Here is a 64322-nt window from a genome sequence, read left to right on the forward strand (position 1 = left end):
ATGGCTTAGCAGTTAAGCTGGTGCCTGTGAAGCCTAAGGACCACAGCTTGAGGCCCGATTCCCCAGGATCCACATAAGCCAAATGCACAAAAGGGCACATGCATCTGGAGTTCCATTGCAGTAGCTAGAGGCCCTGGAGCACCCATTCTCTATCTATCTGCACCCCCCCCCTCACTCACTCTCTCTCTCTCTCTCTCTGCTGCTCTCAAAAAAATTAAAAACAAATAAATAAATAGAGCCGGGTGTGGTGGCTTTAATCCTAGCACTGGGAAACAAAGGTAGGAGGCTCACCATGAGTTCAAGGCCACCCTGAGACTACAAAGTGAATTCCAGGTCAGCCTGGGCCAGAGTGAGACCCTACCTCGAAAACAAAACAAAACAAAAGTAAAAAAAAAAAAAAAAAAAATAGGGGCTGCAGAGATGGCTTAGCGGTTAAGGCGTCTACCTGCAAAGTCAAGAACTCATGATTGATTCGCCACACAAGGTGGTTCATGAATCTAGAGTTCGTTAAAAAAACAAGAAGAAAAATATTTAAAGACAACAATAAAAACCTCTAAAAGCAAAGAAAAATCAAAAGTAACTGTATGCACGTATTAACAAATTCTGCCCTTGCAATCAGTAGAACAGTTAGTTCACCTCGGTGCTCCTTTATTAAAAAGTTTTCAATTCTAATCTTCCACGAGAGCTTCCAGAGCCCCTGGCTCTGTGGAGAGTTTTGGTAGGGGAGGCTGGCACGGGTGAGTTAAGACAATGCACTTCTCACACAGTCATGGGGACACCCCCCCACGACAAGGACAGGGTCTCCCCAAGGCCAGAGGCGGACTGCCCAGAGATCAGTTGAGAAAACTGCCCCACCTCCCAGAGGATAGGGAGGAGACACGTGCCAGGCTGAGGGACCGGGCACTCTGAGCAGATCCAGGAGCGTGGTTGGAGAATTCGGAAATTCCAGCTTTGGCCGGAGCAGGGGGTTACAAGCCCTGGAGGTGAGGGGACCGATCTGCAGCCTTCACCAGGCTTCAGGAGCGGGTATTTGACTTGGTCTGATAGGAGAAGAGGCTCCAGCTGGCACAGGCGAGCAGGATTGAAGGCGCCTCCCGCGGGGGGGGCAGCTGGCCCGGGAGAGTTGACAAGTGTAATCCTTCCAACCTGAGCGCGCATCGCCTGCGGGTGAACTGGGCGTGGCGCCCCTGGGGAGAGGAAGGAGCACCCTGGGGACCTGCGTGTCTGTTGGGTGACTGGGGCCGGGAGGGTACCGACCCCTGGTGGCGCCGGCCGGAACCGTCCCACCCGGAGGCGACTGTGAGCATCGAGGCCAGCGGGGCTGGTCAACCGGTGGCGATGGAGTTGCGGCGTCCGGCTCGCTCCGGGAGGAAGGGAGGGAGGGACGGCTGCGGGCCGCCACGCTGCGCCCCGGGCTCGGCGCCCACGCCTGGAGCGCTCCGGGCAGCGGCGGGAGTCCTCCGGCCCCAGGGTTCTCGGGGTGGCCCCAGGGCGTCTCCGCCGGCAGCTGTTGTTGCCTTATAAGGCGGGGGGCCGGGCGGCGCTGGGGGAGGGGCTGCGACAGCCCGGCCCCCTCCTGACCACGGCCCGCGCCCCCGACCCGCCACCGAGCGCAGCGCCGCGCAGCAGCCGCCCGAGCCCCGGAGCGCGCAGAGCCGGCCATGGGCAAGTCAGGTAGGTGAGCGCGCGTCGCCTGGCCCCGGGGGGCATGTGAGTGTGTCTGTATGGAGAGTGGGGGGCCGGCTCCAGATCCTGGGGTCCGAGACCCTCACCGTCACCTTCCCGGGCCTCGGGACCCCGGGGTACGGGATGCAGAGCTCGCGGGGCAAAGCGATCCGAAGGCTCAGCGCGGACACTCTCCAGGTTAACCAGGAAGCAGAGGTGATGGGGAGGACACCAGGATTAGGGGAGAGAAGGGGAAACCGAGGCAGGGTCCCCGGGTTGCGAGTCAGAGATTGCGTCAGGGAGGGTTTCCAGGCCCTGGTGGGGGATAGCGCGCTGCGTTGGGCCAAGGCGTGGCTTTGCTTTGTTTCCAGAGGACAAAGTTACGGTTGGAAAAAGACACCCGACTGTGTCAGGATCGCTGGCTGCAAAGCAGCTTGCCTCATTCAAACGCTCTAGAAGGACAGCTCTGAGCATCCTTTTCATCTTGCCAGCGCCTGCTTCCCCCCCCCCCCCACGAGCCTCCCTGTTCCAGGCCAAATGCCATGCATTTATCTTTATCTTTATTTCTGACCTCCTACTGCCCATCCTCACTACCGTGGCTGTCGGGGAAAGTTTCTGAAACTCAGATCTCCTCCTGTCGCTCCACCTTCCATCCCATTGCCAGAACCCCTAGCCGTGGGGCACCACCCCTTGCTGCACATTGAAGTTGTGCTGGCTGGCAGGAACTTCTCCTGGTTGTCACTAAGCAGCTCACCCCCACTCTCCTTCCCCGCCGTGCGCGCGCGCGCGCGTGCACACACACACACACACCCAGCTGGACAAGTCTGCCAGTCCTTCTATGCTTAACTCCTCAGTGGAGAGCCCCGCCTGGATCCCCACCCCCACCTTGTCCCCAGGGACTGCCACTCCCATGTATAATTTGTTGCCACTCCTGCATGGGACTTCTTGTTGGGCAGTAGAACTGCTTCCTTCAGACTTCTTTCTTTTTTAAAAAAATATTTTATTTTGATCTATTCATTTATTTGAGGGAGGGAGAGAACGGGTGTACCAGGGCCTCCAGGGGCTGCAAACAAACTCCAGATGCATGCACCACCTGTGCATCTGTCTTATGTGAGTCCTGAGGAATTGAACCTGGGTCCTTTGGCTTTGCAGGCAAAAAAAGCCATCCCTCCAGCTCCCTTTGTACTTCTTACTCGTGGCCACGGGAGGTGTCTTTATATCACATTGCCATTCCTGCCTCACTGTATTGAAGGAACAACTATTGAGCCAAGCTCAGAAGTCCTGTCTTGATGAGGTTGGTTGTCAGTCTGAGATGAGAAAGGCTGGGTCCCTTCTAGGATCTGTCCTCCAAGGCCTTACTCCAAGAGACTGGGTGTACGTGGCACATCACGTACTTAACCTTCCCTCATTTCCTCAGGCTCTAACACCAGGTCTGGTTTTTAGCCCTGGCCCTGCTAATCACTTGCTATGTGATACTGAGCAAGGCTCCTTCCTCCTCCATGCCTCAGTTTACTTATCTGTACAATGGTCATGGTCCCCATATCTCTAAGCTCCTTTGAAAGAAGTGTAAACATGATACAAGAGGTTGTCCTGTAATTAAAAGAACAAGATGTGCTGGCATGGTGGTGCATGTCTTTAATCCCAGCATGGAGGCAGAGGTAGGAGGATCACCTTGAGTTGAAGGCCACCCTGAGATTATGGAGTGAATTTCAGGTCAGCCTGGGCTAGAGTGAGATCCTGCCTTGAAAAAAAAAAAGGATGGGTAGTGATGGAGCCAACTATGGCAGATGTGAGAAGGAAGACATTTTGAGATCTTTACTGGAGACACTGACTCTCATCTCTGTGGACTTAGGAGAGAATCCAGAAATGTCCAAAAGCTCCGTGTTAATAATGTGTTGTTTCCCTATGACATAGTTTCTAGAACTGTTTTTTTTTATTTTTATTTTGTTTATTTATTTATTTGAGAGCAACAGACAGAGAGAAAGAGGCACTTAGAGAGAGAGAATGGGCACGCCAGGGCCTTCAGCCACTGCAGACGAACTCCAGACGCGTGCACCCCCTTGTGCATCTAACATGGGTCCTGGGGAATCGAGCCTCGAACTGGGATCCTGAGGCTTCATAGGCAAGCGCTTAACCACTAAGCCATCTCTCCAGCCCCTAGAACTGTTAATATTCACTTGTGTTCTCATTCTTCCACCAATTCACTGGTCTCTCCCTTTCCCACTATCTGTCGTTGCTTCCAAGCTAAGGATCCTGCTTGAGGAGGGATGATCCTTGCCTTAGAAATGTTCATTTGGATGGTGAATAAGGGAAGCTGGCTTGGGGAAAGATAGGCTTCCTAGTCCTCTGGTAGGAGGTGGGCAGTGATCCAAGGTATAAGACCTTCCAGAGGCCAGTAAAAGACTTCTGGAAGAGGTGGTCAGTCCTAAGAGGCATTTGGGAATTCAAGCTTTATTTTGGGGGCTGGGGCAGGGTGGAGGCAGGATGAAAGTTGGGGGTGGGGAGACTGGCTCTATTACATTTCTACTCACTACCCCTTGCCACCTAAGAAATGTTTACACAATTCCAGGTCTATAGGTTTATAAAATAGATATGCAAGTCAAATATTTATTGATAACGAATCATAACTTTATTTCAGGGCTGGTGATGTGGCTCAGTTGGTAGCACTTGCCTAGCACACACCAGCCCCTGTGTTTGATTCTCACCATGGCCTGATGGCACAACCCGTATTTCCAGCACTCAGTTCTTGGAGGCAAGAGGATCGAAATTTCACATTCGGGCTGGAGAGATGGCTTAGTGGTTAGGCTCTTGCCTATGAAGCCTAAGGATCCCCGTTTGAGGCTCGATTCTCCAGTACCCACGTAAGCCAGATGCACAAGGTGGCCCATGCATCTGGAGTTCTTTTGCAATGGCTGGAGGCCCTAATGCACCCATTCTCTCTCTCTCTCTCCCTCCCTACCCCTCCCTCCCTTCCTCTCAGTCTCTGGTGTTCTCAAATAAATTGTTTTTAAACCATAGAAAAATTCAAATTCATCCTCACTCAACTACATAGTGAGTTTGAGGCCAGCCTAGAGTACATGAGACACTGTCTTAAAAAAAAAAATTAAGCTGGGTGTGTGGTGCACGCCTTTAATCCCACCCAGCACTTGTACTTGGGAGGCAGAGGTAGGAGGATCACTATGAGTTCGAAGCTAGCCTAAGACTACCTAGTGAATTTCAGGTCAGCCTGGGCTAGATCGAGACCTGACTTCGCAAAATAAATAAATAAAGCCAAGCTAGATGGTACACGCAATTTAATCCCAGCACTTAGGAGGCAGAGTTAGAAGGATGTCTGGAGTTCAAGGCCAGCCTGGGACTACAGAGTGAGATCCAGGTTAGCCTGGGCTACAATAAAACCCTACCTAAAAGCAAAAATGTATTTTAAACAACTCTTTGGTATATATTAACTTGCCCATTTATTAAAGGAAAAAGCAAATTTAACTACTAATGAAATGTATGTGTTTGCTTAGTTTTACATAAAAAAAATTAAATCTTGGGGACTAGAGAGATGGCATTTTGGTATTCTCTCCCCTCCCCCACCTCTTTCTCTCTCTCTTAAAAAAAAAATCTTGAGCTAGAGAGATGGATTAGTGATTAAAGCACTTGCCTGCAAAGCCAAAGAACCCAGGTTCGATTGTCCAGGACCCACATAAGCCAGATGCACAAGGCAACACATGCATCTGGAGTTCATTTGCAGTGACTGGAGGCCCTGGCACACCCATTTCCTCTATCTGCCTCTTTCTAGCTCAAATAACTAAATAATTTTTTTAAATTGATTCTTGGCTGAATGTTTGCTACTGCCGAATGTAGAATGTCTTCAGCATTTCTCAGAGTTGACCAATATTTTGATTTTGTAATCATCAGCACTGAGAATGACATTTTCTGCAAATATGTAACACAGAATGGCAGAAGTGTGTTTAAGGCCATTTCAGAAATATTTGGAAATTCTGTTCTACTCTGAATGATTCAAACATTCAATGATTTTTTTTTTCAGTACTAGGGATTAAATTCAGGGCCTTGTACATGTTGGGCACTTCTCCCATTGAGCTACATCCCCAGCCCTTGAACCATTTTTTTATGACACTCAAGTGAGTAACTAAACAGCAATTTTTTGTTTGTTCTTTTTCTAGGTAGGCTCTTGCTGTAGCCCAGACTGACCTGGAACTTACTCTGTAGTCCCAGGCTGGCCTCAAACTCAAAGCAGTCCTCCTACCTCAGCCTCCTGAGTACTGGGACTAAAGGCATCTGCCACCACACCTGGCTCAAACAGCAACTAAAAAATTTTTTAAAAATTTATTTGCAAGCTAAGAGATAGAGAGAGGAGAGAAAGAAAGAGAGAATGGGTGCCACCAGGGCCTCCAGCCACTACAAACGGACTCTAGATGCATGTGCCACCTTGTCCATCTGGCTTTATGTAGGTACTGGGGAATTGAACCCCAATGTTAGGCTTTGCATGCAAGCACTTTAACAGCTGAGCCATCTCTCCAGCCCCTCAAACAGCAAGTTTTTTTACAATTTTTAAAAATTAATTTATTTATTTGAGAGCAACAGACACAGAGAGAAAGACAGATGGAGGGAGAGAGAGAGAATGGGCGTGCCAGGGCTTCCAGCCTCTGCAAACGAACTCCAGACGCGTGCGCCCCCTTGTGCATCTGGCTAACGTGGGACCTGGGGAACCGACCGAGCCTCGAACCGGGGTCCTTAGGCTTCACAGGCAAGCGTTTAACCGCTAAGCCATCTCTCCAGCCCTCAAACAGCAATTTTTAAAATCAAACATTCTGAAGAGGAGATGGGAAGAATGTAAGAGCCACAGGCTGAGACATTCACAGAGGTTGACTCCCCCCCCCCAAAAAAAACTGACTGCTGCTCCCACAACCCCATGGAGAATACCTGCAACCCCACAGAGGAGGGTCCCAGCGGAATGGGGGCAGGGATGAAGGAAAAAAGATTACCAACACATGATGTTGTTTATTATATTATTATATGTTGTTAAGCCTGGAATGGTGGCGCACACCTTTAATCCCACACTTGGGAAGCAGAGGTAGGAGGATCACCATGAGTTCAAGGCCACCCTTAGACTTCATAGTGAATTCCAGGTCAGCCTGGGCTACAGCGAGACCCTACCTCAAAAAGCCAAAAAAAAAAAAAAAAAAAAAACCCAGAAAAACAAAAAACAAAAATATATAAAAATAAGCCGGGCATGGTGGCTCACGTCTTTAATCCCAGCACTCGGGAGGCAGAGATAGGAGGATCGCCGTGAGTTCGAGGCCACCCTGAGACTACAGAGTTAATTCCAGGTCAACCTGGACCAGAGTGAGACCCTACCTCGAAAAACCAAAAAAAAAAAAAAAAGAAAAAAATATATATATATAAATTAATTAATAAATAAAAGACCAGGGTGGGGGGGAATCAAACATTCAGACATGCTGCAATGCAAAGATACACTAATCTAATACTTACCTGCTGAGGAGTGACAGTAGGAAAATATTAGGTCTGTTTCTGTAACAACAGCAAATGGGAACGTGCACTTCATAGCCTGCGTGAGCCTGGGAGCTGAGCCCACGTCTTTCAGGCCGTGTCCTTTGGCACTGCCCAGTGTGACAGCCTGTGCGGTGCTATGCCCTTGGAAACTGAGGCTGGAGTGAAGCTGTGCCTCGTAACACAGTCAAGTCCTGCCGCAACCCCTCAGATTCACTGCTGCGTTAGATTTTGAGTTAAGTTTTGGTGGTTGTGCCCAGCTAGTAAACTTTTACTGTTGCCAAAACTTTTCATGACCCCTACGTTCAGTTATGCCACTCCACATGGGGTCACGACACACTATTTAAGGAGCTGTGGCCTAGAGCAAGGGTTGGGGCTGGAGAGGAGAAGGGTAAATCCGCGGAGGGTAGCCTTGAGCTGATATGGTGGCTACTTGATGAGAATGAAGGGAAGGTCAAAGGCCCGGATCTGGGTATAAGATCCCTAAGACTGCACCTCATACACTTGCTGCTCTCAGCTCCCCCATCGCTTAGACCCTGCTGAGAGCAGAAAGTGTGTTAGAGCTGGTAGAGTCAGGTGTCACCCCACATACCTCATACCCAAGGACCTTCCAGAAGCCAGGTCTGGGCCTAGGTCCCTCATAGTCCTATGTCTGGTTCTTTCTAGGGCCCCTAAGAGAATGTGACTTTTCCAGGTGACCCACACCCAGTGAGCCTTTTGCACAGACACAACCTTGAAATTCCAGGTCACCAGTATAGCCTGCAGGGCAGGTAGCGGGTGTATCCATCCACACAGGGCTCTGTATGGCTCCAAGAAGACCAGCTTGAGGAATCAGTGACCGCTTCTGGGCCTCAGTTTCTTCCTCACAGCCCAAATGGTCTCTTTTTCATGCTAAACCTCAGAGACGCCCCAGAGCTCTGTGGAGAAAGTGAGCATCAAATCAGCGCACAACCACTGCAGGCTAATCGGGCCAGTGTGGTTAGACCCCAAGGCCGACTCCCAACCCTGGTGGTCTTCCTGTCAAGCCTCAGGGCTCAACAAGTGTGCTGGGATAGAGGAAGCCAGCGGATCAGTGAACATGAGCGCTAAATAATACTGATTACTAATCATTAAGCTCCTATTTCATGCCAGGCATGGAGCTAGGCAATTGCCGTTACCAGCCTTTTCTTTGGAGCTGTTATTATCAGCCCATTGTATAAATGTATGTAATCCACGTGTCTTGTCCAAGCTCATGGAGAAGTAAGTGAATTCAGTCAAGGGACTTTCCAGCCGGGCGTGGTGGTGCGCACCTTTAACCCCAGCAGAGGTGGGAGGACCACTGAGTTCAAGACCAGCCTCAGACTGCAGAGTGAGTTCTAGGTCAACCTGGGATAGAGCGAGACTCTACCTCAAAAAAAAAAATTAAAATTAAAAAAAGAAGGGGCCCAGGTGTGGTGACCCAAAACCCCTTTAATCATAGCACTTAGGAGGCAGAGGTGGGAGGATCGCCTGCAGTGAATTTGAGGGTTCTAGGCCAACCTGAAGCTACATAGTGAATTCCAGGTCAGCCTGGAGCCAGAGTAAGAGCCTACCCTGAAAAATCAAAAAAAAAAAAAAAAAAAAAAAGGGGGGGGGGTAGCCGGGTGTGGTAGCACACGCCTTTAATCCCAGCACTTGGGAGGCAGAAGTAGGTGGATCGCTGTGAGTTCGAGGCCACCCTGAGACTACATAGTGAGTTCCCCGGTCAGCTTGGACTAGAGTGAGACCCTACCTCAGAAAAAAAAAAAAGGTGCATGTGTGTGTGCTGGGGGAGGGGGGGCTACTTTACAACTGTATGCTGTCTTCCACAGCACACTAACCACATGCCCCCACCTCTGACCCTTCTTTCCCGGCGAGTCTCGGGCCTGTGGGGACCTCCACAACTCTCTGATCATCTCCGAGAATCTTGATGTCCCAGGACACACGTCTCCTACTACCAGAAGGATAGAAGAGCAGAAGCTGTTTGGGGACCACCTCATCAGAGCTTTTCTATTGAGTGGGCTCCCGGGGCTTCTGCAGGGAGAAGCTGTGTCAGCCAGGGCACCCCCCCCACAAGCTCTAGTTCCATCTGTTTATTTTCTTGACACCCACCACATGGGAAGAATTTCACTGCTTGAAGGCGTTTTGGAAACTGCAGCTGTTCTCCTTTGCATACAGAGTGAAGTCTGAGGCTGGCAAGGCAGGGGCATGCTCCAGGCAACCCCAGTGCCACAAAAGGACTGGAGCTAGAGCAAGTGCTGTCCCCTGCCTGGCAGCTTCAGCACTCAAGGACATGTCAGCCTGGTCATCTGTGGGAGAGGAGGCTACCCAGATGAGGTCATCGCTCCAGGAAATGGATTTCTTGTTCTCATAGGCAACTAACGCTTTTGCTTCTTTTTTTGTTTTGGGTTGGTTTTTGGTTTTTCGAGGTAGGGTTTCACTCTGGCCCAGGCTGATCTGGAATTCACTATGTAGTCTCAGGGTGGCCTTGAACTCAAGGTGATCCTCCTACCTCACATCTGGCGTGCTTTGTTTTGTTTTGAGGTAGGCTCTCACTCTAGCTCAGGCTGACCTGGAATTCACTGTGGAGTCTCAGGTTGGCCTTGAACTCATGGAGATCCTCCTACCATTTATTTATTTATTTGCAAGCAAAGATAGAGAGAAGAGAGGCTGAGAGAATGAGTGTGCCAGGGCCTCCAGCCACTGCACATGAACTCCAGATACTTACTTGTATGGTTGGCTTACGTGGATACTGGGTCCTTAGGCTTGGTAGGCAAGTGCTTTAACTGCTAAGCCATTTCTCCAGCCCCCCCTTTTTGCTTAGTCTTGCCATTAGGAAAAGAAGCAGTTGTGTGTAAAATGTATAAGATATTCAGGGCAGGAGAGAGGCAAGCAGTGTGCTTAGGTCTGGCTCTAACTTGGACTCGCTGGGTGACCTCCATCAAGTCATGTACTGCCTCAGTTGCTTGCTTCTCCACGTGCAGCAAAAGGAGAAACCGTGTCTTCCTGCCTTCACTGTACCTGGCGTATCTCATTCATTTGTTCACTGAACAAATGTCTAGGTTGGGAGGAACTGAAAGATGCTTTAAAAAAATTTCCCTCAGTTATCTACTTTCCACTCTTTCTTCTTCATAAACAGATAAGATCAATTTTTGCCCTAAAGACAAGTTGCTTCCCAGCCTCTTGCCAAGGGAACAAAAGGGGCCTATTTATAGTGCCTGCCTTGGTGGACATTGACTGTCGTGGCCTTTTCTGTGAGAAGTCAGGAGAGGGCAATGAGTGGGAGACCTCAGAGAGGAGGCTGAGGGAGGAGCCCATCCACCAAGAAACTGCTGTGGGGCTGAGACTAGATTTCAGAGCCCTTCCACAGCCCTCAGGCCTCTCGAAAGTCTTACCACCCCCAGAGCAGCCCTACTTCAAATGTCCTACCTAGCGCCCCCTCAGACAGCCTGCCCTGCGCTGCTCCCTGACCCAGAAAGCCCTGCTGTTTTCCAGAAGCCTAGAACTCTGGTCACAATCACAGATTCAGGCAAGACCTGCTCTGAGGGCCTCAGCTAGGAGGAGGCTCTTGAGAAATCCTAGCCCTTTCCGCTTCCTTGCCCCCTTCTCTCCCTTCAGGTTTCTGGGGCAGCTGTCGGTCTGGGGTCTTTTATCTCCTGCTGCTCAGCTCAGCTGTCCTCAGAGCCTGATCGTCTCCTGTGTGACACTTCTCTCATTGCCTTTGGTGACTCATGGGCTGTGGGGTGGGGTTGGGGGTCTGAACCAGGCCTTACTTTAGATCCACATCTCTCTTGATGGCACCCCAGGACTGGTGTGGGAGCCTGCCAGCTGTATGTTCCTAGTCATGAAAGTGGCACCAGCTGGTGAGAGGTCGAGAGGGGGGCACCCAGAGTCCCAGCAGCAGACAAGCAGGATGAAGCATGGGCCTATCTTCCCCTCCTACCAAATGAAAACTTACCTTTCCACTGTTGTGGGGAAGTGGGGTAGCTGAGGGGCGGGGGGGGGGGGGGGGGGGGGGGGGGCTACTTTGCCTTTCCTTTATCTGTGTTCTAGGGCTTTTCTGCACCGGTTGGGTGTGCCTCTGGCTGGGTGTGGTCACTACTGATAACTTGCCTCTGGCCTCATGTCCTGCTTAGGGAAACCACCTGAAGGACTGGCTGCCGAGGTGGGAGGAGACGCCTAGGACAGCCCATTGGGTGGCTGAGGGGCCAAGGCTGTCAGAGGGGAGTCAAGGAAGGGTTCCCCTGCTGATTACAAAAAGACCTCTTGGCCGGGTGTGGTGGCGCACGCCTTTAATCCCAGCACTCGGGAGGCAGAGGTAGGAGGATCACCATGAGTTCAAGGCCACCCTGAGACTACAGAGTTAATTCCAGGTCAGCCTGAGCTAGAGTGAGACCCTACCTGGAAAACCGCCTCCCCTGCCACACACACACACACACACACACACACACACACACACACACACACACACACACAAAAGACCTCTTGACCCTTTGCTGAGGCGCCGGCTCAGGGAGCCTGGCCTGTTGGGGCGGCGGAGCCAAGGCCTGGCATCAGCTTCTGAGCTCTGACCTTTCATTGGGCATAGCAACTTTCACTTTCATCCCTTCCAATTTCCCACATTCTGTTAGAGCGGTGACCTAGTTTCTGGCAGCCTTATACGTCCCGCTGTCTAGGAGCCTGAAGGGCCTCCAGCTGCATAGGTTTCCATACAGATTGATCCCAATACTCAGGCTGCTATAAACTGGCCTTGCCCGAGCCATCCACCCTCTGCCCTCAACCCTGGCTCCTCTGGGCCTTCAGCCTGCTATCTCCTGACCAAGCAGCACTGTCTCCTGGGTGCTTTCCATGATGCCTCTGGGACTCCATTGCACATGCCACTGAGTCTCAGGCATCTCATGGTGACCCACCACATCGCCTGGCCTGCCTGAGGTATGGGAATTGGAAGGGTCTTCAGGATGGGCCTGGCCATACCTCTCACTCAGATAGGGGGACTTCACTGTGACCATGTGTCCCTAAACAACCCTTGTTTTGATTACTCTGGCTCCTTATTGAAGTTTAGGAGACGCTGCGACGGCTGAGGTCAGTTCTTCATCTGACCTTCCTCACCCCCGTCTGAAGGGACCCGACCTGGGGCCCGCCTGCTTGCATGCCCCAGTGTTAGAGAGCTCACCACCTTGTGAGGGGCTGCCTGTTAATCTTCAAAAAAGTTGTTATACCATCTTGTCCAGGACTTAAGGTACTCTAAAACGACACTTAGGCTCCTCCCTGCTGCTGTCAGACTATTGCGACAATGGAACCCTAGGAACTGGAATTTCCCCAGGAGTCTCTTGCTGGGGGAAGAAGTCTGGTGCGAGCCAGAGAAGGAACTTGTCTTCCAGGAAGATATTTCACGCAGTGCTGGCAACTTGCAGGACAGACCTGGAGCCAGCAGTTGAAACAATGCTAAGTCAGTCAACATGGGTAACTGATGCATGTACTGGACCACACCTTCACCGGGACTGCTGAGCAGGGCATACCCCCTGCCCTCACTGAACCCTAAGCCACATGTCAGTCCCTGGAAGGCAGTCTTGGAAGGTTCCTGGACCCCTTTGTTTGTTCCTCTCCCGAGGTGGCCACCTTGAACAAGGCTTTCTCTGCTTTTCACAATTACTTGTCTCTAACTGTAGTACCGAGGCTGGGCGGCAGAGCCTTGCTTGTTAGGGTCACCCAAGCCCCAGCTTATACCCTTAAAACTCTTAATAGCACTGGCTGCGAGAAAGAGGCGGCTGGGGAGATGGCTCCGTGGTTAAACGCTTGTTGTGCAAGCATATGCACCTAAGTTTGGGTCTCCAGAACCCATATAACGCTGTTTGCAGTAGTGTATGTAATTCCAACTCTCCTGCTGCGAGATAGGAGATGGGGTCAGGAGACACGCACTATGGCACACGTGTGCCCACACTCACACATATGAACACACACATACACACACAAAGATTTTTTTAAAATTTTTTTAAAATTATTTATTTATTTATTTATTTGAGAGAGACAGACACAGAGAGAAAGACAGATAGAGGGAGAGAGAGAGAGAATGGGCGCGCCAGGGCTTCTAGCCTCTGCAAACGAACTCCAGACGCGTGCGCCCCCTTGTGCATCTGGCTAACGTGGGTCCTGGAGAATTGAGCCTCAAACCGGGGTCCTTAGGCTTCACAGGCAAGCGCTTAACCGCTAAGCCATCTCTCCAGCCCCACACACAAAGATTTTAAAAAGGAGAATAGCTGGGCGTGGAGGTGCACACCTTTAATCCCAGCACTCAGGAGGCAGAGGTAGGAGGGTTGCTGTGAGTTTGAGGCCACCCTGAGACTCCATAGTGAATTCAAGGTTAGGCCGGGCTAGAGTGAGACCCTACCTTGACAAATCAAAAAGAGAGAGAGCATCAAGGATGATGGCTCACACTTGTAATAGCAGCACTGGGGAGGCTGAGGTAGGTGAATTACTGTGAGTTTAAGGCCATCCTGGTCTACAAAGTGAATTCCAGGTCAACTGCGGCTAGAGTGAGACTCTGTGGAAAGAAAGAAGGAAGGAAAGGAAGGAGAGGAGAGGCAGGGGGAAGGAGGGCTAAAATCTATCATTCTGCCATTTCTACTCCTCCAACTTTGCCTTATGGGACCCCAGCGTTCATCAGAGATCCCCACTGCCTTAGTTCCAGTATGAAAACCCAATGTATACAACCACCCCTCGCCCCGCTTTGAGCCTCTGAACACACTTCAGATCTCCTCTGTCTCTTATGCAAGGCAGGGCTCAGGCTGGGTGGCGCAACCACTGCCCAGGAGCCTGTGGTTCTGGCCACCACATTACCCTCTATATCCTTAGCCTACTGAGAAAGAGACCCCATCTGGTGCTCAGGAGTTGCTCTGGCTCCTGCCATCCCCTGTGGTTTTGAAAGCCCTGGTGATTTGATATCCCAGATGCCACATTAGCATGCCAGACATGAAACACTTATTGTAAAATGCACCACTGGAACCATTTATGCCTCCCATTGTTGTGAAGCAGCTCTTGGACTTTTTCACCTTGCAAACCTGAAACTGCACTCATGAATCACCACTTCTTGGTTTGGTTTCCTCCCACCCCCAGAGACCTGAAATCTGTCGTTCATATCAACAGGGGTGTGGTCCATCTCTGGCCACAAGGACCTGGGACTTCAGGTTGCAGTTCCTCGCCCTGCCTCATACCAAGTCACTGTTAATATGATTCTCACCTCTTACCTGTGTTCATATCGCCCCACCTGTGCTTCTCAATACTTCACAGGTCTGGGGTTCACAGCCCCTCCACCTCTATCCTACATTCCTACGACTGGACCTTTCCTGTACTGGAGCCCAGAACCCTGATGGTCCATCTATTTCCTCTTTAATTTTTCAGAAAGCCCTTAGTTACTAACTACTGCTGGCATAACCCACAGGTCTTCCCCTCTCCTGCCTATAGCTAGCCCTGAGCAACTTGAGGGTAAGCCCAGCATCTCTTTCCAGTGGGGTCCCCTCAGAGGATCCCTGCAAGCTGCTTTGGAGGTCCAGGATACAGTGGGATTGGCTGTGGGATAGGCAAGAGGACTCTGCCTTTGTTTTTGTTTTTTGCTTTTGTTTTTGTTTTTCGAGGTAGGGTCTCACTCTAGCCCAAGCTGATCTGGGATTCACAATGAAGTCTCAGGGTGGCCTCAAACTCAAGGCAATCAATCTTCCTACCTCTGCCTCCCGAGTGTTGGGATTAAAGGCATGAGCCACCACGCCTGGCATTTTTTTTTTTTTCCCCTAGGTAAGGTCTCTCTCTGGTCCAGGCTGACCTGGAATTAACTATGTAGTCTTAGGGTGGCCTCAAACTCATGAAGATCCACCTACCTCTGCCTCCTGAGTGCTGGGATTAAAAGCGTGAGCCACCATGCCCGGCATTTTTTTTGGAGGGGGGGAGGACTCTGCCATTTAAGCCACTTCCTTCCACTTGGATGAAAAGGCGACCTGGGGCAGGGGAAGGATTGTGGCTCTTCCTTCATGCCCCATCATACACCCTTCCTACCACCACCAAAAGTCTAGTTCCAGAAGCCCAGTAGGTGCCTCCCCACATCCACAAAGGAGGAACCCCTAGACTTCTAAAGCTGGTGCTCAGTACCTTTGTAAGGTTAATCTAAGCTAGCCCAGAAACCCTTGGGACTCAAAAGTAGGGACTACCTTCCTCGTGATCCCCCGATCTTACTAGGTTGTTCTCCAAGTTTCTCTTGTGTCTATAATCACCTGCACTGATCACACTGCTACTACCGTCTGCTTACACGTGTTTGGATTTGAGGGCAGGAGGTGCTCAGAAAGCAGGTGCGTGGATTAGGCTTGAGTGGGTGGCGGCTGGTGAGCACTGGAGGCCCAGATGCTTGATGTTGCATAGACTGAGCATGGATGAGTGATGTGGTTGTTTGCAGTTGATGGATGGTTTGGGATAACTATTGAATAGATGAAAGATGTAAGATAGAAGGAGTTCCATTTCAGACCCAAATTGGTATGGTTTCTGTGCCTTCAGTACCTTGACTGACCTTGGCTTCACCTACTGTTTTCCTAACCGCAGTCCTCTGGATCTTGTTTTTTGAGTTTATAACAGTGCCCAATAGTGCCCATCCTTTCCCTCCCTCCCCCCTCTCTCAAATAAATAAATAATAAGTAGTATTTATAATACAGTTGAGCATAAGCTTCACCTCTTCCTTCACTGCAGCCAGACCCAACCGATGGCATCCTCCCCTCCCCCATCCCCGCCACTTCCTTTCCTGCGCTCCCCTGATTGCACTTCCCCAGTGCTACGGGCTCTCATCCGCTTTTCTTTTTCTAAATAGTTTTTAATATTTTATGTGTTTGACAGAGAAAGAGGGGAAGAGAGGGAGAGAATGGGCGTGCCAGGGCCTACAGCCACTGCACACAAACTCCAGACGCGTGCGCCCCCCCTTGTGCATCTGGCTAACGTGGGACCTGGGGAATCAAACCTGGGTCCTTTGGCTTTGCAGGCAAACACCTCAACGTCTAAGGCATCGCTCCAGCCCTTATCTTCTTTATCTCTGTCCCACTGACTTGTTTTCACCAACCCAATGTGGGCTCCGCTCGTCACAGTTGGGCTGTTTCTCCCTGGCCGCCTGGTTCTAGCCCTTCCCAGACTGCGTGGGTCCAGTTTGAGGGATCCGGTCTCCCCCGGAGATTTCCTTTCGGCAGTGCTATTGCTGGCTGGCTGGCCACTGCGCCTTCCCTGCCCTCCATCCACCACTCAGCAGCATCTTTCAGAAACGCAAATCAAATCAGCTCATTCCTACGCTCCGGTGCAGTTGCTTCTCATTGCCTTGAATAAAGGCTCACATCTCCCACATGGCCCAGAAGGCCTGCATAATCATGGAATTTTGACCTGTAGAGACATCGAGGGTGTTATCAGAGATTTGGCTGGAGTACAGGAAGGGGACAGCAGTCTTTCTTTTAAATATTTTATTTATTTGAGAGAAGAGGGAAAGAGGCAGATAGAGAGAAAGAGAGAGAGAGAGAGAGAGAATAGGCCTCCAAGCCACTGCAACTGAACTCCAGACGCATGTGCCACCTTGTGCATCTGGCTTTAGGTGGGTCCTGCGGAATTGAACCCAGGCCCTTAGGCTTTGCAGACAAGCACCTTATCTGCTGAGCCATCTCTCTGGCCCAACAGCAGTCTTTCTGTGTGTCCTTCAGCTTGAGCTGGCCATTGCTCCGAAGCACGTCCGTATACTTTTGGTGAGTCTTATTTTCCATTTCCCCACCATTCTAGCTTCCAAACAGTTTAACAAGGAGGTCCTGCAGGCCCACAATGAGTACCGCGCGCAGCACGGAGTCCCCCCGCTGAAGCTCTGCAAGAAGCTCAACCAGGAAGCTCAGCAGTGAGTCCCCCCAGCACCCCGGGAGCTCTGGCCCTCCACGGGGCCACCGCCACAGTCCTGCAGGGACCCTGGGCACTTGCAGGGACTGTGGTTTGGGATTCAGATACAGCCAGGCTTGCACAGCGGCACTCTGCCACTTCCCAGGCAGGTCCCTTTGCATCTCTGAGCTTTGGGGTGCTCCTCTGAAAACAGAGCCTGGGGGGCGGGGGACCCAGAAGCTATGCAGAATTGAGATCTCTGAGGTGAACCTGAACATGGAAGGAGGCTTAGCTGTATCATAGGTGTGTGGGGAGGTAACATTGGGAGGTCCTGGGCTGGGCTTGCTCTGAAGAGACACATGGACCCTGGCAGATACTCGGAGGCTCTGGCCAGCACGAGGATTCTCAAGCACAGCCCAGAGTCCAGTCGCGGTCAGTGCGGGGAGAACCTGGCATGGGCATCCTACGATCAGACGGGTAGGTTTCTTCTTCATCACCCTCCCCTTGATCAAGCTGGGGGGAGGGGACAGGAGACCCCTCCTGCGGGGGTTGGGGGGTGTACTCTTTATGGCCCAGCCATGGGGTTCCCGCAAGAGAAAGGGAGAGGACACCCAAGCTCCATGCATCTGCTCCCAGGCTGACCTCAGTGGCTGGCTCAGAGCCAGGCGGGTGCTGATGGCCAGGAACAGAGATGAGTCACACTGACCCACATCCCTTCAGAAGCCCGTGGCTGCGGCGTGGGTGCGGGGGCCAGCCAGCATCTGGACAGGCTCAGCCTCATTCTGGAGTTCCCAAAGCACCCTCGGCTAGGGAGGCAGGCGTTGTACACTCTTCACGTTTTTTCTAAATTACACTGTGGTGGTATTACTTTAATAATCAAGGGAAAAAGGACAGCAAAGAACATTATTCATTTCAGAAAAAGAATGGAAAAGGCAATTCTTCCATCCAAGGTCCGTGATGAAATGATCCCGCCACAGCGAGTGCACATTTTTGAGCTCTCTGGCTCCAACAAGTCCTTAAGGAGCTTTTTTTTTTGGAAAAAGAGTGAGAGTTGTTATGCTCTCTGGAGCTTTCTCCAAATCCTGAGGGAGGATGACTCACACGCTCCCTTGTCGAAAGTTCCCTGGGCCTTCCAGGGGGAGCCCCACTGTGCTTGGCTTCCCCAGCGCAGCTGAACCAGAGCCCCCTCTGAGCCTCTTTCTCAGCCTGCAGATGCCTCCCGGGTCCTGGCTGAGGCCTCTCCTGGCTGGAGCAGGGTGCTGGGTGGAAAGAGCCCTTATCCGGGCTCTGGAGATGCTGCTCCATTCTGGTCTCCTGATGGATCCCTGAGCGCCATGACACTGTCCCCTCTGAGTCCTGGGTCCCCATCTCTACTCTGAGGGGGATGAAAGGTGATTTCCAAGTCCATGGGTCTTTCCTCCAGAGAGACCAAGGAACTGATTTGAGGAAGGACCCAGGTCACAGGCTTTCTGTAAATGGTCCCCAAGTGTGGCTTTTGTGTACTGCATGAACCAGCAGCAACATCAGAGAACTTGAACACAGAATCACAGGTCCTCCCCAAACCTACTAAAGACCAAGTCTAAGTTTTAGCAAAGTGCTCAGGTAATTCATGCTTGACACTTGCTGCCCTGAGTTCAAGGCCCCTAGAGAAAAACTTACATGTCACAGCCTGCAGGGCCAGCAGATGTTCAAGGCAGGAGCCTTTCTGCCATCCCTAGCGACCTTTGGCCTACTATTTTTTCTTGCTGTGGCAGCAGACCTGGGGTGGGATGAGCACAGAGTCTTCTGGAAGCCTTGGACTATTACTGCAAGGCCTTGGAGTGCGCTGTGCTCAACCTTCTTACTGTATTGGTCTAGAGAGGGGAAGACCTTGGCCGGGATGTCACAGTGAGTCAGTGTCTGGGAGAGACACCAATGCAGGTGATCCCAGGACCCAACATGATGAAGGTTCTCTTTTCAGCTTGGACAAGTCCAAGTGCCAAGAGTCCCCAGGGAACAGCCCATATATTTCACCTCATCAGTGCTTTTCTAGATGTCTGGCTGTAGGGTTGGTGGGAGAATGGGTAGACTCCGGCACTGAGTTCACAAGGGTCCCTTTTCCATACAGGAAAGGAGGTAGCTGATAGGTGGTACAGTGAAATCAAGAACTACAACTTCCAGCAGCCTGGCTTCACCTCGGGGACTGGTAAGTGGCAGGGCCCATCAGTAGCCTGGGCAGGTTACAGGTTAGGTATCTGCTTTCAGAGAGGAGTTAACCTTCAGAGAGTTAATCATTTCCTTCCTCCATTGGCTTAGCCATATTTCTCTGGTTTAACCTTGCCCAAAGGGCAGAGCTGTCCTTTCCCCAACACCTGCTCAGTCCCCCCATCCTCCTGCATCCCTTACCTGTACCTTTCAGGTAAGAGCTCTTGGGCTACTGGTCCTTTCTCCTGGTTAAAACTTCTGCACATCCTACTTTGTGTCCTGAGGAGGCTGGATTTTTAAAAAGTATTATTTATGGGCTAGAGAGATGGCTTAGCAGTTAAGGCACTTGCCTGCGAAGCCTAGGAACTCCTGTTCAAATTCTCCAGATCCCAAATATAGCCAGAGGCCAACAGTGACGCAAGCATGCAATGCCACACATGCCCACAAGGGGACGCAGACATGTGACGTTTGTTCACAGCGTCTGAAAGGCCCTGGCATGCCCATTCTCCCTCTCTCAAAAACGTATTTATTTATTTATTTGCAAATACAAAGAGAGTATAGGCGTGCCAGCACCTCTTGTTGCTGCAAATGAATACCAGATGCATATGCCACTTTGTATATCTTGGCTTTACGTGTCCTGGGGAATTGAATTTGGGCTGGCAGGCTTTGAAAACAAGCACCTTCCCCCCCCCCCCCCACTAAGTGTCTCATTCTAGTCCAGGCTGGCCTGGAATTCACTAGGTAGTCTCAGGGTGGCCTCTTCCTTCTGAGTGCTGGGATTAAAGGTGTGTACCACCACACCCGACACAAGCAAGTTCCTTTCAAAAGTACATTATTTTATTTTATTATGAGAGAGGGATGGAGAAAGAGGGAGAGAATTGGCACACCAGGGCCTCTAGCCACGGCAGCCGCACTCCAGATGCGTGTGCCACCTTGTGTACACGTGTGGCCTTGTGCGCATGTGTCACCTTCTGCGTCTGCATACGTGGGTTCTGGGGTGTCAAACCTAGGTCCTTAGGCTTTGCAGGCAAGTGCCTTAACCGCTAAGCCATCTCTCCAGCCCCAAGCGAGCACCCTTTAACTGCTGAGCCATCTTCCCAACCTGGAGCCTGAATTTTAACTTTTTTTGTTCCTGAACTAGCATTTCTTTTCTTTCTTGGTTTTTTGAGGTAGGATCTTGCTCTAGTCTAGGCTGAGCTGGAATTCATGCCTGGTATCTTAGCACTATCTGGTCATCCTGCCTATGGGGTTGCTGCCTGCAACCCACCTGGCTCTTCAGCAACGAAACTTCTACAATCCTTGCTGGCCCCACCCCTGCCCTCCGGTTACCCTGCAGCCAAGAAAAAGTGGGGCTGGTCTTATCCTCCCCCTTCCCTTCACACCCATACCTCCTTCCTGCCTACACAGCCACACCTCTCCTGTTACTTCCCTTTACTTTGTGCTCTGATAGGCGGTTCAGGTGAGGCTGAGATGTAGAAAAGCTGAATTTCATCTTGCCATTATTGGTTGTGTGAACTTGGATCGATTCATTTTTGTGCCTGTCCAAGGAGGAAAGACACAGTGGTGGCCTCTAGGGGACCTTCTGAGGACAGATTCAGATGCAGGGAGGAGCCTCCTTCTTCTTGGAGGTCTTCTGCAGGGTGAGGAGCAAACGCGTAGCTTATAAAAGTCTGGCAGCCTCTCTGTGCTCTGCTTCACCCCCTCACCTTTCCTCGGAATTGACTCAGACCCTCCCCGGACCTAAAACAGGATCAGAAGGGATGTGAGTCTGTCTGACCAGAGGTACCAGGGAAACGGAAAAGGAGTTCTCTTCCCTCCCCTGTCCTCACCCCCCACAGTCCCACCTACAAGGAGAGCCCCTCTGGGCCTCCGATCCTCTGGAGAGTTTCTTCAGAAGCAGGAAGTGACATGTTCTGGGAGACAGTCACCATTTCCTGTGGCTTACTGCTCACCCTGCTGGGCAGGGGTTCTTGCAACCCTGTGGGCAGAACTGAGGCATTTCTTACCCAGTTAGGGCCTGTAGGTCTCCAGGCTGGGGAGAATGACCTTAACCACCGAGGGAGGCAGAGGGAGCAGTGAGTGATTAAGGGTGTGTGGGCAGAGCCTTGTCACCCCTTAAGGTGTCAAGAGCTGTTTTGTTTGATAGCTTCGGGAACTGCTCTAACCTTGAGCAACTGGACAAGATCTTGTCGCTTGATGCTATGAGGTTTTTCTGCACCCCCATCCCCCAGCCCTAATGCTGTTTGATAGGAGGGTTTTATTCTGCCCGGTTTGCACAGGAAGAATCTGAGGCTTACAGAGGCCACGACGAGGCTTTCCTCAAATGTCTTCTGTCCTTTATCTGATGCCTCGTCGTGGCCTCTGCTCCGAGGCAGGGATCTCGTAAGAATCAGACCTAGGACTGGGGCTTGACTCCCACCCCTAAAGGAGAAAACCCCAGAGAATTAGCACTGTGCCATTCCAGGTCCGGTGGACATTTGGGAACAAATGACATCCGAGTCTAGGACAGGAGTGGGGTAATTGGGACTTCTGAGACCCTTGAAGATTCCCTGGCCATCCTGCCCAACCTCCCCCAGACTCTCAGTCCCCAGCTTCCTGCTGCAGCACAGTTCAGGGGTGCCCTGACCCGGGTTCATGTAGGTGAAAGAGCCTTTGGAAGACCCCATAGCGTATACAGAGTATTCCCACAGCCCTCTCCAGTCCAGTTCGTGGGAATCACACGCTGGTTCGTGCTGTGTGTTGTGCGGTGACAGGCATTCCCTAGACTTTGCCGTATTCCATCTAAAATAAGCCATTTGTGTATTCTGAGTGGGGACCAAATTTATTCGAAGGCAGTGGAAGCCCTGAGCATCGGCCAGTGCGTACATGAGCATGCTCTGTGTCCCGTCTCTGCCCTCTGCTGTCAGAGTATAGGGTCTGTCTTGCACATGTTAGAGATTGTTCTCTATCAATACCGAGACAGTTTCTCACCCTTTCTTACCTTTGTACGCTATTCCTTTGCAAGGATATTCTGTAATTTAGTCAATGTCTTTTTTTCTCTTAAAAATTTTTTAGCCAGGCATGGTGGTGCACACTTTTAATCCTAGCTCTTGGGAGGGCAAGGTAGGAGGATTGCTGTGCATTTGAGGCCAGCTTGAGACTAAATAGTAAATTCCAGATTGGCCTGGCCTAGAGCAAGATCCTACTTTGAAAAAAGAAAGAAAGAAAGGAAACATTTTTAAGGTCAGGCATTGGTGTCGCACGCCTTTAATCCCAGCACCTAGGAGGCAGAGGTTGGAAGATCGCTGTGAGTTCAAGGCCAACCTGAGACTACATAGTGAGTTCCAGGTCAGCCTGGGCCAGAGTGAAGCCTTACCCTGAAAAAAAAACATTATTTTTTATTTAGTTGCACGGAGCGAGAGAATAGGTGCACCATTATGCATGTACCCCTTTGTGCATCTGGATTTTCGTGGTAGTTATACCTAGAATGAAAGAATCAAACCTGGACCATCAGGCTTTGCAAGGAAGCACTTATAACCGCTGAGCATCCCCCCAGTGTTCTGTCTTTTTTTTTTTTCAAAACCATATTCTGGGACGTTTAGTCCATAGCAATAAAGAGGATGTGATCCCTTTGGGGAGGTGCAAGAATGAAGGAGACAGAAAAAAAAAAAAAGAACTATTGTTAGTAGTTAGAGTTAAAAACAAACAACAGTGTGTAATGGGTGGTTGCTAAGGAAGTTGTACCCTTTAATTCATCTCTAAATACCTTTAATGAAATGATCTCTGTGCAGACGGAACCCTCCCCAGTGAGAGGAAAGATTGCTCAGGGTTTTCCCTATGGAGAGAGCTGCCCTGTCTCGTGTGCACTTCGGGTCCGTTCGCTTGCTTTGGCAGCCGGGGATAGACCGTAGCTTCTTCCTTCTGTGGGAAGCCGAGAGAGGGCCGGGCTGTGGCCGAAGCCTGTGCTCTCTTGAGTGGAGGCTGTGCAAGAAATGACTTGAGCCTGGCCGAGAAGCAGCCAGAGAAGCGGGAATGCCTGGCAGAGCTACCCAGTGCCAGGAGCTGTGGTTGGCAGCAGAATGAATGACAGGGGTGATCAAGCAAGGAGGGCTTCAGAGCAGAAAACCAGAGTTTCAATCCAAGCTTAGGGATCAGTGGATCTCGGAACTCTCTAATTCATTTGTAGCTTAAGCAGCCAGAGAGATCACTCTAAGATATTTCATAGCCATTAATTTCCCCAAGTGAAAATCCTTCATTCACTTCCAGTTATACCTAGAATGAAAGTTAATATGTTGGCATGGGTGGTGGTTTGATTCAGGTGTCCTCCATAAACTTAGGTGTTCTGAATGCTAGAGCTGATGGACACTTGGGAATTAACGCCTCCTGGGGGCAGTGTATTTTGGGGGGCAAGCTTATGGGTGTTATAGCCAGTTTCCCCATGCCAGTATTTGGCACACTGTCCTGTTCCTGTTGTCCACCTGATGTTGGCCAGGGGGTGATGTCCATGCTCTGCTCATGCCATTGTTTCCCCTGCCATCATGGAGCTTCCCCTCAAGCCCATAAGCCAAAATAAACCCTACCCCCACCTACAAGCTGCTCTTGGTTGGGTGATTTCTGCCATCAATGTGAACCTGACTGTAATAGCATGGTGTCCTCCTTTTCATTCCTTGATACACCAAGTTGTGAGGAGAAAACATGTAGCTCATTAAAGCCTGGGCAGCTTTTTTAAGTACTCAGGACCAAACCCAGGGCTTTATGCTGAGCTATAGCCCTTGGGACAGTCTTCTGATGACCAACATACCTGTGTCTCAGGATATGACGATCAATAAACATATGAAGCCAATTACAAACCATATATTTAGGAAGAACTAAGATCATTTCCTTGGGGCTGCTTTAGCAAATGAACAGTCTCAAGACATAGAAGTAAACACCTCACTGATCTCTGTGAATGTAAAGCACTAAAGATGAGAGGGACAAACACCTGCCTGACCCTTTCAAGAAATGAGAATATGTTATCATTGACCAAGGAGTTCATCACAGCACCAACCCTTTGGTCCCAAAGGAGAGGAGAGTTGGAAGCCCAGCTCTCACGTAGCCCCGAAAGGCATCATGGTAAAGGTAATGCAGCCTGCAAAGTGAAGATTTGTGCTAAGAAACTCTTCGCAAGGCCTGTAAGTGTCTGCAGGGTGGTGTGGGAGCTTGAAAAAGAGCTGGGCTGGGAGGCTCAGAGTAGGTTATAACTCACTCAGGCCTCGGAACTCAAAACATAGATCTGTATAATTAAGGCAGAACTGAATGTCAATGGTTCTTTCAATTACTTTGATGCATTTATTCCATCCACCCATTCATCCAGCAAGAGTTTATTTTACACTTTTCCTTTGACCTATCATGTTTGGTTATTAGGTATACTTTGGTATAGCTAATTAAAAAAAAAAAGACATTTTTAAAACCTATGTGTGACTCATAACCTGGTAAAAAAGCCAATATCTCAAATAAAAATGTATCATGGCAAGTGGTCAGATTGGAAAAGGGAGAAAACAGGGTATGAAAAGTATCTTGGGAGGGAAGTATTTGGTAAATAAAAAAAAATGTTTAGCTAGGCATGGTGGCACACACCTTTAATCCCAGCACTCGGGGGGCAGAGGTAAGAGGATCGCCGTGAGTTCTAGGCTGGCCTGAGACTACATAGTGAATTCTATGTCAGCCTGAGCTAGAGTGAAACCTTAACTTGAAAAACAAAACAAGCAAACAAACAAAAAAAGATGATTATGAAAGGCTTATTTGGAAAAAAAAAAAAGTGGCATTTAGCCTGAGGCCTAAGGGATAAGGAGCAGAAGACCACAACACGAGCTGGGTTATAGCTCAGTGGCAGAGCGCTTTTCTGGCATGCTTGAGGCCCCAAGTTTGATTCCCAATCCTTTTTTAAAATTTTATTTTATTTTATTTTATTTACTTGAGAGAGAGAGAGTGGGTACACCAGCTCCTCTAGTCACCGCAAATGAACTCCAGACTCATGCACCACCGTGTGAATCTGGCTTACATAGGTTCTGAGGAGTTGAACCTGGGTCCTTAGGCTTCTCAGGCAAGTGCCTTAACTGCTCAGTCATCTCTCCAGCTTCCAGTACTTTTTTTTCTTTCTTAGAGAGAGGGGGTGGTGGAGAGGGAGAATGGGCATGCCAGGGCCTCCACACTGCAAACTCCAGACATATGTGTGCCACCTTGTGAATCTGGCTTACATGAGTACTGGGGAATCAAACCTGGGTCCTTAGGCTTTACAAGCAAGCACCTTGATCTGTAAACCATCTCTCCAGCCCCCCCGTATTTTTTTGTGGGGGTTCAAGGTAGGGTTTTGCTCTAGCTCAGGCAGACCTGGAATTCAGTATGTAGTCTCAGGGTGGCCTCACACTCACAGCAACCCTCCTACTTCTGCCTCCCGAGTGCTGGGGTTAAAGATATGAGCCACCATGCCTGGCTCTCAGTACTTGTTTTAAAAGTTGGAAAAAATAAAATAAAAACTTCACACACAGGCAGTTGTGTACAAGGGCTCCCTGGTGGGAAACAACTTGGTGTGTCCTGGAATGAAAGGAGACCCACATGCCAAAGTATTGACTTTCATGCTTGGTGCCAAGGGAAGGGAGTGGAAAGTTTTTACGTGGGGAAGCACATGGCTATGGCTTATGGCTTTTGTCTTAGACTGATCTCTCTGGCTACTTAAGTGACAAATGAAGTAGAGAGGACCAAGGTGGACCAAGACAACTATCGCAGTGGTTCATGAGAAAAGAGTTTATGGTTGCAACTAAGGCTATGAAAGCAACTGGATTTAAGATCTATTTTAGTTTTTTGTTTTGTTTTGTGGGTGGCTTTTTTTTTTTTTTTTTTTTTTTGGTATTTTGAGATAGAATCTCACTCTAGCCCAGGCTGACCTGGAATTCACTATGTAGTCTCAGGGTGGCCTTGAACTCATGGTGACCCTCCTACCTCTGCCTCCCAAGTGCTGGGATTAAAGGCATGTGCCACCATGGGTGGCCTTAAGATCGATTTTATTTATTTAGTAAGTTTTTAAGTTAACCCATTTTACCATAGGCAACCCAAACCTTCTTCAGTTTAAGTCCCACTGTTTTTATTTATCTATTTATTTGACAGAGAAAGAGAGAGAGAGACGGAGAGAATGAGGCAAGCCAGGACCTCCAGCCACTGCAAACAAACTCCAAAACCGTGCACCCCCTTGTGCATTTGGCTAACGTGGGTCCTGGGGAATCGAACCTGGGTCCTTTGGCTTTGCAGGCAAATGTGATAAACGCTAAACCATCCCTCCAGCCCTTAAGATCTATTTTAGAGCTGAATTCCTCAGAAGAGTGAAAGGTGTTGTGGGAGATATCAAGAGAGGAAAGAATGCAGGCCTGCCCTCGGGAGTGTGTGCACAGAGAGACGCCCTGTTGGTGAAGATGGGAGGGTAGGAAGTAGGGAGAGGAATAATCTGAGAGACCAAAATCAAGGGGGAAGTTTGGATAGCTTACATTCATGAGTCATCCAAGTGGAAATGTGTGCTAAGTGTTTGTGTCTGGAACACAGTGTGGAGATCCGAGCTAGAGAAATAACATCTGGTAGTCAGGGAAAGATGAAATTTCCAGAAGTAAAGACAGCCTAAGATTGAAGAGGATAAAGAAATAGTGAGAGCAGAGAAATGCTAAGAGACTGGCGTCATGGGACCCAAAGGGGGCGGGGAGTGCTTTGAGGATGGGAAGTTGACTGTAGTACATGTTCCTGAGATGTCAAATAAAATAAGGATGAAAGGTGATCATTTGAATGAGTGTGGTGGTGCACACCTTTAATCCCAGCACTGGGGAGGCAGAGGTAGGAGGATCGCCATGGGTTTGTTCAAGTGCAGTTTGGGGGCCTGGTCGAGGGTGAGTGCCAGGTAAGCTGGCATCACAGTTGCTGAGTCCACTGCACTTTGTCACGGATTCTGGGAGAGTTTTCAGAAAGTGGACGTGGCTGAGCTCTGTGTGACAGAAAAGGCCTGCTTTGGAAACCCAGCAGTCACTGGGTCTTGTCCGTCCCTCCTGATTGTGTCAACAAACATCACATGGTCTGAGCTTGTACCCCTGTTCCCACCCCTTGCTGGGCCCTGGAAAGAACCCCTCACATTGCCTGGGCTCTTGACCAAGTGCCCTTGGGACTTAAGAATACCGGACAGAAGAGATGGTTCAGCGGTTAAGGCGCTTGCCTGCAAAACCTAATGACTTGGCTTCAGTTCTCCAGGACCCACGTAAAGCCAGGTGCACAAAGTGGCACATGCATCTAGACTTTGTCTGTAGCGGCTGGAGGCCCTTGCGTGCCCGTTCTCTCTTCTATCTCTCTGCTTGCAAACAAAGTTCGAAGAAAAAAGAGAGAGAGAGAGAGATGGCTTAGCAGTTAAGGTGCAGTTAAAGCACTTGCCTGCAAAGGCTATCTAATGACCCAAGTTCAGTTTCCCAGTACCTATGTAAAACCAGATGCACAAAGCAGTGCATGCATCTGGAGTTTGTGTGCAGTGGCAGGAGGCCCTGGTGTGCCCCCTTTATCTCTTCTATCTCTCTCTGCTTGCAAATATATACACACACACACACTTAATGAATACTGGGGGCTGGAGAGATGGCTTAGCAGCTAAGGCACATGCCTACGAAGCCTAAGGACTCAGGTTCTATTCTATTCTGCAGGTTCCATGTGAGCCAGATGCACATGGTGGTGAATGCATCTGGAGTTTGTTTGCGGTGGCTGGAGATTCTAGCATGCCCATTCTCTATCTTTCTCTTTCTCTCCTTCTCTCTGTCTCTAATAAATAAATAAGTCCTTAAAAAAAAAAGGAATACAGGGCTGGATAGATGGTTTGGTGGTTAAGGTGCTTGCCTGCGAAGCCTAAGGACCCAAGTTCAATTCCCAGCACCCACGTAAGGCAGATGCACAAGGTGGCACATGCATCTGGAGTTCATTTGCAGCGGCTGGAGGCCCTGGCGTGCTCATTCTTTATCTGCCTCTCTCTCACACTCTCTGTCTGTCGAGTGAATAAATAAATAAATAGTCAGAAATTTTAAAAAAGAATGCCTTGTAGTCCTTTTAACATTCTGTTGACTCATCTTTGCTTTCTCCCTGGTTCCTACAGGGCACTTCACAGCCATGGTGTGGAAGAACACAAAGAAAATGGGAGTAGGAAAGGCATCTACAAGTGATGGGTCTTCCTTTGTGGTGGCCAGATACTTCCCAGCAGGGAACGTTGTCAACCAGGGCTTCTTCGAAGAAAATGTCCTGCCGCCAAAGAAGTAACTTGCCAAATGTGATGGGAAGGTGGGAGTGTTAAGGACATTATATGAAGTGCCTGGAACAACAAACACCTGCATGCCTGTCCCTGTGGGCATATATGCTCGTGTGTGTGTGTGTGTGTGTGTGTGTGTGTGTGTGTGTGTGTGTAGGAGAGCATCTCCTGTGCACACACTTGGATAAGCAGCTGTGCGTGCACTCGTTCTTGCTAAGGACACGAGCATCTGAAGCTGTTTTCAGATGATTGCCTAGACCACAATTATAGATTTGGGTGGGATCAACTTTAACATTTTTTAATTATTTCTTAAGCAAAACTTCTTTTGTACCTTTCTTACTTTTGATGTCCATCCTTGGACTTTGTGTATTCCAAACATTTGTGATACTGAGAAGTGAAGTTCGTTTTCTGTGACCTTCATGCCTTGTAATCCATTTTTGGTAGATATTGAGGGCTGTTGAACCTTCACTAAACTTGCAACAGAAACATGGGCCAGCCACGGGCTCTGCTTCACAGGATCATTGAAATTTCTCAGCTCTCAGGCATGACGTCATTGGGCATCTTCTGGGATTCTCTAATGGAATTGCCAAAGAACAAAAGCAGGGGTGGGGGTGAGGGAAGCTTTGCTTCCTTGCAGTTTTCAACCTTTAAGTAGCAAATACCACAACCACTGCCCCCTCTAATCCCCTGTGCATCTTTTTCCTTAAACCGATCTGCATTTCAGAGCTCACTACATCCTGGTTTCTGGAAGGCTGGAATGCACCCCTGCCCCCACACCCTGCTAGATGACCCCAGGAGAGACTTCCTTACACTGGCTGGGCTGTGGGCCAAGAAGCCTTAGGCGATGATGTCAGTGGTGTTGGGGTGAGGCTGAGCTCACTGGGGTCCCTGGAGGAAGTCCCACAGCCTCTGGTACTCCCCAGCCCTGGCAGCTGTGGCTGCAGCTGCTCTGCTGCTCCCTCCTGGAATGTGTGACAAGCCCAAATGCTTCAAGGAGGGGTCCCAGACAGGGATTTTAGAAACGCTAATTTGGTTCTGTGTTTTGCTTCAAACTATACCAAGTTCCCATGAATCGCTGTTTAATCAAGTCCATATGGGAGGGACCAACCCAGATGCCCAGCTGAGTGTCCCTGAAACCATGGCATCTCCACCCATCAACACAGCAGGAACCCAGGGCAGGGGCTGTTGGCCTAAAGACAGAGTCTGAGCCAGTCAGTGTTTGAAACTGCTTCCAAGTCTTTGTCGCACCGTGGGCACAGCCCCATGTTGTGCCCATCATTTCATCCAGGGATATTGACTAATAAAACAATAAAACCATTTTTCTTTTGGGTAATGTCTTCCTCCAATCTGATTAGTGCTGGTCTTTGAGAACAATGAATTCCTGTCTTAAGTCTTAAACAACTCCCCTCCCCCATACTGTTCTGCTTAAATAGCCAGGTTTGGAAACCCAAGCTGATTACAAGAGACACCTGTCCAAGGACAAACAAGTCCTCGACTGACAATGGACGAGGAATTTAAACTAGGAGAGAATTTAGCAGTGGAACTGGAAAACTAAGGATGCAGTGAGTTTGAAACAGGGCCACAGCAAACTTAAGCTATCTGCAGCCAAGTATGAATGGTTAAGACCGTGACGTAAGACAGAGGTGTGGCACAATCCCAGCTATTTGGGAAGCTGAGGCAGGAGGATCACAAGTTCAAGACCTGCCTGCTCTACAGAGTGTGTTCAAGACCAGTGTGGGCAACTTAGTGAGACCCTGTCTCAAAAAGCAAAAAGAAGATTGAGATGGGGAGGTAATATGATGGAGAATGGAATTTCAAAGGGGAAAGTGTCAGGGGGGAGGGAGGGAATTACCATGGGATATTTTTTTTTATAATCATGGAAAATGTTAATAAAAATTTAAAAATTAAAAAAAAATAAATAAAATAAAAAGAAAAAAGAAGCAAAAAGAAGGCTGGGTTTACAGTTCAGTGGTAGGGTGCTGGCCTACAAGAGCGAGGCCTTAGGTTCAGTTCTTAGTACTACAAAGACAGGAACAGGAGGGGTAGAGAGTGTTTGTCTCCTCCAGAGCTTCCTGGTCCCAGGCCAGTTCTGTGCATCTTTGAAACATACTCTCATTCTGCTCAGGGATTCACAACAAACCGATACCAACTGAGGATCCCCAAAGATTAGAATATCAGAGTGTCCTCCTTAGGAAATCCCAGTGAATACAAAATGCTGAGCTGGACAGGAAGTTGAGGCTGGGAAGAATGAAAATATCTGAAAATCCTTTTCTGCCCATACCAGGAAAGCTGCCAATCAACTTCCTGGTGGCACCTATGGACACCAATATGCAATATGCACATATAGCCAGGAGGCAGAAGCTGGCATGTAGCCAGCCTGTGTAGACTAGAGTCTGTTTCCACACTTGGTTGGGATTAAGGAAGAAGCTTTCCAGAACTGAGTACAAGCCAGAAAGCCAAGCTGCCTGAGCAAGTGGGCACTCCAACTTTTAAAAAAATGTTTTTGAGAGTGAGCTGGAGAGATGGCTCAGCAGTTAAAGGTGCTTACCTGCAAAGCCTAAGGATCTGTGTTCAGTTCCCCAGTATAAGGTTCAGGAGTGGCCAAGACCACGGAGACCACTCTGAGGCAAAGATGGAAGCTTTTATTCAGGGAAAACACAAGCTGCCAGGACTTGGGGTTACAGACAGTGGGCTTTATAGGGCTCTTCAGTTGGGGGAAGGTGAGGAAAGGAACTCCTTTGTTCTTATATTAGCCATAGGGTGTGAGACCAGAAGTGATCAGGTGGGAGATAAGGGAGCAGGAAATGTAGACCTGGGGCATTTTGTCCTGACCTAACATTCTAGCCTTTTGTTGATAAGAGTTACAGATTTTTATGTTGACCCTAAGGGTGATGAGTTCTTATGCTTGATGGGTCTCTCTTCAGGGCAGGTGATGAGGAGGCAGTTTCCTGGTGGCTAGAGGTGGCAGAGCGGTGAGATCAATAGCGCCTGTGTAACACGTTGGTTGTTACGACTTGATCCTGAGCGAAGCAGAGACTTCTCTCATACCATCCCTGTATCGAGCTGGCTTCAGGGCAGTCGCTGGCAGACACTGTTACAGAGAAGGTGAGGGAGATGGGCTCTGTGCACCCTGTGAGAAGACAGAAAGGAGAATAAAGGAGTTTGTAACTCCTGTCAACAGCTATGACATCAGGTGTAAAGGGAGGATGAGCATTTAGAGATGAGAGCTAGAGGGCTTGGGGCAAGAGGAGGCAGAGGGGCATTTTGGGATCAGGGGAAGAGTAGGAACACAAGAGAGTTTAAGTATGAGAGAGTCTGTTGGGGTGGCAGTGTACTTATCCCTGGGAGAGATAGGGTAAGGGCTAAGGAAGGAGGGGTCTGAGGAATAGCTCTGATTCTGGCTAGGGGAAGTGGGAAGAGCTGGAGTCAGGGTAGGTGAAGTTAATCAGGGACAGGCAGAGGCTGAAGGCATGAGTTAATGTTAGAGTTTAGTATTGTAAATCAGCATCGGACAGGGGAGCCTATTAGTCTGACTCATTGTTTATATGGTAGTTATATTATTTTGTTGGGTGATTAAGACCATGTAGGCTGTCCAAATTAGCTGTATACTTTGGAGGTCAGTAATGGCTCTGTAGGAGAGCCTTTCAGGGACCTGTGAGGAGTTCTATGACTCTTATCTGCTAGGATAAGTCAAGGCTGTGCTGACCAAGTGGCCCTCCCTCTTTTGGGAAGCCTGGGGGACTGATTTTCCTCCAATGTGACTGCTGTTGCAGATACGCTGACTTGGAATTCATTTCTGTGTCTCCACATCCTGTCTGATCAAGAAGGCAGGTAACTTACCAGAGGCTAGAAGTTTAAGTGTCCCATCATCTCCTGTGGTCTTTTGACCTGGGAGCAGCAACCAAAAACTTGATTATCCTCTTAACTCCAATGTTTCCAATTGATTTTGGCTTCTACATATGGTTATTACTCACTCAGAGAGACTGTACATATCTGATTAGCAAAAGAGATTAGTTAAAAAGGGTGCAGAGCAGATCTGGTTAGCAAAGCAGATTTGGTTAGAGAATGACACAATAGTTTAAAATCATTCGGATTAATATTTAAGTTTAGTTGTCAAGTGACAGTGTAAGCTATATCTGGGACATAGAAAGCATACATGTTTTATTTTTAAAGTATCTGTCAGTTATAAGTATAGGCAAAACATTTTAGTAGCCCTGAAAACAATATTTTTATCAATTATTTTATCAGTAACTTTAAGGTAATTTATTTAATCTAGAAACTGTATGCCAAGAAGACAAGACAGTATAAAAACTTGGCATCTGTGTTTGAAAACAACTTTGGTTAGTCTGTATACCAATGCAAATACCAATAACCCCCAAACTGGAAGTAGAACAGCAATTTAAGATTTTTTATTAGGGGAGGAAACATGTCGTAAGTATCAATATTTCTATAAGCAGTGAACTAAAGATGTTGGAAATCCGGCAATTAAGTGAAACCTTGACTGAGACTGATTTTACATAACATAAGAATAAAATAAAGTTTGGCCATTGTTGAGCTAAGCAAGCCTGATTTTAACATGCATTAGAGACAATATGACAGACACAAAGCAATTTCTTAAATAAGTACCTTTTACCATTGAACAATTTTTTTTTGTTTATTTATTTATTTGAAAGTGACAGAGACAGAAAGAGGCAGAGAGAGAGACAGAGAGAGAGAGAATGGGCATGCCAGGGTTTCCAGCCACTGCAAACGAACTCCAGACGCATGCGCCCCCTTGTGCATCTGGCTAACGTGGGTCCTGGAGAATTGAGACTTGAACCGGGATCCTTAGGCTTCCCAGGCAAGCGCTTAACCACTAAGCCATCTCTCCAGCCCTACCATTGAACAATTTTAAGGCTTAACTAAAGAAATATTTATGACTGTTAAATGAAACTTAGACAAACTTTATTAACATTGTTTGTATACAGTGGCTTTTTCTAAGACATGGGGAGCTTTTTTAGTTTTTCTAAGAACAAAAATCGAAGCCGGGCGTGGTGGTGCACGCCTTTAATCCCAGCACTCGGGAGGCAGAGGTAGGAGGATCACTGTGAGTTCGAGGCCACCCTGAAACTATATAGAGAATTCCAGGCCAGCCTGAGCTAAAGTGAGACCCTACCTCGTAAAACCAAAAAAAAAAAAAAAAAAAATCGTAATAAGTCACTTTTTATGAGACTTAAATTATAACCTCAGTGATTATCATCCAGCAAAATCAGCTTGAACAAGACAAGAACCTTCTTAAAGTTAAAGCGTTTTTTCCAGGCATGTTGATGCATGATAGCCAAACATCATGGGCTTTGTATAAATCAAATTATAGTATTCTGATATCTGGAAAAGTCTGATATTAACAAAAAGTAGAGTTTACATATTTAAATCACATGAGGCTACAGAGAGTAAACTATGAACAAAAGATCTGTTGTTAGAATTTAAAATAAACAAGAACTCTATATTACATAGTAACATTTGTTTTGGTTTATTTTTATTTATTTATTTGAGAGTGACAGACAGAGAAAGAGGCAGAGAGAGAGAATGGGCACGCTAGGGCTTCCAGCCACTGCAGATGAATTCCAGATGCGTGCGCCCCCTTGTGCATCTGGCTAATGTGGGTCCTGGGGAATTGAGCCTTGAACAGGGGTCCTTAGGCTTCACGGGCAAGCGCTTAACCGCTAAGCCATCTCTCCAGCCCACATAGTAACATTTTTAAAGACACGAAAAATTAGATAATTTTTAAAGTTCATCAGAGGTGGGATACCTTCACATAATATATACATATAGTTTTTAATGAGGAGACTTAGTACTTTTAAAAGCTAAATAAGATGTCCATCAATCTATAAGTTAGTTCCTGAAGTTAATTTAGCTATATTTAACATACCCAAAGAATAGAGGAACTGGATTAAACCGCCATGATCTAATTAAAGGAGACAAGTCTTATGGGAAAAGAGGGCATGGGCATGCCAGTGCACTTGCCACTGCAAAGAATTTCCAAATGTATGCTCCACTCCATGCATCTGGCTTTGCAAATAAGCACCTTTAACTGCTGAGCCAAAAAGAAATATTTTTAATCTCTTGGCATACACAAAAGTTTTATGACACAATCTTTAACTATTTGAGCCTTAACCAACTCTAGAGTTCCTGTCTGTAGTACTTTGGTAAACTTGTTCAGTAATGACAACTTAAAATTAAAGTATTAAGACTGATTGTTGGAGCAATTTAGGAATTATATCTTAAATCACAACATAACTTTATTTAGAATTTCTTTTTACTGTGCACCATGAAGTAAATAGTTTTCAAGTGTGTGGCAAATAAATACTGTTTAATGTATTAAATGTGGTCTATTTACCTTAAAAAATAGGGAAAAAAAGAGTAAGTAGTTCCTTTATGAGATTTTTTTTTCCTGAGGCAGGGCTTTAGATATAATAACTTTAGGAGAAAATTAAATATTAGTCAGTCAATTTTAACCTTCAGATTTAGTTAAAAGGTTGACAAATAGAGGAACTAGTTAACTTGGTTGGGTACTCTAAATTCAGTCTTCCATGACCATTATTATGACCAGATTAACATCAATGAGTTAAAGTTAAGTTTACAACCTGAATACCATAGCATCCTGCTACCAGCCAGGGCCATAGTTTGTTAGTCTGATGTAAACCCTAGGCTAAATCATATAATATCTTAAGAAGTCTGTAATCTGATTAAGTGTTTTGTCTTTAACCTGTTTAAGCTTACTCATACCTTCATCTACATACTTTTACCTTACAATCCATGTAACCACTCTGTTACAATCTTTTTCATCTTAACATTCAACATACAAAGTTTTCTCTCCAGTTTATCTTTTTCAGTCAGTTCATCTCATAACTACCAACAAAAACTTTTATTGTTCTTACCATAACACTTTTAATATGACCATTTTTCCCCCTCAAAAGGCCTTTTGAAATAACTTTTTTAAAGAAAGAGTAGATCAGGTTTGACTTATGCTATTTACCCAGAATAAACATATAGATTTCGGAACTTTGTTTCTTTTCTTTCCTTTTTTTTTTTTTAATTTATTTGAGAGCAACAGACACAGAGAGAAAGACAGATAGAGGGAGAGAGAGAATGGGCGCCCCAGGGCTTCCAGCCTCTGCAAACGAACTCCAGATGCGTGCGCCCCCCCCCCCCCCCCCCCCCGTGCATCTGGCTAACATGGGACCTGGGGAATCGAGCCTCAAACTGAGGTCCTTAGGCTTCACAGGCAAGTGCTTAACCACTAAACCATCTCTCCAGCCCGGAACTTTGTTTCTTATAAGTTTCCTGAAACACATTTTTAAGAATATGAAAGCAGATTTAAACATTAGAAATTTTTTTTTTACAAATTTAGTATCGAGTACTTCCAAATTTAAACAAATCTTGAGACTATTGTCTGTTAGTAGGTCCATAGAAGCATAGAAAGATAATTTTTGGTTTTTGTGGGTTTTTTTTTCCCTAAATTCCAGGGAGAGTTTTAATCTTCCCTCAGGGCTGTAGGATGCTTTCAGATCCTGTCATTTTATAACTGTTTAAGAGTAGGAGAATCTTGTATTTTTTCTGTGATCTTAATTACTTTTAGTGTTCCTTCTGGGGAGGACACTCAACAGTAAAAATTGGCTATGCCGTCTCCTACAGTGGGCTTGATGGAAAACACCCCACAATGAAACGGCGCTGCTCAGAACAGAAATCATTCTGCAACCTTAGGGCTGTCAGACACACACACACACACACACACACACACACACACGTAATCATTTTTCATATAAATTCTGTGCACTTTTCATATAAATTCTACACAACTATTTCCCCTTCACATATTCATTCATTTATTCAGAAGTTATGCATTCCCATTTTAAATTTGTATTCTGTTTACAACTCCAGAGACTGCAAGCAAACCTTGTTACCAGACAGGGTGTCAGGAGAGGCTGAGGGAGCTGGAGGAGCCTGAGGAGCTGTTGGGGGAGGTCCTCTGTGGCATCAGGGTCAAAAGCCGAGGGTGAGAACTATGGGGGAAGGGCTAGAAGGACCTGGTAAGAAAAGCAGGTAGAACACAGAGAAGGCCTCGCATGCAGCGTGAAAGTAGGGTATTTTGGATCATTTGCCTGTATGTTGGCAGAAGTTTTTAAATCAGTGGAAAGTTGGAAATCAAGAGTACCATTCTCAGGCCATTTGGACCCATTGTCCAGTGTATATTGTGGCCAGAGTTTCAGAGAAAGATTAGCCCATGAGGTTTGATGTCATCCAAGAGTCGTAGAGGTTTTAAGTTCTTAAGGAGACAGGCTAGGGGGCCAGTAGAAATTGGTTTGGAGGTTTTATTCCCCATGGAGGGCTGGTGAGAGGAGACAGAGAGAGAGCAAGACAAAGATGGGGGAAGAAACCAGAGCTTAAGCTGGGTTTACACAGGACACCAATATGACCCCCTGGCCCATTAGGGTCAACGGGGTCTGCACCTCCCACGTGGGCAGAGGCCGTACAGGTCCCAACTGTCAGCTGTTTAGCCCGTTAGTGGGCAAGGAGGGCACCTGTGCTCCCGATGGCGAAAGCGGCTGGCAGTGGAAGATGCGAGCTCAGGAGGGGGGGAATGGAGGGAGGGAGAGAACTGAACCAAAAGGCGCTCGTTAAGGTAGTTAGAGGTTTGGGGTGTGCGTCTTTCTGGATCCCTGTGGTTGGGGCCTAGCTAATTGCTGGCAGGATTTCCACAGGGGAGGAGGGCTGAAACCCTATGGCCACTTACTGAGAAGGGAGGAGAGGAGAGAGGAAAGAACCATGCAGCCAATGGAATCGTGGTGGGAGTGAGAGCCTGCGTCAGGCAGTGATGCTCCGAGGCCTTCAGAGGGTCCAATGGCAGCTCAGTGGTCCAGTCAGGGAAAAGGAGGTCTGGCCGCCTAAAAGGGTGATCAGAAGCCTTTTTATCTGAGTCAGAGCACCACATGTAAGGTCAGGAGTGGCCAAGACCACGGAGACCACTCTGAAGCAAAGATGGAAGCTTTTATTTGTGAAAAACACGAGCTGCCAGGACTGACTCTCAAGAGTGGAGCAGTCCACTTGGGGTTATAGATAGTGGGCTTTATAGGCTCTTCAGTTGGAGGAAGGTGAGGAAGAGAAGGAAAGTCTTTGTTCTTTACATTAGCCATAGGGTGTCAGACTAGAAATGACCAGGTGGGAAATAAGGGGAAAGAAACCTAGACCTGGGGCATTGCTAGGCAAGGAAGGGACAATGGCTGGCTGGTTCCTTGAGGAATGTGGATGACCCACTCCCTGGTACCTGGTGCCCTCCTGCTGTCCTTGCTCTCCTTGGTGACTTTTTGTCCTGACCTAACACCCAGTACCCATATAAAGCCACACGCGCAAGGAGGAACATGTTTCTGAAGTTCATTTGCAGTGACTCGAGGCCCTGCATGCACATTCTCTATCTGCCTCTCTCGCTCTCTCTCTAGAAATAAAATACAATATTTGAAAAGAGTGTGAGAGGAGAGCTAGCCTCTTGCCACACTGCAAACAAACTCCAGAGGCATGGGCCACTTTGTGCATCTGGCTTTAAATAGGTACTGAGGCCGTCAGGCTTTGCAGGCAAGTGCCTTTAACTACTGAACCATCTGTCCAGCCCTCCCCTACCCCCACCTTTTTGTTTTCATGGTAGGGTCTCACTCTAGCTCAGGGAGACCTGGAATTCACTACATAGTCTCAGGGTGGCCTCAAACTCATGGCGATCCTCCTACCTCTGCCTCCCCAGTGCTGGGATTAATGGCCTGCATCATCATGCCCAGCCCCTTTCTTTAAAAACTTTTTTGAAATAACGCCTCAGGACTGGAGAGATAGCTCAGCAGTTAAGGTGCTTGCCTGCAAAGCCTAACAACAGGAGTTTGATTTTCCAGGACCCACTTAAAGCCAGATGCACAAAGTGTTGCACACATCTGGAGTCTGTTTGCAGTGGCAGAAGGCCCTGGCATGCCCTTCTTTCTATCTTCTTTCTCTCTGTTTGCACATAAATAATTTTTGTTGTTGTTGTTGTTTTTCGAGATGGGATCTCAGTGTAGCTCAGGCTGGTGTGGAATTCACTGTATAATCTCAGGGTGACCTCAAACTTCCGATGATCCTCCTACTCTGCCTCCCTAGTGCTGGGATTAAAGGCATGCGCCACCACGCCAGGCTCAAATAAAAATATTTTTAAAAAGAAAGGTAGGTCTCACTCTGGCCCCAATTCTTGATCTTCCTTCCTCAGCCTCCTGACTGCTGACGTTACACACCTGAGCCACCACACCCCACTAATTGTTTTGAGACAGGGTCTCAATGTGTGCGTGTGTTGCCCAGGCTGACTTTGAACTCCTGAACTCAAGGGATCCTTTTATCTCAGCCTGTCACATAGCTGGGATTACAAGCATGCAGTATTTCAATAGACTTCTAGAGGTTGGGAAGCCCCACCATTAGCAAGCGCACAGCACAAACCAGGCTGCGTGCTCCTTTGCAAGGAAGGAAACATCCCCGAAGCCAAGCCTGAGCGAGCCTCTTCTCTGGACTTGTCAGCAGAAGGTCTAGGTCTGACAGATACTCTCGGGGTCCCATGACACCCCCAAGCCGAGTTTCTACCTAGAGGCTAGAAAGGTCTGCACTGTTGCCCTGAGACCTGCTGCCCCACGTGAGGTCTGCCAGTCCGAACGCCAAAGGGAGCCAAGGGCCACGAAGCTTCTTCCAGCCAGGCAGCCGCTGCTGCTCAGGTGATGGGAGCTGGAGAAACCGGACGTGTAAGTATCCTCCAGGAGAGAGAAAGGGCCAGGGGGACGTGGGCAGAGCCACACCCAGAGTCTTTGGAGATAGGCAGAAACCTAAGACCTTCTCCAAAGCGGAAGGTAGAAGTTCTGAGCCTGGTATAGGTGCCCCAGGAAATTGTATCTATTTCTTCCAGCCATCAAGGTAAATAAATCCAGCATTAAAGTGTAATTGTTTTAAAAATAAAGTTAACAAGTCCCCAAATAAAGGAAAGGGCAAGGTGTGGAGTGAAAGGATGAGCACGAATGAAACCTAAGCCTGGGTGAGGAGGTAAGTGGAGAAAGGCCCGGTGAGGCCAGCACTGTCTCCCTGGGAGGGGCCACACGGGGCTGCCTAGAGGTCTGCCGTGGGTTTTGGGACCTAGAACGGAGACCAGGGTCTGAGCCGGGTCCTCCGAGCACCATCTTGCCAATGCAAGCATCCGGATGCCGGAGGCCCTTCCTGGGATCCTCTCCCTCCCCCCCCCACCCCCGCCCCGAGTCTGCTCTGGATGGGACCAATGTGCTCCTCTGTTCCACCGTGGGGGACATGGGACCATCTCCCACCCTTGCCCAGGCAGGCGCTGCACAGAAGTGCCGGGTGAACACTGGAAGCCCCACCCGGAGCGGCTTGCAGGGACGGAGCACTTCCCCAGCGGACACCGGGACTCTGACACCCCCCACCCCCCCCGCTACCCGCTGTCCGCCCCTCCATCGCCCAAGGGAGAAGGGGCGGGAGACGGCTCCGCAGCGCCGCCGTGCGGCCGCCGCAGGCAACCGCCAACTGCGGTAGTGTCACTAAGGAAACAGCTGGCATCTCTTGGACGTTTGCTACTGCCCAGCCCCGAGCTTACCACTCTCTGGTTGATTTTCTCACTTGAGCTTTTAAAGCGAGTCCTAATTTATTATTATTATTATTCCTTTCTCAAAAGAAAGGAAACGGGCTTAGCGACCTGGACAGCTTGTCCGAGTCACCCTGCCATAGCCTCCCAGCGTTCTTACTAGATACTTTGAAATGAGGGACGGAGAGTCCATTTACTGGCGCTCCCATCTCCACGGGGCTGCTGGCTCCAGCGTCTACGTCTCTGGCTTGCGAAGGATGCTGTCCTGGCCACAAAGGCCAGACACTGAAGGACAACTTTTCTTCTTAGATGCCCAGGAACGTTGGCGAAGAAAGAAACGCTGAGGCCCGAGAATCAGACTGTGAAAAGCTTAGACACTGGGGGGTTCCTGGAAAGGATGGAAAAACAGTACTGAGTTACAAAACAGCGTGAGTTCTGGGCCAGCTCTCCTTCCAACTGGGCAAGTCCCTTATCTTATCAGGACTACAGTCATCCTCCCCCCAAAAAATGGCTGGCTCCTCCTGGATGATCTGATAACCTCTTCTTCACCTCATCTTCCTTTATCTCCATTATACACCCATTCCCCACTGCCCCACCCAAAGCAGCTCTGACATTCCCTGAGAAGCCTTGAACTGGGGTTTCTAAATCCTACGTGGGCTTTGCAGCCCACTGCTGATCTTCCTCCCAAGTCCTGGCCACAGGATCCTGATGGTCTGAGCAGGTTGGAGCCTTTGGAGAGAAAAGCACTGTGTCTCTGACAGAGGCCTCTGGGGGCCAAGCTGCATTATGATGACCTCATCCATTCTATGACATCATCCTCTCTCCCAACCCTACTCCTCTCTGGTCAAGCTGCTCTACAAACAACCATCAATCCGAATCCCAAAGGCCTAAAAAAGTCTGTTCACCAGTACCCTGCTGCAGATTTTTGGTCTCCACCAGCAAGAAGCACCATGAAACTGGAATTCACCGAGAAAAACTACAACAGCTTTGTGCTGCAGAACTTGAACAAACAGAGAAAACGCAAAGAGTACTGGGACATGGCCCTGACTGTGGACCACCATGTTTTCTTTGCACATCGCAACGTGCTGGCTGCTGTCTCTCCACTGGTGAAAAACCTCTTCTCCAGTCATGACATGAAGACCACCGATGAGCTCTTCATCACCATTGACTCCAACTACCTGAGTGCGGCCACGGTGGACCAGCTCCTGGACTATTTCTATAGCGGCAAGGTGGTGATCTCAGAGCAGAATGTGGAGGAGCTGCTTCGGGCTTCTCAGTATTTCAACACGCCGCGCCTCCGAATTCACTGCAATGAGTTTCTCATTAAGTCCATTCGCCGTGCCAACTGCTTGCACTACCTCTTCCTGGCTGAGCTGTTTGAGCTCAAAGAGGTATCAGACTTGGCCTACGCTGGCATTCGTGACAACTTCCACTTCTGGGCTAGTCCTGAGGGCTCCATGCACTTCATGCGCTGCCCACCTGTCATCTTCGGCCGCCTGCTTCGCGACGAGAACCTCCACGTGCTCAACGAGGACCAGGCGTTCAGCGCACTCATCAACTGGGTACACTTCCGGAAGGAGGAACGGGAAAAATACTTCAAGAAGTTCTTCAATTACATCAACCTCAATGCCGTATCCAACAAGATGCTCATGTTCGCCAGCAACAAGCTGATGGGCATGGAGAACAGCTCAGCCCACGTAACCCTGATTGAGAGCGTCCTGATGGACCGCAAGCAGGAGCGGCCGTGCAGCCTGCTGAGCTACCAGCGCAAGGGAGCTCTGCTGGACTCCGTGGTCATCCTCGGTGGCCAGAAGGCCCAGGGCAAGTTCAACGACGGAGTATTCGCCTATATCATCCAGGAGAACCTGTGGTTGAAGCTCTCTGAGATGCCCTACCGGGCAGCAGCACTTAGTGCCACTGCTGCGGGCCGCTATATCTACATCTCTGGTGGCACCACGGAGCAAATTTCAGGCCTGAAGACGGCCTGGCGGTATGACTTGGATGACAATTCCTGGACCAAGTTGCCTGACCTTCCCATTGGGCTCGTCTTCCACACCATGGTGACCTGTGGAGGGACTGTGTACTCAGTGGGTGGGAGCATTGCCCCAAGGCGGTATGTCTCCAATATCTATCGCTATGATGAGCGCAAAGAGACCTGGTGCCTGGCGGGAAAGATGAGCATCCCTATGGACGGCACGGTCGTGATCACTAAGGGTGATCGGAATATGTACATTGTCACTGGGCGATGCTTGGTGAAGGGCTACATCTCCCGGGTCGGGGTAGTGGACTGCTTTGACACCAACACGGGGGACGTGGTCCAGTGCATCACCTTTCCCATTGAGTTCAACCACCGGCCCCTGCTCTCTTTCCACGAGGACATCCTCTGCGTGCACAGCCACCGCCAGAGTGTAGAGATCAACTTACAGAAGGTAAAGGCCAACAAGTCCACCACCTCAGTGCCTCTCTTGCCCAACAGCTGTCCCTTGGATGTGTCCCACGCTATATGCTCCATCGGAGACAACAAAGTGTTTGTCTGTGGGGGTGTCACCACAGCCAACGACATCCAGACAAAGGACTACACCATCAATCCAAATGCCTACTTGCTGGACCAAAAGATAGGTGAATGGAAGACCTTGGCCGCGCCCCCAGAGGCACTAGACTGTCCTGCCTGCTGTTTAGCCAAGCTGCCTTGCAAGATTCTTCAAAGGGTTTAGACAACTTTTAAGTGGAAGAATAAGTAAATGCATTATTATTCACAATTTAATGACAGAGAGAAAGAGAAGAAGGTGGCCTTTTGGTTCCTTTTTTAAAATTTTATTTATCCATTTTGTGAGAGAATGTATAAGAGAGAGAGGCAGATATATATAGAGAATGGGCACATCTGGGCATCCAGCCACTGCAAACGAACTCCAGATGTGTGTGCCTCCTTGTGTATCTGGCTTACGTTGGCAATGGGGATTCGAACCTGGGTCCTTAGGCTTTGCAGACAAGCATCTTAACCTCTAAGCCATCTCTCCAGCCCTGGTTCCTCTTTTAAAAAATTTTTTTTTGTTTATTTATTTGAGAGCGAGAGAGAGAGAGAGAGAGAGAGAGAGAGAGAGAGAGAGAGAAAATGGGCACACCACAGTCTCCAGCCACAGCAAATGTACTCTAGATGCATGCACCACCTTGTGCATCTGGCTTACATGGGTCATAGGGAAACAAGCCTCGAATAGGGGTCCTTAGGCTTCACAGGCAAGCGCTTAACTGCTACGCCATCTCTCCAGCCCCCTGGTTCCTTTTTAATGTTACACTCTATGCTTGGACCTGAAGGTGGAGCTTCTAGGCTAGGGCCAGGGCTAGTGTGTCGCTGGTGGTATTCAAAAGAGGCTGGCATGTAGTCTCTGGTGTATGGGATAGTAACATTCCCAGAAACTGGCTCCCAGTAGGCAAAAATTCAGTTACTTCATGCCGGGAGGTACCGAAATTAATGCTGGAAAAAGAATCCTTGGTGATGAGGTTTTAAAAGTACCTCCCAAGGCCTGGCCCAGGTGATGTCTAGAAAACCTATTCTCTCACCCTGTAGTCACCTGCTAGACTGATAGTAAACCTGAGCTCAGAGCTGTGATGCCTCTACCTCCCCAACACTCATTCCCTTCAAGTCTTTCAGGCAGGCAGAAGACCACCCCGGATCTAGGAGAATAGCCTCATGGGTCAGGGAAGAAGAAATGGTGTGGTAGATAGGCTTAGGGACAGGAGAACAAGGAATGGGGTACCCAGGGTTAGCAAGTTTGCTGTGTTTGTGTAGTTATAGTAGTTTGTGTTTCATTGTTAAGAAGTTGAGGACCGGGCTGGAGAGATGGCTCAGCAGTTAAGGCACTTGCCTGCAAAACCTGAGGACCCATGTTTGACTCTCCAGATTTCGCGTCAGCCAGACACGAGGAGACACAAGTGTGCAAGGTCGCACTAGGTGGTGCACGTATCTGGAGTTTGATTACAGTGGCTGGAGGCCCTGGTGTGCCAATTCTCTCTCTCTCTCATAAAAAAAAAAGTCAGATAAGAAGCTGAGGATTATTTACAGTTGCTTCTAGTAATCGGAGTTCATCCAGAACTCTCTCCTGGAAGGTGAAGTCAGAAGGCTGGAGGTAGAAGGGAGGTCGGTAAAAAGAGAAGAAAGAAACTTGTGCCTGCAGAGGAGCAAGCTTGAGGATTAGACAAATGACAGGGAAGGCAGGATGGTATAGTAGAGGCACGGACCCTGGGAGCAGGTGGCCTGGTTTGAATAGCAGTTCTGACATTTACTGGATGGTCCTGGGTGAGTTAGTGAACATCTCTGCACCTTCCCTTCCCTCTCTGTAAGAGAGAGGTAGGAAGAGGGAGATGTGAAGTTTAAATGAACGAATGCATGCAAAATGCCTGGGGCACTCCTTGCCATGTATTCAGGGGCAAATTTTGTGTTTTTTAGAGACAGGATCTTGCTTTATAGCCCAGGCTGTCCTAAAACTCACAATGTAGCCCAGGTTGGACTGGACTCATGATCCTCCTGCCTTCATCTAGTGTCTTTTTGTTTATTTGTGTACAGTGTGTGCTTGTGTATGTGCGTGCCGTAGCACTCATGGGGAGTGTCAATCCTCAGCCTCTGCCTTGTTTGGGACAGGCTCTCCTTTACCCACGGCGTATACCAGGCTAGCTGGCCTACAAGCTTCTAGGGATTCTCCTGTCTCTGCCTCCCATCTCACCATAGGAAAGCTGGGATTATAGTCACTCAGTCTACTCTGCCCGGTTTTACATGGGTTCTGGGGATCCAAACTCAGGTCCTCATACTTTTGCAGCAAGCACCATTGAGCCATCTCTCCAGCCCCAGGAGTAATTTTTTAAAATTTATGTTTATTTTTATTTATTTATTTGACAGAGAGAAAGGCAGAAAGAGAAAGAGACAGAAAGAGAGAGAGAGGGAGAGAGAGAATGAGAGAATGGGTGCTCCAGGGCCTCCAGCTGCTGTAAACAAACTCCAGGTGCGTGCGCCACTTTGTGCATCTGGCTTATGTAGGTCCTGGGGAATTGAACCTGAGTCCTTTGGCTTAGCAGGCAAGCACCTTAACGGCTAAGCCATCTCTCCAGCCCCAGGAGTACTTTTATTTATATTTTTCGAGGTAGGGTGTTACTGCATCCCAGAGGACTGCCCTGGAAGTCACTGAGTAGTCTCAGGGTGGCCTTGAACTCACAGCGATCCTCTTAACCTCAGCTCCCAAGTGCTGGGATTAAAAGTATGTGCCACCATGCCCAGCTGGGAGTACTTTTAAATGATAAGCTTTGCCCTTTCCAAATACGTCCCAGGATGCATTGCCCCAGGATACTGCATAAGGGGGAAACTGTGTGTCCAGAAGCCCCCTTTTTTCTAGACACCAGTTACTTAAAACGTTTCCTGTCTTTTTCTGTATTGCCTATTCAGCATTTCTGTTAAGGTGTAAAGTTTGGTGTTGAAAAATAGAGTATTTTGGATCATATTAAGTTGTTTAGAAATGAAACAGTAGCGTGGAATGTTGACTTTTTTTTTTTTTTCGTTTTGTTTTAGTCTGACCTGAAATTCACTATATAGTCCTAGGCTGACCTCAAACTCACCATGATCCTCCTACTCTGTCTCCTGAGCTCCTGAGTGCTGGGTCAAAGGCATGTGCCACCATGCCCAGCAGTTGACATATTTTTTAAAGCTTTATAAGAAATAATCCACATACCATACAGTTTACTCATTTAAAGCATACGTTTTATTTGGGTATGGTGGATCACACCTGTAACCACCACACTCAAGAGGATGAAATACAAGAGGAAAGCCATGAATTCAAGGCCATTCTGGGCTATATAGAGAGTCTCAGTTTCCATGTGGTTGTTGAAGGAGACCTCGTCTCAAAAAAATGGGGGAAAAAACCCAAAATAAATAAATGAGACAGAAGAATGAAGCTTGTGGGGTGTGGTGATGCATCCCTGTGATCCCATCACTCAGTGGGGGCAGAAGAAATCAGGAGTCCAGGTCATCCTCAGCTGATAGTGAGTGCAAGGGCAGCCTGGGATGGGTGAGAATCTGTCTCCTAGAATGAAATAATAAAAATGTCAAAACAAGCTGGGTGTGGTGGTGCACTCCTTTAATCTCAGCACTTGGGAGGCAGAGGTAGGAGGATCACTGTGAGTTTGAAGCCACCCTGAGACTACATAGTGAGTTTCAGGTCAGTCTGGGCTAGAGTGAAACCCTACCTCGAAAAACAAACAACAAAAAACCAAAGCCAGGCATGGTGGCGCGCACCTTTAATTTCAGCACTTGGGAGGCAGAGGATCTCCTTGAGCTCCAGGCCGGCCTGAGACTACTTTTAGTAGTCATTCACAGAGCTGTGTGATCATTATCACAGTCAACTTTAGAACATTGTCATTATCCCCCAAAGAAGCCCTGCATGCCAGGCATGGTGTCTCACATCTATTATGTATTTAAGCATTTATTTATTTATTTATGAGAGAGAAAGAGAGAAGGAGAAGGGGGAGAGAATGGGCACGCCAGGGTCTCTAACCACTGAAAATGAACTCCAGACACATGTGCCACCTTGCCCATCTTGCTTTATGTGGACACTGTGAAAATGAACCTGGGTCATTAGGCTTTGCAGGCAAGTGCCTTAACCACTGATCCATCTCCCCAGCCCATGTCTAACATTTATTATCCCAGCACTCTGGAGGCTGAAACAGGATTGCACATAATAAGATTGTGTCTCAAAAACAAAAAAAAGAAGAAAGAAAGAAAGTAAAGAAAAGCCCCTCAGCTGTTGGCTTTTTTGGGGGGAGGGAGCTTTTTGCTTGGTTTTTCAAGGTAGGGTCTCACTCTAGCCCAGGCTGACCTTGAATTCACTATGTAGTTTCAGGGTGGCCTTGGACTCACAGCAATCCTCCTATCCCTGCTCCTGAGTGCTGATTAAAGTCATGTGCCACCATGCCTGGCTAACAAAATTTTATGGGAATATTTTTTTTCGTTTCTCTTGGATATGTACCTAGGGGCAGATTATTTAGTAATTCTATATTTAATCATTCAAGGAACTGATAGATAGGCTTGCTTTCCACAGCAACTGAGTCATTTTGCATTCATACCAGCAATTCATGAGGGCTCTCATCTTACCATTTCTTCATCAACACATTTGTCTTTTGGAATCTAATTACCCTAGAGTTGTATAGTAGCATCTCATTGTGTGTGTGTGTGTGTGCGTGCGCGCGCACCCGTGAGCATGCACATGCATGTCACCAGGCACAGGTGGAGGACAGAGTGTCTTCAAGTGTCCATCCTTTCCTTTCACCTTCTTTGAGACTGAGTCTCTGGTTTTGCCACTTTGTGCTCCAGACCAAGTGGCCCATGAGCTCCTGGATTCTCCTGGTTCAACTTCTCATTGCCATGGTGTGCTGGGATCACAGATGCCTGCACCACTTTGCATCCAGCTTTACCTGGGGATCTGGGGAGGATGGAACTTGGGCTGGCAGGCTTGCAAGCAAGCGCCTTAGCCACTGGGCCACCCCTGATGGTTAGTGGTGAAGAGTGTCTGTTCTTGGGCTGATTTGATGGCAGTTATTACATAATCTTGATTCTTCCATGCTCAACTGCTGTCAGAGACAGTACTACTCAAGGAAGAGGGTGTTTGTTCGAAGCTATAAAGCCCAAGCTGGCCTTACACTCAATCCTCCTGCCTCAGCCTTCTGAGTGCAGAGGACGAATTTATAAGCACAAAACAATGTTAACATGTGCCACATGCCTTTAATCCCAGCACTGGGGAGGCAGAGGTAGGAAGATTGCCATGAGTTTGAGGCCACCCTGAGACGACATAGTGAATTCCAGGTGTGCCTGGGCTAGAAAGAATGAGACCCTACCTTGAAAAACCAAAACAAACAAAAAACCCCTGTGATAACATGACTCAGAATCAGGGAATGGAAAGTCATCATTTCAGTAAGGGAGTCTCTTACTAGGTGACGAACAGGGCCTCCCAAATGCAGGGTGAGCACATTGCTAGTTAGCTATAGCCCTCGTAATCCTTGTGTGTAATGAGACAGAGACTCATATACCCCACTATGGCCTTAAACTCATTTATGCATTCCAGGCTAGCCTGGAACTCTTTCTTTCATCTTTTATTTTATTTTTATTTATTTGAGCGAGAGAACGGGCACACCAGGGCCTCTAGCCACTGCAAATGAACTCCAGACCTATGAGTCACTTTGTGCATCTAGCCTGGCATTCTTTTTATATTTATTTATTTATTCATTATGAGACAGAGAGACCGGGCATGCCGGGGTCTCTAGCCGCTGCCAACGAACTCCGGATGCCTGCATCGCCTTATGCATCTGGCTTATGTAGGTTCTGGGGAGTCAAACCTGGGTCCTTGGGCTTTGTAGGCAAGCACCTTAACCACTGAGCCATCTCTCCAGCCCCCGAGCCCGGAGCTCTTGATCCTCCTGCTCCCACAGCAGTGGGTGAGTGCTGGGACTACAGGCCTATGCCGCTCCCGCTTGTGTATGTGCTGCTGGGGAAAGAACCCAGGGCTTCCTAGGCGAGCCCTCTGCCACCTGGGTCACACCTCCAGACCTCGAGTGCTTTTTGTTTTAAATGTGTTATTTTAGTGTGTGGGCAGGCATGAATGCACAGGTGCTATGGTGCATGTGGGGAGGTTGGAGGGTACCTTTCAGGTAGGTTTCCCCCCACTTTCCACCTTTTTTTAAAACCTTTTTATTACATGCAAGTAAAGAGAAAGAGAACAAATATGAATATGGGCCTCTCTACCCTGCAAACAAACTCCAGATGCATGAGCCACTTTGTGTATTTGGCTTTACATGGGTACTGGAGAATCAAACCCAGGCCAGCAGGCTTTGCAAGCAAGTATTTTGCAAACAAGTACCTGTAACCATTGAGCCATCTTTCCATCCCCCACCTTGTTTTCTTTTTTTTAATTTTTAATTTATTTATTTGAGAGCGACAGACACAGAGAGAAAGACAGATAGAGGGAGAGAGAGAGAATGGGCGCGCCAGGGCTTCCAGCCTCTGCAAACGAACTCCAGACGCGTGCGCCCCCTTGTGCATCTGGCTAACGTGGGACCTGGGGAACCGAGCCTCGAACCGGGGTCCTTAGGCTTCACAGGCAAGCACTTAACCGCTAAGCCATCTCTCAGCACCCCCACCTGGTTTTGAGGCAAAATTCCTCATAGTTGTTTACTGCTCCATTGACAGCTTCCTGGAAATTCTCCTGTTTCCACCTTACTTCTGACTGTAGTCACACTGGAATTACAAAAGCTCACCACAGCTTCTGGCTTTTATTATTTATTTGTTTATTTTTATTTATTTATTTGAGAGGGACAGACAGACAGAAAGTGGAAGAGAGAGAGAGAGAGAGAGAATGGGTGTGCCAGGGCCTCCAGCCACTGCAAACAAACTCCAGACGTGTGCATCTGGGTAACGTGGTCCTGGGGAATAGAGCCTCAAACCGGGGTCCTTAGGCTTCACAGGCAAGCGCTTAACGGCTAAGCCATCTCTCCATCCCAGCTTCTGGCTTTTTATGTGGAGTCTGGGGGTCCAAACTCAGGTACTCAGAGTTGCACAAGTAGTTTATCCACTGAGCCATACCCTTATCCTCTTATATATTTATTTTTTATTTTTTGAGGTAGGGTCTTGCTCTAGCCCAGGCTGACCTGGAATTCATTATGTAGTCTCAGGGTGGCCTTGAACTCATGGCAATTCTCCTACCTCTCCCTCCCAAATGCTTAGATTAAAGGTGTGTGCCACCATGCCCAGCCTCCTCTTGTTTATTTTATTTTATTTTATTTTATTTTATTTTATTTTATTTTATTTTATTTTATTTTATTTTGTTTTGGTTTTTTGAGGTAGGTTCTTATTCTAGCCCAGGCTGACCTGGAATTCACTATGTAGTCTCAGGGTGGTCTCAAACTCATGGTGATCCTCCTACATCTGCCTCCCAAGTGCTGGGATTAAAGGCGTGCGCCACCACACCTGGCCCTCTTATTTTTTATTTTTTATTATTTTTTTATTTTTATTATTATTATTTTTTTTTTTTGGTTTTTCGAGGTAGGGTCTCACTCTGGCCCAGACTGACCTGGAATTCACTATGGAGTCTCAGGGTGGCCTTGAACTCATGGCGATCCTCCTACCTCTGCCTCCCGAGTGCTGGGATTAAAGGCGTGCGCCACCACGCCCGGCTCCTTCTTATTTTTTAAATGTAAATTTTTTAACTTTATTAACTTATTTATTTGAAAGAGATAAAGAGAGAGAGAGAGAGAGTGGGTGTGCCAGGGCCTCTAGCTAGTGAAAATTCCAGACACATGTGCCACCTTGTGCAGCTGGCTTATGTGGGCCCTGGGGATTGAAACCTAGGTTCTGTGGCTTTGCAGGCAAATGCCTTAACCACTAAGCCATCTTTCCAGCCCTCCTCTTATTTCTTATTTTTTGTTTAGAGACAGTTCACCAAGTTACTTATGCTGGTCTTGAAATTTCTTTTTTGTTTGCTTGTTTTTGTTTTTCGAGGTAGGGTCTCACTCTAGCCCAGGCTGACAGGCTGACCTGGAATTCACTATGGAGTCTCAGGGTGGTCTCAAACTCACGGCGATCCTCCTACCTCTGCCTCCTGAGTGCTGGGATTAAAGGTCTGCACCACCATGCCTGGCTTGAAATTCCTTTAAAAAATAATAAAAAATTATTTTCATGTGTGTGTGTGTGTGTGTGTGTGTGTGTGTGTGTGTGTTGGGGGAGTATTGCCAGGGTTTCTTGAAGCTGCAAACAAATGCCCATCTGGCTTTACATGGCCTTGAACTTTCTAGCCCAGGCTAAGCTGAAAGTCACTCACAATGATCCGCCTACCTTTGCCTCCTGAGTGCTGGGATTAAAGGGGTATACCACCATGCCCGGTTGAACTTTCTTTAGAAAATATTTTTTACACATTTGTGAATGTGCGTACCTGTTGGGGGGGGGGCATGCCAGAACCTATTACACTGCAAGCGATTAAACACTTGTTTGCATCTGGTTTACACGAGTGCTTGGGAATTCAACTATGGTTGGCAGGCTTTGCAAGCAAGTTCCTTTAACCGCTGAGCCAGCTTTCTAGCCCACTGGCTTGAATTTTGATCCTTTCTGTCTCAGTCTCCCAAGTACATGAGAGCGAGATGGGACTTTTTAGGGCTCAAACACAAACCTCAGATCTGAGCTCCTGTCTGCTTTACCAAAGAATTGAAATCAAGCAAGATTGAGAAGGATTATTTTAGTGAATTATTACATTTTATTTCATAAAATCCAGAAACCAAAGGGTGATGAATGAGTATATATCCACGTGGCCTAAGATCCCATGTAAATGTTCATGGGCATAGAAAAAAAATGTGAAAAAGAGACTAAAAAAATTTTTTTGTTATATTTATTTATTTGAGAGCGACAGAGAAAAAGGCAGATAGAGAGCCAGAATGGGTGCGCCAGGGCCTCCAGCCACTGCAAACGAACTCCAGACGCGTGCGCCCCCTTGTGCATCTGCCTAATGTGGGTCCTGGTGAATCGGGCCTCAAACCGGGGTCTTTAAGCAAGCGCTTAATGGCTAAGCCATCTCTCCAGCTCTTCCAGCCCTGAAAAAGAAACTTTTAAAATAAGTTGAGGGCTGGAGAGATGGCTTAGCGCTGGAGAGATGGCTTAGCTGTTAAGGCACTTGCCTGTGAAGCCTAAGGATCCATGTTCAACTCTCCAGATCCCGTGTAAGCCAGAGGCATAAAAGGTGAGGCAAACGCAAGGTTGCACATGTCCACCAGCTGGCCCTAGCGTCTGGAGTTCAAATGCAGTAGCTGAGGCCCTGGCATGGCAATTCTCTCTCCAAAATAAAAATTAGTAAGTTGGGCTGGACCCACGTTAGTCAGATGCACAAGGTAGCACATGCATCTGGAGTTCGTTTGCAGTGGCTGGAGGCCCTAGAACACCCATTCCCAATCTCTCTCTCTCTCACTCTCAAATAAAAAAAGAAATTTAAAAATAGTAAGTTGACAGCACTTTTTCCTTTCCCATCTGGCAGTAGCCATACTGCCAGGGTTACATGTGGCGAAAACCTGCACTGCTGAGAGATGAGCAGCCCAGCAGGAAAAGAGGAAAGAAGCCTTCCGAGCAGGCAGGCCTTTCTTCCTGGGTCCCGGGCTGAATCCAGAAGTCAGCACACCCGGTGCAGTGTCTGGAAGGTACCTGGGCCCAAACTCCCAGGGCACCCGAGTGACTCCAGATCTGCGGCAGCTGCTGCGGACAGCCGAGTGCATGTGCATCCGCAGCCGTGCCCTATTTAGCTCACCTGGCGGGCGGGAATCAAGGTCCATCTCCCGTGGGCCTTCCTGTCTGATTGCCTCCCCCAATGCTACCAGCTCCCTCTCCAGAGGTTGTGCCGCCAGGCCCAGCTTAAGGAGCCGTTTCTAACAATCCCGTTAGTGTGCTCAGTTCGGAATTTCACATAAGAGAATTGCACAGCAGAGATCATTCTGTGCCTGGCTTTTTTCACCCAAAATTCTATTATGGTTTTTATATATGTTATTTTGCATGTGGGTGTTGTTTTTCCCATTTCACTTCTGTATTCTGTCATTCAAGTATATCGCTTTTTTTGTCCGTTGTGCTGCAAATGGATATTTGACTTCCTAGCTTGTGCAGTTACAAACAATGTTATTCTTGTGTATCTTTATACATACGTACTCAGTCTTACCAAGCATGTATCTCTAGGGGTAGAATTGCTTTGTTGCTAATTCCAAAATGTTGGGGCCTGGAAAGATGGAATGGCAGTTAAGGTACTTGCCTGCAAAGCCTCAGGACCTATGTTCTACTCTCCAGATCCTACATAAGCCAGTTGCACAAGGTAGTACACTCATCTGGAGTCCAATTACAGTGGCTGGAGACCCTGGCACACCAATTCCCTCTCTCGCTCTCTCTCTCTCTTTCTCTCATGTTCTCGTTTATAATAATAATAAAAGGTCAGTCTGTTGGGCTTGCCTTAAAAAAATAACTACAAAATGTTTTGAAGTGATGGTGCCAATCTATGCTGCTCTTAGCAGTATATGGAAATTCCCATTGTTTGCATGCTTGCCAAGACTTGAAATTGTCTACCAAGTGCAAGGATTAAAGGCATATGCCACCACACCTCAGCTGTCCTACTTTTTAAATAGTTTATTTTTATGTATTTATTTGAGATAGAGAGACTAAGAGACAGAGAAAGGGAGAGAGAGAGAGAGAAAATGGGCATGCCAGGGCATCCAGCCACTGCAAACAAACTTCAGACACATGAGCCACCTTGTGCATCTAGTTTACGTGGGTCCTGGTGAACCAGACCTGGGTCCTTTGGCTTTGCAGGCAAGTGCCTTAACCACTAAGCCATCTCTCCATCCCTAACCTACCTTTAAAATTACACACAGAGCAAGCAATACCTCAAAATGTTTTAAAAATATTTTTTTTAATTTAATTTATTTGAGAGAGTGAGAGAGAGAAAGAGGTAGATAGAGATAGAGATAGAGATAGAGGTAGATAGGTCAGGGCCTCTAGCCACTGCAAACAAAGTCTAAATGCATGGGCTGCCTTGTGCGTCTGGGTTTATGTGGGTCCTGGGAAATCGAACTCATGAATAATGAATCATCGCGTACATGCAGTCGGTAATGAGTGCTAAGTAGACTCAAAACGCGTAAAAGGCTGTTGAGAGCTCAGCACTAAATGATGCATCTCTATCATGTCCTCTAAGGCTAAGGAAACACTGTGGAAGAGGAGGTAAAAGGAGGTAAGGGCCAGAGGGTAGAGAGGAGCCCTGTGGAATGCTGTCTTCCCCACACGAAGTGGCCATTTCATTCATAACCTCTCAGCAGCTGTTGTTACCTGCACAATATTGGACCCATCAACATTCCATCATGGGTGGTAGAAGAAGACAAAAAATTAAAAAAAAAAAAAAAGAAGTGGGACTAGTTGGGAAAAAAAAAAGTAACGGTTACAGCCAGGTGTGATGATGCACACCTTTAATCCCAGCACTCAGGAAGCAGAGGTAGGAGGATTGCTGTGAGTTCAAGGCCAGCCTGGGACTACAGAGTGAATTCTAGGTCAGCTTGGGCTAGAGTGAGACTCTACCTCAAAAAAAAAAAAAAAAAAGAAAGAAAGAAAATCAAAAAGCCAGGCATAGTGGCACATGCCTTTAATCCCAGTGGGTTATGGGGAACCAAACCTGGGTCCTTAGGTTTCGCAGGCAAGCAACCTTAACTGCTGAGCCATCTCTAACCAAAAGGTGAAAGCAGCACTTGCTTAGGGACATAAGCATGAATATTCAGTGGTAAATTTGATAGGAAAGTACCCACTTATCCAATAGTAGTAGCTTCCTTCCTAGGGCCTTCCCAGCTATAAACTGTTGGCTAGGCTTTCAGTGGAAGGTTAACCCAGAGAGCGGTTCATCATCCCCAGAGCAGTTTTTCCACTGTTGGACCAGTAGACACATCTTGCCTGGCTGCTTGATTGTGTAGCTCACAAGGTCCACTGCCGGGTCAGATTGTTGGTGACTTTTCTCCCCCAGAATCCTGCACAGCGTCTTCTAGGGTTATGACAGCCAGCCAGCAGGGAGGAAGCTTCCGGCTCAGCCCCAGTTTACCCATGTCCAGTGACTGAAGCAAGCGGTGTATTTAACAAGAGAGACTTACCATCTAGTCCTAGTAGACAAAGAGCAGTGGCAATGGCCTGAATCGTTTTAGGGGTTCTAGGGACCTCCCTGACTAACCGCTTACTTTGAGGTATTCCCACTCCTAGCACTGGGATTTTCCTATAATAACCCATGACTTCTGGGAGCAGTTTTACCTACCCATTGCAAGTATTTCTTTTCAAACGCTTTTTAAGAATTTTAAAAATTGGTGTTGGGGCACACATCTTTAATCCCAGCACTTGGGAAACAGAGGTAGGAGGATTGCCATGGGTTTGAGGCCACCCACATACATAGTGACTTCCAGGTCAGCCTGGGCCAGAGTGAGACCCTACATCAGAAAAAAATAAATATATCAAATTGTATATTTGTATGTGTTTATGTAAGAACAGATGTGCACATATCATAGCTCACATGAAGGTCAGAGGACAACCTTGGGATTGGTCCTCAGTTGTCCACTTCATCTGAGGCAGGATTTTTTTGCTCTGGATTTTCATTCTGCTGTTCTTTACTGCACTCGTCATGAGGAAATTTCTCCTGTCTGCTTGCCGTCTAACTTTCTGCATCAGAAGCTCAGGATGGATTCTGGTTTTTTATGTGGGGCCTGGGGCTTAAACCCCAGTATTCCAATTTAAACAGCAAGCACATCATCTACTGAGATATCTCCCTAGCCCCTAAACTCTTTTTCCCTAAACTCTTTTGTAAATTATATTTTTTAAAACATTTTATTTATTTAGTTGAGAGGGGAAAGAGAGAGAAAGAGACAAGAGGCAGAGAGAGAGAGAGAGAATGGGCACGCCAGGGCCTCCAGCCACTGCAAACAAACTCCAGATGCTTGTGCCACCTGTGCAGCTGGCTTATGTGGGTACTGGGGGATCGAACCTGGGTCCTTTGGCTTTGCAGGCGAGTGCTTTAACCACTAAGCCATCTTTCCAGCCCTTTAATTTTATATTTATATATATATATATATATACATATATATAATATATATTATGTATATGTTATATTATTATGTATATTATATATAATATAATAATATATATCTTATATATTATTATATATAATATAATATATAATAAATATAATAATAATATATAATATATATATACACACACATATATATTTTAAATTAGCTAACAAAGAAGTAGATTTCCATATGGCTTTTTTTTTCCCTTATTTTGTTTTGAGGTAGAGTTTAACTTTAGTCCAGGCTGACCTGGAATATACTATGTAATCTCAGGCTGACCTCAAACTCAGAGTGATCCTCCTACCTCTGCCTCCCAAGTGCTGGGCTTAAAGTGTGCACACTGCTGTATTTTGACTATATTTCTGAATAACGTTTTTGATGGTTTCTCTGAGGATTATAATATACACAGTGGACTTTTTTAAAACTACTTTTTGTTTATTTTTATTTATTTGAGACTGACAGATAGAGAGAGAAAGAGGCAGGGAGAAAGAGAGTGAGGATGGGCATGCCAGGGACTTCCAGCCACTGCAAACTCCAGATGCGTGCGCCCCCTTGTGCATTTGGCTAACATGGGTCCTGATGAATCGAGCCTCGAACCAGGGTCCTTAGGCTTCACAGGCAAGCGCTTAACCACTAAGCCATCTCTCCCACCACCCCCCCCCCTTTTTTTTTTACTACTTTAAGTTCATCACAAAAATGTATATAGGCCAGATGTGGTGGTATATGCCATTAATCCCAGCACTTGGGAGGCTGAGGTAGGAGCACCATGAGTTCAAGGCCACCCTGAGACTACATACATAGTGTATTCCAAGTCAGCCTGGGCTACAGTGAAACCCTACCTCAAAAAAAAAAAAAAAAAAAAATATATATATATATATATATATATATATATATATATATATATATATGCATATGTCATGGGGCTGGTAAGGTGGTTCAGCAGTTAAAAGGCACTGCTTTTTTTTCTGCTTTTTGTTTGTTTGTTTTGTTTTGTTTTGTTTTTCCAGGTAGGGTCTCACTCTAGCCCAGGCTGACCTGGAATTCACTATGTAGTCTCAGGGTGGCCTTGAACTCATGGTGATCCTCCTGAGTGCCAGGATTAGAGATGTGAGCCACCACACCCAGCTTGAAAACTTTCTTTGGCAATTCATCAGAGCACTTAGCTGGCCACAGTTTCTCTCTCTTTTTTTCATTCAAGGCCATCTTTTGTTTTGTTGTTCTGAAATAGGGTCTCATCTATAGCCAGGTTGGAAGTCCAGGCTAGCCTGGAATTCACTATGCAGCTCAGGCTGATAACCCTCTTTCTAAGGGTTGAATTACAGGTGTGAGCCATGCTTGGTTTAGAGAGCCTGTTTATTTCATCTGCATTACTAAAAGGGATTATTTTCACAGAACACAGAATCCTGGGTTACTAGTTATTCTTCCAAAAGCTGAAACGATGTTGCTACCCCCTGATGGTCCTCATCATCTCAAGGTCTAATGTAGATGCATACCTGAAAATGACCTTGATTTCCTGATTCTCCTGTGCCTCCACTTCCCAAGTGCAGGCAGGACAGGCACACAACACCGTGCCCTGCTTGTTAGAGGGCTTTTTTTTTTTTTTTTTCCAAGGTAGGGTCTCACTCTAGCCCAGGCTGGCTTTGAACTCATGGAGATCCTCCTACCTCTGCCTCCCAAGTGCTGAGATTAAAGGCGTGTGTGCCCAAGTGCTGAGATTAAAGACGTGTGTGCCACCATGCCTGGCTGATAGAGTATTTTTTGTTTTGTTTTGTTTTTTTGAGGTAGTGTTTCACTCTAGCTCAGGCTGAACTAGAATTCACTATATAGTCTCAGGGTGGCCTTGAACTCATGGCAATCCTCCTACCTCTGCCTCCCCAGTGCTGGGATTAAAGGCGTGTGCCACCACGCCCAGCTTTGTTAGAGTATTTTTTTTTACAACAGCTGCATTAAAGTCGTTGCTGGTATCTGAATCCTTCTTAGCACCAACATGTGTTAATTTACCTGTTTCACTTGTCAGTTGAAATGTCCCTGGTTCTTCATGTGCCAAGTTATTATGGATTTCATATAGTTACATTATGAGATTCTGGGTCTTAAATCCTATGAAAAATGTGTTATTCTTATATTAGAATGTACTTACTCTTACTAGGTTAATCTAACCTACTTTTGAGGGATTGTGTTTAGAATCGGACGCCAGTTATCAAAAACTGCTGTAGTATTGTGATCTGAGCCATGTATATGCGCCACCTATTGGCCCAAGATAGTAAATTCAGTTTTTTAAATGCTAATTAGAAGCAAAGCAATTTACATATAATTTAGGGCTCAGTCTTTATGAGGTTTTTGTTGTTGTTTTGTTTTGTTTTTTGTTTTTTTTGAGGTAGGAACTTGCTCTAGCCCAGGCTGATCTGGAATTCACTATGTAGTCTAAGGGTGGTCTCAAACTCATGGTGAGCCTCCTACCTCTGCCTCCCAAGTGCTGGGATTAAAGGCGTGCACTACCATGCCTGGCTATGACTTTGTAAACTAATGTTCTCCTTCTTTCTGATCTCTCTTCTACCATTCAGTTTTCTAGGCTCTTTTTTGTTCTCTATATAGGAAGTGATAGTCCTCTTTAAACTTCCATAGCCATGTCCATGTCAGTCCAAGAGGCAAGTGGGTAAAAAATGGTAAACTTGGGCTGGAGAAATGGTTTAGCAGTGAAGGTGGTTGCCTGCAAAGGCTAAGGACCCAGGTTCGATTCCCAAGTATCCACTAGGTGGTGTAATTCTATGTCTCCTTATATGTTTTTGTTTTCAGATAGGGTCTCACAATCCATACTGGCCTTGAATTCATAGCAATCCTCCTGCCTCATCCTCCCAAATCCTGGAATTACAGGTGTGAGTCACCATACTAGTTCTCCCTTTTTTTTTTTTTTAAAATATTCCTCAGTAAAGCTTTTGAGGGTTGCAGCTCTGGCCAACAGCATATCTGCAACCTCATAACAGATTCTGAATTAAAACCACCAAGCTAGGCTGGGTGTGGTGGCACATGCCTTTGACCCCAGCACTCAGGAGGCAGAGGTAGGAGGATCGCCCAGAATTCAAGGCCACCCTGAGACTACATAGTGAACTCCAGGTCATCCTGGGCTAGAGTGAGACCCTACATTTATAAACCAAAAGAAAGAAAGAGGGAAAAAAAAGCAGGCGAGAGAGAGAGTTTTGTCATGCCAGGGCCTCTTTTGCTCTTGCTACCATTCAGTGCTTTGTTTGTCTGGCTTTATGTGAGTAATGGGGAATCATACCCAGGCTGGCAGGTTTTGCAAACAAGTCCCTTTAATAACTGAGCCACCAGTCCAGTCTTCTTTCATAGTTTATGTCTCCCATAGATTTATATATTTATGGACAGATAATTACCCCATTGCCGTGTCAGCCTATATTTTTCAGTTAAGAAGTTTGCCGTCAGTTTTCTTACTGCTTTTTTAAGGTCATTAGGCTGTTCCCCCTCGACTTTGAATACCATTCTCACTTTAAGCCGTTTTAGGGAAAAAAAAAATGTATTTGCGAGGGAGAAAGAGGCAGATAGAGAGAGAATGGGCACACCAGGGCCTCCAGCCACTGCAAATGAACTCCAGATGCATGCATCACTTTGTACATCTGCCTTACATGGGTCCTGGGGAATTGAACCTGGGTCCTTCAGCTTTGCATACAAGCACCTTAACCACTAGTTCATCTTTCTGGCCCTAGACAAATTTTTAAGTGTGAATTTATTTTTTATTTGTGTTTGTTTTTATATGCTCATGTGGCCTCCCAAGTGCTGGGTTTATAGGCATGAGCCACTATGCCCAGCTTAATTCTTAGAATTTATTAATCAGTTGTTTTCTTTATCTACTTATTTACATTTTATTTATTTATTGACAAGGTCTGGTGTATAGCAAACTATTCTCCAACTGAAGATGTAGCCAAGGATGGCCCTGACTCATCTCTATCTCCTAAGTGCCAGGATTACAGGCCTGTGCCATCCCACCTAGGCTAATCGTAGTTATTTTAAAGTTTGGGTCTGATAGTTCCTGTGTTTTCTCTGCCACCAGTTGAGAATGAGAGCATCTTGGGTTAAAGGAGATATGCAAAGTTATTTGAGAGACTTGGTGTGCAACCCTCTCTTCTCCAGAGAGCATAGACCTCTCTCTGAAGTCTATGAGTTGTTTTTTTTTTTTTTTTTCTTTTTTGGTTTTTTGAGGTAGGGAGGGTTTCACTCTAGTTCAGGCTGACCTGGAGTTTCTTTCTTCTTCTTCTTTTTTTTTTTTTGAGGTTACTCACTCTATCTATAGGCCAGCCTGGAATTCACTATGTAGTCTCAGGGTGGCCTTGAATCCTCAGCGATCCTCCTACCTCTGCCTCCCGAGTGCTGGGATTAAAGGCATTTGCCACCATGCCTGGCTTTGATCTGGAGTTTCTCTTTTTTGTTTTTTTTGAGGTAGGGTTTCACTCTAGTCCAGGCTGACCTGGAATTCACTATGTCATCTTAGGCTGGCCTCAAACTCACAGGGATCCTCCAACCGCTGCTTCCCAAGTGCTGGGATTAAAGGTGTGCACCACCATACCCAGCTTCCATGAGTTTCTTGACCATGGGATTCTGACTTGATTTTCGGTGCCATATATGAGTTCTCCCCCCACTGAATGGGCCTCATGTCCAATCAGGGAGCAGTTGGTTACCCACAAAGGCTGTGTACCACTGTTTCACAAGCCTGTTCTTGTCTTGGTTAATTTTATAGTTTGAAGGGCCTCCTGCTTATTCATGCTGCTGGTGACTATTGTCCTCCAGTGGCTCCCATAGGGCTCTCCAGCACTCTAGGGACTAGCCAGGAGGGAGTTAGTTTCCTTTTTGGTTCCAGCATGGTGTTCCAATGTCCTGTGACTACAGCCTGTGGTGTCTTCAGCAATAGGGTCTTCCCTTTTAGCTCTGGCAGGCAATCAAGGGTTTCCGCAATGGTCTACATTGCTTTGGGGACCTCGTGTCTCCCTGGTCAGCAGCTCACTGTGGGGGATAACCCAACTCTGAGCCTGGGTCTGTGTCTGTGGTTTTAAGGTTAAGTTTTTGTTTTGTTTCTTCAAGGTAGGGTCTCACTCTAGCCCAGGCTCACCTGGAACTCATTTGTAGTCCCAGGCTGGCTTTGAACTCACAGTGATCCTTCTACCTCTGTCTCCAGAGTACGGGGATTAAAGGCTTGTGCCACAATGGCCTGTAAGGTTAAATTTTTTCTGCTTTCTGTCCAGACTGTCCCCTCACTTTAATGGTGGTTTTACCTTATAGAATGCTAGCCAGAAGGAGGTTTCTATGGAACTGATTCATGTTGTCTTAACCAGCCCCTAGATTTTGTCCTTCCCCTAACCTGTCAAGTAACTCCTCTCCTCTCTCCCTCTTTCTTCTCTCTCTTGGTCTCATTCTAGTTTTATGCTCATATTTCTAATGCTTACTACTGTTTACACTCATCTCTAAGTGATCCCAGTCAGGAACTGCAGATGAGAGAGTACATGCTATGTTTGTCCTTCTGTGCCTGAATGACCTTGCTTAGAATGATTTTCCTGCAATTTTCATGATTTCATTTTTCCTTACCACTAAGTAGAATTCCATTGTGTATATGTACTACAGCTTCATCACCCATTCATCAATTTATGGGCATCTGAGCTGACTCCAGTTCCTAGCCATTATGAACTGAGCAGCCACATACACGGCGGAGCAAGCATCTCTGTGGTAGAGTGGGGTCTTTAGGGCACATGCCCAGGAGCGTACCTGGCAGTTTTACACGGGTTCTACGGATCAGAGCTTGGGTTCTCATGCCTGCACAAGAAGCATTCAACCCACTTAGCCATCTCCCTAACCCTTCATTAATTTAACTTAATTATGTATTTTGTTTTTCGAAGTAGGGTCTCACTCTAGCTCAGGCTGACCTGCAATTCACTATGTATTCTCAGGGTGGCCTTGAACTCATGGTGATCCTCCTACCTCTGCCTCCTGAGTGCTGGGATTAAAGGCATGCACCCCACGCCCAGCTATTTTATTTTATTTTAATGTATTTATTTGAGACATAGAGAGAATGGGCACACCAGGGCCTGCAGCCAGCTGCTGCAAACGAACTCCAGGCACATGCACCACCTTGTGCATCTGGCTTACATGAGTCCTGAGGAATTTAACCTAGGTCCTTTGGCTTTGCAGGCAAGCACCTTAACTGCTAAGGCATCTCTCCAACCCTAGCCCCTCATTTTTTAAGTTTCTTCCTCTTTACAGAACTTTCCTGTGGTATTTTCAAATACTTTTAAAAGCCTTTTGCCCGACTCTTCTAGTTTTTCTCAGAAGCTTTAATGTTATCTAGGTTTTGTGGTAACATGCCTGTAATCCCAACACCTGGGAGGCAGAGGCAGGAGGATCAGAAATTCAAGGTCATCCTTGGCTACATCCCAAGTTCAAGGCCAAACTGGGCTATGGGCTGAGACCTTTTCTTGTGTGTGTGTGTGTGTGTGTGTGTGTGTGTTTCTTTCTTTTTTTTTTTTCGAGGTAGGGCCTTGCTCCAGCTCAGGCTGACCTGAAATTCACTATGTAGTCCCAGGCTGGCCTTGAACTCATGATGATCCTCCTGCCTCTGCCTCCCGAGTGCTGGGATTAAAGGCATGCAACCAGGGCCTCCAGCCACTTCAAACAAGCTCCAGATGTGGGCACCACCTTATGCATCTGGCTTATGTGAATACTGGGGAATCAAACCTGAGCCCTTAGGTTTCACATGTAAGTGCCTTACCTGCTAAGCCATCTCTCCAGCCCCTTTTTGTTGTTTTGAGGCAAGGTCTCATACTAATACCTCCATCTCTGCCTTCCTCCAGAACACTGCAATTAAACTTGTGCATCACCATGACCACCTGACCTATTAAGCCCCTTTCTTAAAAAAAAAAAAAAAACAAAAAAAAAAACTCAACAGCCGGGCATGGTGGTGCACGCCTTTAATCCCAGCACTTGGGAGGCAGAGGTAGGAGGATCACCATGAGTTTGAGGCCACCCTGAGACTCCAGGTCAGCCTGGGTTAGGGTGAGACCCTACCTCAAAAAAATAAAAACAAAACAAAAAGCACAATGCTAACAATAAAAATCCTCTGCCTAGTACTACTGTTACTTGAGGTAGAACCTCCTGGACCAGCATCCTGTGGAAATGTCTCCCGAGTGTCCCACAGGTTCCTCGTGTTGGATGAGCTCACACTGAACTCTCATCTTCTGCCCTAAACAATGCAATCTGCTTTTCCTGTTGTGGCCATTTCTGGTCATGGTTTTCCAAGCTAGAAATCTTTATCTGTGAATATTATTTAAAATATTTTATTTGCAAGGAGAGAGAGAGATAATGAATAGGTGTGGCAGGGCTTCCTGCCACTGCAAACAAATTCCACATGCATGCACCATTTTGTGCATCTGGCTTTACATGGGTACTGGGGAATCGAACATAGGTCATTAGGCATCGCAGGAAAGGACCTTAGCCACTGAACCAACTCCGGCCCCATTATCTGTGAATACTTCTTCTCTTTCTGCCTCCTATTTTTTTCTTTTTTCTTATATTCTATCACTTACTAAATACTCTGTACATTACCCTTGCTATTTTCTACCTGAGCCCACTGCATTTCCCTAGAATGTCACCCTTGGCACAGTCACCTTCCTCTAGAACCCCTGAAGCAGTCTGCTTTAAAAATTTATTTATTTTTTTGTTCATTTAACAGAGAAAGAGGGAGAGAGGAAGAGAGAGAATGAATGGGTACACCAGGGCCTCCAGCCACTGCAAACAAACTCCAGATGTATGTGCCCCCTTGTAGATCTGGCTTACGTGGGTCCTGGGGAATTGAACCTGGGCCCTTTGCCTTTGCAGGCAAACACCTTAACCACTAAGCAATCCCTCCAGCCCAGCAGTCTGCTTTAAAAAAAATGTTATTAATTAGAAACTGTCTTTAGACAATTCACATGTTGGTCCCATTCCCTTCTTCCCACCCCCATTCCACGGAGGGCCCTCAGTGGGGTTACTGGCATTCACCATGGGGTTATGGGTTATGAGAGCAGCAGTCAGCCATTGTGGGGGTACAATGCCTCTGGACACACCTTCCCTCCCTGAGGCTCTGACAATCTTTGCACCCTCTTCTGCAGTCTTCCCTGAGACTTGCTGGGTGCATTCTAAGTCTACTTTAGTGTTGGGCGCTCAGCACTTTCCGGGTTTCTGCTTTGATGTGTTTTAAGTGTCCTCAGTGTCTAGCGTCCTCTCCCTGGCACAGGCTGTCAGGCTCACCGTGAGAGCAGCACTCGTGCTGAACCGTTGTTGCCTGTGCGGTGTCACCTGGGCCCTGGCTCTTCTCATGGTCTCCTCTTGTCACGTGGATGCGTGGATCTCCCCAGTTTTCTCTGTCTTCTGCAAAAGAGAGAGCCGATTCTCCCACGAAGAGTGAAAGCAACATAAGTTAAAGGGCTAGGCAGAGTTAATTGAGAGAGACTTTGATGGGCGTAGCCTCTCTTCTGGCCAAAGACTAGTTGGGAGCTTCTCACTAGAGTCCAA

The 64322-nt window shown here is 47.5% G+C and overlaps 2 protein-coding genes across 2 annotated transcripts; both read left to right on the top strand.

The window, feature by feature from the left end:
• Positions 1-1601: 1601 nt before the first annotated feature.
• Positions 1602-29829, top strand: Glipr2 (GLI pathogenesis related 2). The gene is made up of 5 exons (XM_045142392.1): positions 1602-1674; positions 16969-17077; positions 17429-17532; positions 19163-19240; positions 28361-29829. Exons 1-5 carry the CDS (start codon positions 1662-1664, stop codon positions 28519-28521), a joined length of 465 nt encoding a protein of 154 aa, XP_044998327.1. The 5' UTR covers positions 1602-1661; the 3' UTR covers positions 28522-29829.
• An 11257-nt stretch (positions 29830-41086) lies between these two features.
• Positions 41087-42850, top strand: Ccin (calicin). Its single transcript, XM_004658327.3, has one exon. It carries the CDS (start codon positions 41087-41089, stop codon positions 42848-42850), a length of 1764 nt encoding a protein of 587 aa, XP_004658384.2.
• The last annotated feature ends 21472 nt before the right edge of the window (positions 42851-64322 follow it).

Source organism: Jaculus jaculus, chromosome 1 (assembly GCF_020740685.1).
Source record: "Jaculus jaculus isolate mJacJac1 chromosome 1, mJacJac1.mat.Y.cur, whole genome shotgun sequence".
Classification (NCBI taxonomy): Eukaryota; Metazoa; Chordata; class Mammalia; order Rodentia; family Dipodidae; genus Jaculus; species Jaculus jaculus.

Excerpts from the sequence above, each read along its gene's own strand:
- Glipr2 (XM_045142392.1), top strand. Across the intron at positions 17,078-17,428 it reads CTCAACCAGGAAGCTCAGCA|ATACTCGGAGGCTCTGGCCA; the intron begins GTGAGTCCCCCC and ends GGACCCTGGCAG. Across the intron at positions 17,533-19,162 it reads GGCATCCTACGATCAGACGG|GAAAGGAGGTAGCTGATAGG; the intron begins GTAGGTTTCTTC and ends TTTTCCATACAG.
- Ccin (XM_004658327.3), top strand. The coding sequence starts at position 41,087 with ATGAAACTGGAATTCACCGAGAAAAACTACAACAGCTTTGTGCTGCAG.